The following is a 72,089-nucleotide window of genomic DNA, read 5'->3' as shown; positions in this document are numbered from 1 at the left end:
CAAAGACTCACCAGAAATCACAGCGTTAGACTCTCTGGCATGAGCCAAAGTCCACAGCAATCAGACATTCATCAGGCAGGACATTCAGAGGGCTTAGAGAGCGCCTCCCAGAAACAGGCCAGACCTCTATCTGGATGCTGCTGGTGGTTCAGACGGTAAAGAATCTCCCTGCAGTGCAGGAGACCCGGGTTCAATCCCTGGGTTGGGAAGATCCCCTGGAGAAGGGCATGGCAACCCACTCTAGTATTCCTGCCTGGAGAATCCCATGGACAGAGGAGCCTGGAGGGCTACAGTCCATGGGGCTGCAAAGAGTCAGACAGGACTGAGGGACTAACACCTTTTCTTTGGATGAGGTTGAATTCTTCATACTAACAAAAGCTGGACTTCCAGTTCCACACTCTAGACCAGCAACCTTCAAAATTTTATTGACTAGAATCTACAAAAAGAAATGAGTTTTACATGCTGATTTCAAACTTATACACATTTCATAAGACAAATACCCTTTCCCTATATGGAGTGTATGCTGATATGGAGTGGTGCTCGTGGTAAAGAACCCACCTGCCGATGCAGGAGACATAAGAGATGTGGGTTCGACCCCTGGGTCAGGAAGATCCCCTGGAGAAGGGCATGGCAACCCACCCCAGGATTCTTGCCTGGAGAATCTCATGGACAGATCCCCTGGAGAAGGGCATGGCAACCCACTCCAGGATTCTTGCCTGGAGAATCTCATGGACAGAGGAGCCTGGAGGGCTACATACGGTCCATAGAGTCACCAAGAATCACACACAACTGAAGTGACTTAGCGTGCACGCACATGCACACACACACACACACACACACACGAATAATATTGGTAACATTCCACAAAATTGATTGCTAATGGGTCCTTGTGTGCAATTTGAAAGGCACTGAACCAGAACAGGGACCCATTGGTCAAATTCAGCCTGCTGCTTACTTTTATAAAAATGATTTGAGTGGAACACAGGCACACCCATTTGTTTCTGCATTTTATTGTCAATAGCTACTTTCATGTAGGACTAGTTGCCACAGAGATAGTACTGCATGCAGAGGCTAAAATATTTACCATCTGGCCCTTTACAGAAAAAGTTTGACAAACAGGGAAGCCCAGGTGGCCAGTGGGAAAGAAACCACCTGCCAAAGTCTGCAAGAGACGCAAGAGCTGCGAGTTCACCGCCTGGGTCAGAACGATCCCCTGGAGCAGAAAAAGGCAACCGGCTCCAGTATTCTTGCTTGGAGAATCCCAACGACAGAGGAGCCTGGCAGCCTACAGTCCACAGGGTAGCAAAAAGAGGCTGGCACGACTGAGTGAGAACACAGCATATAAAAAATGCAAGCTTCTCGGGGCTGAGCTAGGAGTGGTATGATATTATCATTTTCTGAAATAATAGTGGGATTGGCTTTTACCCTCACCAGACTGACTGACCGACGTTGGGAACAGAAATAAAAGCTTATGACTTCAGGGGGTTTGCCTCTATAGTGTTGAAAACGAGCCCCTCTGCTTAAAGAGGTGGTGAAGTTGCAGGGGTCCTTTCTGTCTCTAACATAAGACATGAAAAGGGACATAATCAGAACTTGTAATCTTCCGCTTTTGAAAAATTGATATGTCTATAAACGGATTTAGTAAAGCTAATTTTCAAGAGGCTGCTCATTTTCTTCTTGGTGCAATCCAGCTTTGCCACACTAGCTGTGAGGGTTTGTTAAGTTACTGAAAGTCTCAAATTCATTTTGATACAGATTTCTAATCCTCTCTCCTGTCTTTTTATCTTTTTCAGTTTATGCATTTTTTAAAAACCGGAATATAATTGCTTTACAATGTTGTTAGTTTCTGCCATACAACAAAGTGAATCACCTGTGTGTATACCTAAATCCTCTCCCTCTTGAACCTCCCTCCCACCCCACCACCTTACTCCATAGGTCATCACAGAACACCAAGCTGAGCTCCCTATGCTAAACAGCGGCTTTCCAATAGCTCGAGTAGCATTGACATATATACCCCTCCCAGTCAATTACTGCCTGAGTTGTGGACTAACCATTTCCATGTTTTGCTTTTAGCACCAGAACCTTCAGGTTTATTCTACTGGAGCTTCTTTTCCTCATATCCCTGCTGCTGCTGCTGCTGCTGCTGCTAAGTCGCTTCAGTCGTGTCCAACTCTGTGCGACCCCATAGATGCCAGCCCACCAGGCTCCCCTGTTTCTGGGATTCCCCAGGCAAGAACACTGGAGTGGGTTGCCATTTCCTTCTCCACCTCGTATCCCTAGGTTGTTCCTATTGGCTTCCACTGCCCAAGGTCGAGACCCAAGATCTTCACCCAGTGACACAGGCAGATTGTAAAATATCCCCAACTTTCCACCCTTTTTTGTCTCTATGCTTTTTGCCATGTGACTTTGCAGCTTCAGCATGCAAAAGGGGGCATTTATTGTCCTTACCTTTGAATCTGGATTGGTCTGGTGTCTTGCTTTGCACAACTGAATACAGTAAAAGTGTTGGTGTGCTTGTTCTTCCCCTAGACCTTAAGATACCATTTTCACTTCCACGCTCTTAGAGCCCTCCCATACTATGTCAACAAGCGCAGGCAAGTCTGTTAAAGGATGCAAGACTTATAACCTAGTCACCGACTTTGCCCCAGCCAGCTCCTAGACAACACCCAGTAACTAGTCAGCCCAGAGGTGATCCATCAGCTGCCTACAGATGAATCAGTGATACCCACCAAGATCAGCAGAGCCAGGCCCACAGGGACTGACTGGTGAACCCAGAAGCAATAATAAATGCATTGTTTTAAGTCACTGTATTTGCTTGGGTCCACAATAACTGAAAAAACACTTTAAAGACTTTTTTATTAAAGACACGGTAGCCAATTAATTAAGTTCCTTCTGCTCTTGTGATATATTAACAATATATCATATTGACAAATGCTTTCTTGGTCTGCCAAATTGAACTCGATAAGTGGAATTTCTCTTAGTTTAATCTGCAAATTCTTTTCCTTCACTTATGCTACCATGTCTCTTTCCATGAAGTGTTCCAAGAAGAACAGGTAGAAAATGTCCTAGGTTTACTTTCATTATTCACTTCTTACCCCCTCCTTTTCTCTGACAGTTAATCCACTTACACTTTGCACATAAAGTTGATTTAATTAATTGAAATTGTTAAGTATCACCACCTTTTGTCTTGACTTCCAGTTCCTAGAATGCAGGAAAATATTGGCCAATTTTTTCCATATAGTGTCATGTCTACAGGCCCTTAATCCATCAAATCAAATTAAAATGAATGGTTTTACAATATTTGAATTACTCCCTGCTCCAAATTGAAAAGTCCAAATGTTAATAAATATTAATTATTCTATCTTACATCTGCTTTTATATTAAAATAATATATGGATGACATTGTACAGGACACAGGGATCAAGACCATCCCCATGGAAAAGAAACGCAAAAAAGCAAAATGGTTGTCTGGGGAGGCCTTACAAATAGCTGTGAAAAGAAGAGAGGCAAAAAGCAAAGGAGAAAAGGAAAGATATAAGCATCTGAATGCAGAATTCCAAAGAATAGCAAGAAGAGATAAGAAAGCCGTCTTCAGCGATCAAAGCAAAGAAATAGAGGAAAAGAACAGAATGGGGAAGACTAGAGATCTTTTCAAGAAAATTAGAGATACCAAGGGAACAGTTCATGCAAAGATGGGCTCGATAAAGGACAGAAATGGTATGGACCTAACAGAAGCAGAAGATATTAAGAAGAGGTGGGAAGATTACACGGAAGAACTGTACAAGAAAGATCTTCACGACCCAGATAATCATGATGATGTGATCACTAATCTAGAGCCAAACATCTTGGAATGTGAAGTCAAGTGGGCCTTAGAAAGCATCACTATGAACAAACCTAGTGGAGGTGATGGAATTCCAGTTGAGCTGTTTCAAATCCTGAAAGATGATGCTGTGAAAGTGTTGCTCTCAATATGCCAGAAAATTTGGAAAACTCAGCAGTGGCCACAGGACTGGAAAAAATAAGTTTTTATTTCAATCCCAAAGAAAGGCAATGCCAAAGAATGCTCAAACTATCACACAATTGCACTCATCTCACATGCTAGTAAAGTAATGCTCAAAATTCTCCAAGCCAGGCTTCAGTAATACATGAACCGTGAACTCCCTGATGTTCAAGATGGTTTTAGAAAAGGCAGAGGAACCAGAGATCAAATTTCCAACATCTGCTGGATCATGGAAAAAGCAAGAGAGTTCCAGAAAAACATCTATTTCTGCTTTATTGACTAAGCCAAAGCCTTTGTGTGCATCACAATAAACTGTGGAAAATTCTGAAAGAGATGGGAATACCAGACCACCTGACCTGCCTCTTGAGAAATCTGTATGCAGATCAGGAAGCAACAGTTAGAACTGGACATAGTACAACACACTGGTTCCAAATAGGAAAAGGAGTACATCAAGGCTGTATATTGTCACCCTGCTTATTTAACTTATATGCAGAATACATCATGAGAAACGCTGGACTGGAAGAAACACAAGCTGGAATCAAGATTGCCGGCAGAAATATCAATAACCTCACATATGCAGATGACACCACCCTTATGGCAGAAAGTGAAGAGGAACTAAAAAGCCTCTTGATGAAAGTGAAAGAAGAGAGCGAAAAAGTTGGCTTAAAGCTCAACATTCAGAAAACGAAGATCATGACATCTGGTCCCATCACTTCATGGGAAATAGATGGGGAAACAGTGGAAACAGTGTCAGACTTTATTTTGGGGGGCTCCAAAATCACTGCAGATGGTGACTGCAGCCATGAAATTAAAAGACATTTACTCCTTGGAAGAAAAGTTCTGACCAACCTAGACAGCATATTCAAAAGCAGAGACATTACTTTGCCAACTAAGGTCTGTCTAGTCAAGGCTATGGTTTTTCCTGTGGTCATGTATGGATGTGAGAGTTGGACTGTGAAGAAGGCTGAGTGCCGAAGACTTGATGCTTTTGAACTGTGGTGTTGGAGAAGACTCTTGAGAGTCCCTTGGACTGCAAGGAGATCCAACCCGTCCATTCTGAAGGAGATCAACCCTGGGATTTCTTTGGAAGGAATGATGCTAAAGCTGAAACTCCAGTACTTTGGCCACCTCATGCGAAGAGTTGACTCATTGGAAAAGACTCTGATGCTGGGAGAGATTGGGGGCAGGAGAAGGGGACGACAGAGGATGAGATGGCCGGATGGCATCACGGACTCGATGGACGTGAGTCTGAGTGAACTCCGGGAGTTGGTGATGGACAGGGAGGCCTGGCATGCTGCGATTCATGGGGTCGCAGAGAGTCGGACACGACTGAGCGACTGAACTGAACTGAAACAAGAATCAGTTGAAAACCCGATAGCATATAATCTTCCAACAATTACTTAAAACAATAAAAGAAAAGGCAAGTCTGAACATTGGCAAAGAGCAAGTGCATCCTAGTTGTATATTTCTCATTGACACGTGACTTTCATTATAAAGAGGTAACATTTAGCAAGAACAGTCTCTGAACTGTTTTCAAGTAATCAGTGAACTATATCAGTATTTATCAGAGTTTTTAGATGATGTTTTTGAAGTATTTAATATTGGTTTAAATGTCTCTTTCCTTTCCTCTTCATTTTGCTCCCTTAGACTGAAACACACGCAGGCTTTAATACTATTTCAAAACATCCAATAAGCAGATTCAACTTCTTTTCCTTCTCTGTACTCTGAAAGTTGGAGTGACTATGCCAAGTCTGTAGAATAGATATGTTCTATATAAATTTAATCTAATTACTTCCAAATGGGATTTGAAGGTGTTTGTTGATGAATACTGATCATTGCCAATACATGAGGACTTTTTATGAATTTAAGGAGCTCTAACCTCACCAGTCCAGGTTCGATGCGTGAGATAGGGTGCTTGGGGCTGGTGCACTGGGATGACCCAGAGGGATGGGATGTGGAGGGAAGCGGGAGGGGGTTCAGGATGGGGGACACATGTATACCCGTGGCTGATTCATGTCAATGTATGGCAAAACCATTACAATATTGTAAAGTAATTAGCCTCCAATTAAAATAAATAAATTTATATTTAAAAAAAGGAATTCTAACCAAGACAGGCCCATGAATACCCAAACCAGCTCTGTGAACTTTGTCTGTTCACATTGTCTGTCTTGAGCTGGCTATAAGAAAAGGCTGAGATGACTCAAGCTAAAGCCAATGGCTCTCTTTACTGAAGACCTCAGTTTACAGAGACTGAATTGATGACTTTGAAGATTCTTTGGTACCTATAGACAGTTCCCTAGGGCTGACTATCACTAATAATGCTAATATTTTCTAGAAAGTCTTTATAGATAGAGTTTGATTTCTCTCTTCCTGTCACTCTACCATAATTCATGTAGCTTCTATCAGACACATTTTGATATTAACCTAATATATTATTCAGCAAAAGAGCAAATCTTTATCATTATACAATTAGAGTTCATCATTGTTATAATAATTTAGAGTTGTGATATGACTTTAAGAAAGCAAACTGCACCCATTGGATAAGTTAAAATTGTTATGTTAGGTTGTAATTATAAAAAATCAACCAATCAACCAACAAATAAAAACAATTAAAATAAGTGACTTAAAACTCTGTTTCATACACCAGGGCTAAAATTTCGGGGGCTATAGTAGCTGGCTACACCTATGCCAAAAGTTACATCAGATAGTTGTTGAGCTAATAGTTCTTTTCACTCTATAAGAGAGGTACTAATTGCAAGAATTTTACTATTTTATACATTGCTCTATGTCCATTAACTAAAAAGTACCTGGAATATAGTTAGTGTTCACTAAATAACTTTTGAATGAATGAAAAAAAAGAGAGGTACTATTGGATAATGTTTAAGGAACAGTCTGTTTTGCTAGTTAAACAAGCTATATGATTTTGTGAATTATTTACCCAATATATAAGGCACTTGTGAGAATTAGCAGACATAATCTATGTAAAAAGCTTACTCCAGTGCCAGACAAATATTAAGGAAATGGCAACCTGCTCCAGTATTCTTGCCTGGAGAATTCCAAGGACAGAGGAGCCTGGTGGGTTACAGTCCACTGGGTCACAAATAGTCAGAGATGGCTGAGCGACTAACACACACACACATACATCACAATATCCTCTGTAATTCCCACCTGTATGTGAGTCAGTATAATTTCTGTAAAGTCCATGTTCCTAAGGGCTTTATCTAATTCACTACTGAATACTTCAGCCTAAACCAGTGCCTGGTACATAAAGGGACCTCCAAATTTTTGTTGTCGAATAAATAAATGCATACATACATTTACATGTATGTCAATACGGATTCTTTTTCATGACTGTTGAATTTTACAAGGATCTATTTCCTTCATTTTGAGAGTAACTTTTGCACAAGAACTTTGGAACCAATTTCTGAAGTTTATAATCCGCCTAGTTTCATCCCTCCCTGTTCATTTTCATGTTCAGTGAAATTATGCACTCTTTACCATTAGGTTTTTATTTTTATTTTTTAAAGAAAAAGAAGTCATCATTTAATGTGTGTGAACCAAAAGGAAAAGAAAGCAATGGCATCAGTGAGTCTCAAGTTTCTCCCAGTGTCAGTGAATGGTTTTTAACAGTCCATGGATTCCAGACTGAGTGTAGCTTGAGTGGAAAAGGTGCTGATGATGCCCTGGGTCTTGCTTGGATGGGGCAGCTCAGTGCATAGAGTAAGGTATGAGGTCTTGTCCTAAAAGGAGACAGCCCCCAGCATCCTTCTGTGACCATCCCACTACTTCTATCAAAGAAAAGATAACTTCTCATTGATCCCTGCTCTCCTAGACTGTTCTACTAGAAATAGGGGCTCACTCCTCACTGATTATCATCCTTCTAAGACTAAAAGTAGAAGGGATAACAGTGAAGTATAACTGTTATTGACTCAATATCTTTGTCTTATTGAATGGGATAAGCTTAATAGATCAAAATGTATGATGGTTAGTCATATCATGTTGACTATACAAACTTATTCCTGATTCATACGACATTAATACTCACATATACTTACTTTTGGGCTTCCCTGGTGGTTCAGAGGTAAAGAATGGGAGTCGTGGGTTCAAACCCTGTGTCGGGAAAATCCCCTGGAGAAGGAAATGGCAACCCACTCCAATATTCTGGCCTGGGAAATCCTGTGCATAGAGGAACCTGGTGGGCTACAGTCCATGGTGTCACAAGGAGTCAGGCACAACTGAGTGACTAAACAACAATATTTACGTTTAAAAGCCTGTACATAGAAATATGAATCTTGCTCTATTTTAAAATTACTTTTGCCTCTTAAACTAGATAATATATTTGCCGAGTCCCCAAATCAAAATTTTAGAGAAAAATATACAATGAGAAGACTCAATATCATGCTTTCCCACCTGGCACACCCAACATTGGTTCTAATAGGTAGCAATTTTTATTAGTTCCCCATTTAACCTTCCAAAGTTTATTTAAACAAAGCAGACACAAACAGGTATAATAAAATGTGCTCGATGCGATTAATCATTAGGAAACTGCAAATCGAAACCACAAAGAGATATCATCTCACACCTGTTAGAATGCCTATTCTCAAAAAGACTATCAACAACAGTGTCGGTGAGGATGTGGAGAAAAGGGACTCTTGTGCAGTGTCGGTGAGAAAGTAAATTGGTACAGAGACAGTATAATGCTTCATCAATAATTAAAAATAGAATTCCCACACAATCCAGCAATTCCACTTCTGGGTGTTCATCCAAAGAAAATGAAAATACAAGCTTATAAAAATAAAAGCATTCCCATATTCATTGCATCATCATTTACAGTAGGAAAGATATGGAAATAATCTATGTGTCCATTGATGGTTGAATGGATAAAAAAATTATTTTATAGATACATGATGAAATTATTATTCAGCCATAACAAAAAAAAGGAAATCTTACCATGTAACAACATGGATGGACCTTGAGGGTATTATGTTAAGTGATATATCAGACAAAGACAAATATTATATGATCTTAATTATATGTGGAATCTAAAAATAAAAGAAAACGAAACACATAAATACAGAAAACTGAGTTGCGGTTGCCAGAGGTGGAGGGTCAGGGAGGCGAAATAGATGAAGACGGTCAACAGGTATATGAAAATCTCCCTGTAAAACTCACAGGAAATCAAGGAAGTTCAAATCTAGATAATAATGAAATACCAGTTTGCATCCAACGAAAAAAATAAACTGACTTGAAATAGCAAGGATGGGTGAGCTTGGTAATGTTAATCCTGCCTAGAAATAGAGAAGTCAGTTTTGCTAATATGAGTTCATAGACTCTAAGTCTCAAAACACAAAACCCAGTAACTATTTAATCAGATACAAAATGATTACAGAACTAGATTCTTGGAAGAAATTGAACACATGATTTAAATCCTTACAAATTCCTACTTACTGAAGGTTTCTTTTATAATATATCCGAATATATGGTTTTTGTATTTTTTCATTTTCTAATACATTTTTAGCAGCTGAACACTCTAAAATCAAGATGATTTCATTGCAATTCTATAGGTTTGCTGAGTTACTAAGATGAAACAGTGAGGGAAAAAAGAAGATAATTATATTTAGGAGAAACACCAATGATATTGGATACTTATTAAGGAAAAAAACAAAAGTGGACTGACCGATTTGTCGTATGGTTGAAAGCAGGTGAAGAGAAAGCACTAGGGCTCAGAAGTATACTTGACTGAATAGGTGAATGCGATATAGAAATTCAGGGTCAGCCACGTAATCCACAACTCTCAAGAAGTTCGAGGATGCAGATGCTGTCTGGGCACTCCATGAGAGAAGCAGATGATTTGATCTCGTGGCTCAGCTGGTAAAGAATCTGCCAGCAAAGCTGGAGACCTGGGTTTTATCCCTGGGTCAGGAAGATCCCCTGGAGAAGGGAATGGCGGCTCACTGCAGTATTCTTGCCTGGAGAATTCCATGCACAGAGGAGCTCGTCTGGGTACAGTCCATGGGGTCACGACTGAGCGAGTAACACACACACACACCCCTTCCCAATAACCAGAACAGATGTTTGCTTCCCTAAACAGAAGAAAACCTTATGACTTGAAAGAAATGAAATAGCTCATTAAAGTAAAGCTTTCCATGCACCAAGTGTGCTAATTCCATGCCACCTTAAATGCAAACAGTAGCAATACATCCCAAATACTGGCTGTTCCATGTTGGAAAAGATATATCATTAGTTAGTTAGTAAATCGCTCAGTCATATCCAACTCTTTGCAACCCCGTGGACTGTAGCCCACCAGGCTTCTCTGTCCATGGGATTCTCCAGGCAAGAATACTGGAATGGGTTGCCATTTCCTTCTCCAGGGGATCTTCCCGACCCAGGGATCGAACCCAGGTCTCCCACATTGCAGGCAGACACTGTAACCTCTGAGCCATCAGGGAAGCCCTAGATATATCATTACATTTTTTTAACTTCACTGTGGAGTAGATCATGCTTTGGGATAAAAATACTCCAGGGATCCCAGTAATTCCCACTGACATCAACACTTGGAAAAAGGCAGGGAAGATCCCTGGAGAAGGAAATGGCAACCCACTCCAGTACTCTTGCCTGAAAAATTCTGTGGACAGAGGAATCTGGCAGGCTATAGTCCATAGGGTGGAAAAAGAGTCAGACATGACTGAGGAAGAGCAAGCATCTAAGCAAGAGGAAAGATCTCACCAAGGAGAAACCTGGGCTTCTATGCCACATTTAAAACTGCAAGTTAGTAACTAAACCCATTTGAGTTGGAGCTAACCTGTCAGGGTTTTCCTTCTCTTCCTTTTTACTTCAACCTGGAGCAATCTGCATCCAAAAACAGCGGGGAAGGAGAATATGCTCAAAGAAAGGAAGTTTCCTTTCTTTGGGGTTGTGTTCCTGGTGCCTTTATGAAGGATGGAAGGCAATCGTATACTTTGCTGTTGAGTTTTTTGTTCCTTTGTTTCCAACATTGAGACCTCAATGGTTTAAAGAATGGGAGACTTACAAGTCTGAAGCAAGGTCCTGGAGCAACAACTCACAGTGTGCAATGAAGGGTAGGTAGCGCACAGTAGCAGCCTTTGCCGAAGCAGGAGGGGAAGAAAAGAGGTTGCCTGTTATAGGGGAATGGATATAAGGTGGGTTCATTCATTACCAGGGAAACCAGTAGCGGGGTACGCCTCTCACAGCCCCGTTTGCTGAGAACAAGCACTAGCTGGGGCCCAGGGCAAGGTCGTGGAAGGTCAGTTGGGTGAGTAGGGTATAGGCGAAGCAAGTAACAGTCAAGCAGGGCATGTACAGAGAGCAAGAGAACAGCCATCCTGAGTGGCCTGATCCTACACTCCACCCCTACATACCCCATAGGACCCTTACAATCGTGGTATGCCCATTTTCCGAGATGGTTTCCCTGGTGGCTCAGCTGGTAATCTGCCTGCAATGCAGGAGACCCTGGTTTGATTCCTGGGTCGGGAAGATTCCCTGGAGAAGGGTTAAGCTACCCACTCCAGTATTCATGGGCTTCCCTGCCCGCAAGGCGGGAGACCCAGGTTTGATCCCTGGGTTGGGAAGATCCCCTGGAGGAAGGCATGGCAACCCACTCCAGTATTCTTGCCAGGAGAATTCCACGGACAGAGGAGCCTGACAGGCTACAGTCCACGAGGTCATAAAGAGTCAGACAGAACCGAGTACCCAAGCACAGTGCACCTCTTCCGAGATCTTCTTGGGGTCAGGCCGTTTTCTTTGGTGCGCTGCACCCTTAGGCTCGCTAGGACAGCTAGGATCCCGTGGTGAAAAGTTAAGCTGCGGACTGGGAGAAAATGTTCACAACACCTGTCACCAGCAAAGGATTGAGTGGCCACAATAAAGGAAGAATTCCAACCGAGCAAATGAGAAGCAAGGCAAGCTAATTTTAGAAGTTGGCAAAAGATTGATTTGTTCCTTTGGAGAAAGAAAAGAGGTAAGCTTGGCACAGGCCTGCTGGAAAAGGCTGGTTGGCAGGGGCACAGAGCCAAGCACCTGTGCCAGTGCTCAATGCAACAGCACTGGACAGTCGCCACGGAAAGACCTGGTGATCACATGTGAGATGTGCCTCCCTGTGGAAGGCAGAGCAGGGCTGGCCCCAAAGGGGCTCCTCTGGACCTCCAGCCTTTCTCCAGCCACCATCATCGTAGCAGCACTCTGAACAAAAGCTGTACGATGATAAACTGGGAAGTGCTTGAACTGGACGAGGCCTGGTCTAGTTCCTGATTCAATTACCTGACTCTGTCAACATTAGGAATTCTACTCATTCAGGTGTGTGTGTGTGCGTGTGTGTGTGTGCATGTGTGTGTGTGTGCTCAGTCATGTCTCTTTGTGACCCAATGGACTGTAGCCCACCAGGCCTCTTTGTTTATGGAATTTTCCAGTCAAGAGTATTGGAGTGGGCTGCCATTTCCTTCTCCAGGCCATCTTCCTGACACAGGGGTCAAACTGTGTCTCCTGCGTATCCTGCATTGGCAGGAGATTCTTTACCATCAGCGCCACCAGACTCACTCAGTTCCCTACTAGTTAATGCTAAATGAAAACATTCCAGGAGTCAGAACTCAGTGCTGTAAACCTCCTGAGATTTGAAGCAGAGAGAGCTGGATCTGAGACCTGGTCTGTCAAACCGCTTCATCTTTACAGACAGGTCCCAAACAGGTAGAAGGTTATGGGGAGAAGTATCAAAGGTAATACACAAAAAAAAAAAGAGAGAGAGAGAAAGCCTTCTGAAGTTGCCAACACTCGTTCTGCAGAGATAAAACTTTATTTGAGGAATCAAGCAATATACTGAAAGAGGTGTGTCATGCACAAGTGGTGTCCTTATTCCCATAATCGCACATCAGATGCTCTCTGTCCTCTTAAAAGGGGTGTGTAGTGCACAGGAATGAGAAGGATACAGCTTTCAGACAAGACCACATCTAGGTGAGCGCTTAAGAAAGTCTCCTTTAAATTTCACTGTTACTCCTTTAAAAGGGGGTTGGTTTTATTTCGGGAAACGACAGCAAACAACCTCTTCCACTGAGGACGAAGTGTCTCCCCAGTTATTCATGAAATAATGCAGCTGCCTTTTTCTTTAAAGGGATTCTTGTCTTCTGGAATTCCTTTCACCAGAGGATCCTCTCCAGAACGTTCTTCAATATAGTTCTTTATTTCTTCTGAACATTTAGACACCTTAAGGAGAAAGGAGGAAAGAAAGAATCAGGATTGTTCAAACTTTGTCACCACCCTTTAGTGAAATTAACATAATTGGGTACAACCAGCATTTTAAAAATCAAATAGAATAGGTGAAAATATTAGCATGCAGCACAGAGCCTATACAATATATATGAATGATATAGTCTATGTGAAATAGATTTCTTACTATAGTAGCATTAAGAGTTTGAAAGCCACTGTATTAAAAATATTATCCCCAGCAATTTCTATCCACTATGTCTCATATGATTTCCTTCCTCTGCTAAAATACAATGATGACAGGTCCACAATATTTGAGGAACTGAAACATACTCCACTTCCAACTTTCCATGCTAATGAATTGTTGCAGTGCCAGCTACTCCCCAAATAGCTTTTGGGGTGTTTCCTGCAAAAATTCTCACTTTACTGAGTATGTGCCAGGTTCTTCAATTTCACAGAATGATAGAAGCATTGGAGAAAGTCGGATCTGGAAAAGCTAAAGTTGCCCCAAAGTTTCCCCACCCCACTTGCAACACCCCTATGCCCTTTCATCTTCATCTCTCCCCAACCCTCCACCTGTGTTTCTGTGCAGAATTGATCATAAGAAAAGGCGTATCTGAGGCTTGCGTTTATGTAAGTAGGGTAAACTTTTTCTGAGTGGAGAAAGGATTGAACAGTTTCTTCAAAAAGTCTATCCTTAAGAGACAGTTTGTAAGAGTGATTTATAAAAAATAGGAGGAGAGTAAAAAGGAAAGGAGGGAAAAAAAAGATTACTGCTTAATGAGGATCTGCATTAACTAGTAAGAAATAAGAAGTAAAAATTATAGAAGTTCCAGAAAATTCTAATGGAGTCCTCTTAAAACTAGGCAATGTGTCCACTGATTTTATTATCTAGATTAGTAATCTCCAAACTGTTTCAATACTGATCACTAAAAAATTTCTGCATATGTATCCTACAATGTACATAAGTATTCACGTACACCTAAGTGAAGTTACTACATGTGTTAACACATCATGTACAACCATAAAACATAAACTAGAAATTATTAAAAGATCAGACTTTAAGGTAACCAAAAAAATATCATTTTGCAATATACACACATATCAAATCACTATGTTATATGTCTAAAATTATTAACCAATATTTCTTGTCTATTGTACTACAATTAAACTTTTTTAAAAATAAAAAATGTTTTACTTCCACACCTCAAAGATTTCTTGCTACATCAGTGTGGAAGCCTCTAAAAATAAAATTTAAAACTAGGCAACACAGTTAAAATGTGGCAAAATAAAATCCTTCCAAGTATCATTCTGTCCAGTAACATTTGCAGAAAATCATTGTGCGGGCATTTTAAGTGAATTCTCAGAAGTGATGACATAAGTATCCATAAGCTGGGCTTTGTGACCACAGAGAAATTTGCAGATAAGATTCATGTTGGGACTTCCCTGGCAGTCCAGTGGTTAAGACTGCCTTCCAATGCAGGAGGGACAGGTTTGATTCCTGGTTGGGGAGCTAAGAGATCACATGCCTCCCGGCCAAAAAACCAAAACATAAAGCAGAAGCAATACTGTGACAAATTTAATGAAGACTTTTAAAAATGGTCCATATCAAAAAAGAAAGGCTAAAAAATAGTTTAAAAAAAATTAAACTCATGTTTCCCTAAATGGTATCTGTTACCAAGCTTTCTTCATTGCGTCCAAAAAGATGTGTAATATCCAAAAGTGAACAATGGCTTCTCTGATGTATTTCCTTCCATGATCAAGAGGATAAATTTGAACAACAATTAGCTACAAGCCAGAATTCAGCCTGTGAATCTGGCCTGAGCAGAACACACAGCTCAGATATTAACAGTTTATTGACTGGGCATCAGCAGATATGTGTCTTAGTGTTTTAATAACGTCTCTATCATTGTCCCTGGGGTCTTAAATAAGGGGCTAGTTAGCCTTCTTGGAATTCAGGTTGGTTTTTTAATCCTTCAAAGTGAAAGGGTTGAATGATCTCTAAGAGCCATAATGTTTTTCTAGCATGAACATCTTATAATTCAAAGTGCATAATAAAATGGTGGATTCTTACTATTAGGACTTAGATGTTTCTCCCTCTGATCTCTAAGGATTTCCTGAAAGTATTCTCCCTTCTGTTCCTTCTCCCCAAGAAAGTAATTCCAGTAGGATGTGTCCTAAGGAGTGGAGGTGGAGAGCTGGAAGGGGTGAACTGCTGATGAATGATCCCTCTAACTTCCACACAGTCTGCTCCATCTGATGAAGTGTGCAAGTGTTAGTTGCTCAGTCGTGTCCAACTCTTTGCAACTCCCATGGACTCCTCTGTCCATGGGATTCTCCAGTTGCCATTCCCTTCTCCAGGGGATCTTCCCCACCCAGGGACTGAACCTGCATCTCTTGAATCTCCTGTGTTGGCAGACAAGTTCTTTACCACTGAACTCCTGGGAAGTCCCACAATAGGAGAGATGAGAAATCCTGGACAACTAGGGTAGTAGTAATGATGCGGAAATTACTTCTGGCATTTCTGGTGCCAATGAAGGGGTACAGAACTGAGCAAGCCTTTATATCCTAAGTGGTTTAAGAGACTGTCCTACATCTGAATGATTTATAAATATATAATTCATTGTCCTCTTTACTGGTAGTTGTTATTACAAGTGTGGGCAGACCCGGGTCTCCCACATTACAGGCAGATGCTTTATCAGCTAACCTACCAGCGAAGGCCTAACTGCACCTAGACCCTTGCCCAATTTCTAATTTGAAGCTTTAGGTAAGTGGAGGACACATCTCTTCCTCCCCCCGCCCCCCCATAAGTTCTGCATTGTGATGCAAAATATTAAAATATTCTTGGAACAGAATATAACTTGGCACAGACAATGCTTTACTTCAATTCAGGCAACTCTGTTTAATATGTAACCTCTAAGATTCATTGTGTCAAAAAGATCTAAGCGGCTAACAGACGGGCTTTGCCATACACAAAATGGGTCTCTTAAAAGTTTCAAGAAACAAGCCTATTCATTTTGTCCTATAACTTTGGTTTTTTCCTTTAAACACAGCAGTATTTTTAAAGCTACAAAAACTTTCAACATGTACAGAAAGGACTTTGAACTTCAAAATTCTGGGAAACTAGGGATTTGGAAGTTACAGATTACATTTGAGAAAAGAAATGTATAAAAAATATCCCGCCTCCAACGCCTGCATCTTCCAAATATCATTCAAAATGTGCCTTCTGAGTAAAAAGACTCTTGTCACGAATAGAGTTACCATAACTAAAGCAGGAAGGTAAGTGAACATATTCAGTATACCTACTTCCTTTCCATTGTTTTCCTTGACTTTTTCTAGTATCAAACCACAGAGATACAAAGTCAGTTTAAATTCTTCTTGCTGGGGAGAAAGATTTATCTTAAAAAAATATCTATCCAAAAACCTTTTCCTGGACTACAGGTTGCCTGATTGAGGAAAAAGGGAAGGAATGAAGGCCTGTATTACCAGTAAAACCTTGAAATAAAAACGACAAAGTCTCCAACAAATGTCAGTGGAGACTTCTGAACACTGGCACGTACATTCTCACAAAATCTGTGATCATTTCAGTGGTCTCTAGAATTTCTAATCATAATCACAAAAAAGAATGTTTGTATACAGTATATGTAAAATTATTTATTTATAAATAAATACAGATAGCACTGTGTAGGTATTAGTTCACTGTGCATACTTACAAAGCATAAAGTGGAAATTATAAAGGAAAGAAGTTTATAAACAAAGATGGATACTGTAATGTTTTGCTCCCAAGCCCCAGTGGACTGCTCATCACACACTTCCTGGAGACCCCTGATGAAGACTCAAAACTAGCTAATTCAAGACATATTGTGATTAAGAAAGCCAAAACCAAAACAGACAAACAAAAACCCCTCAACTTTTAAGAGCTACTCTTTCCCATTATGAAAAAGATCAAGGAACTAAGTAGCCATCTGCCTTTTCCCTACAGCTTGGGTTTTTAAAATCAACTGCCTAATAGCTGGCAGAATTTCTCTCTTGTTCCCCTCATTCTCAAATATTTGGCTTTAAATTACTCATGATATCGTTGCTCTCTCCTTAACCTCCTATGATCTCCCCACATCAACAGGCATTTCTCAAGCATCACCAAAGCCCCCTTCAAAAGAAGCTGCAGAAAAAGCAAAAAAAGAAACAAACAACTACCCCCCACCCACCCACCCACCCAAGAGCCAAGAAACTATTTGTTTTCCTGCAACAAACGAGACACCACCAATCTTGGTTCATTTCACAGAAGGAAATATTCTGGACATCCAACTTGCCTGCTGTCTCTGCAACTTAACCTCTTTGCGAAGTTGCTCAACTTCCATCTTCAGCTTTTCCTTTTCTGGCAGATCTTCGATGTGAAGAGCCGGCATTTTCGCCCCAGAACTGGGCTCAGGGACAGCTCTGGAAGTGGAGCGCCTGCAAGTGCCGCAAACCAGGGCGCGTCCCGAGCGAACTGTGCTGCCTGCGCGCCCCGCCCGCGCAGAAGGTGACCGCCTCTCCCAGCGGCGGTCCCAGCGCCCCGACGAGATCCCCCCACGCTAGCGTCCCAGGAACCGAAAACTCCTGCCCTTTTGGTCAGGTCCCCACACCACCAGGAGATCTGCTCCTGGGAGCCCGGGGAGGGTTGAGTTTGCAAAGGCGGCCCGTAGAGGCCGAGAGGCTGCGCGCTGAGCGGTCTCCCGCGGGGATGCTGGCCCCACCCGGCCCGGCTCCCGACCCTGCCACGCCCGCGGGAGGACCCTCCTGGGCTGGGGCCCAAGGGTAGGAGTTGAGCTAGTCCACTTTCCTGGAGAAACAACAAAAGTTTTACTTTTTGTTCCTTTCCCACCCCCTCTTTTCCCAAGTCACATCCGGGTTTTGTTCCTGAAGCAAGAAAAGGAGGACACTACCAGGCAGGAAATAACGGCCCTTCACTTCTCCAAGAGTTTCAGAAATACACAGCATGTAACTTTCCCCCCAACTACACACGTTTACTGTGGGGAAATGCGGACGCTTAAGAAAAGGCCCAAGAGGAAAACGAAACTGAGCTATAATCTCAGAAACGCGCACCACATCTGTTGATGTGAACACAACCAGCCTGCTAAATGCCTGAAATACATTTACAAATTTGGGATAAAAAGGGCATTGGGATGTGAATATTGTTTATGGCTCTGACGTTAATAAATTGGCATCCTCAACAGCAGGAATTTTATTCTTTTTTTCAGGGGAGTAATTGTAGTGTTTGAAGTATAAACGGATAGTCCTGGAGAAGACAGAAGTAGCAAATTTAAAGTCCTACCAGAAAGTATTTCTCCATGCCCCATCTGTCAAGGTTTGGATGACACTTGACACCGAGGGTTTTGAATTCCTGGCTCAAGCATCTTCCTGTATGTTTGCCGTGGATCCACTTGGTTTTGGTTTTTCCACTTTCTGGAAAGCCATATGAATCTGCTACTTTGTAAAGCCAGGAAGAATGATGTGACCAATGTCTGCCTGCCATACAAGGTTTCCCTTTAACTATCTAAAACCTTGTTCAGTTCAGTCGCTCAGCCGTGTCCGACTCTCTGCGACCCCATGAATCACAGCACACCAGGCCTCCCTGTCCATCACCATCTCCCAGAGTTCACTCAGACTCACGTCCATCGAGTCCGTGGTGCCATCCAGCCATCTCATCCTCTGTCGTCCCCTTCTCCTCCTGCCCCCAATCCCTCCCAGCGTCAGTCTTTTCCAATGAGTCAACCCTTCGCATGAGGTGGCCGAAGTATTGGAGTTTCAGCTTTAGCATCATTCCCTCCGCAGAACACCCAGGGCTGATCTCCTTCAGAATGGACCGGTTGGATCTCCTTGCAGTCCAAGGGACTCTCAAGAGTCTTCTCCAACACCACAGTTCAAAAGCATCAGTTCTTCAGTGCTCAGCTTTCTTCACAGTCCAACTCTCACATCCATACGTGACCACAGGAAAAACCATAGCCTTGACTAGATGGACCTTAGTCGGCAAAGTAATGTCTCTGCTTTTGTATGCTGTCTAGGTTGGTCATAACTTTTCTTCCAAGGAGTAAGCGTCTTTTAATTTCATGGCTGCAGTCACCATCTGCAGTGATTTTGGAGCCCAGAAAAATAAAGTCTGACACTGTTTCCACTGTTTCCGCATCTATTTCCCAAATGATGCTCAAAAGACTAGAAGAAAAATGAAGCATGAAGAAAGGAAAATAAAGTATCTCAAGTGGTCGGATGGATATTTCCTTCTCCCCAGAAATGATCTCCTGCCTGTAGAGTCAAATTCAAGTTGAATGGACCTGGGGAGAGGGGAGGAGAGGATGAGATGTATGGAAGGAGTAACATGGAAATTTATATTACCATATACAAAATAGATAGCCAATAGGAATTTGCTGTATGGCTCAGGAAACTCAAACAGGGGCTCTGTATCAATCCAGAGTGGTGGGATGGGGGAGACAGAAGGGAGTTTCAAAAAGGTGGATTATATGTATACCTATGGCTGACTCATGTTGAGGTTTGACAGAAAACAGCAAAATTCTGTAAAGCAATTATCCTTCAAAAAAAATTAAATAAATTTTTAAAAATTCAGGTTGAGTATAGGCATTAACTGAATATCTCAGAGTACTTGGCCTTAGCCACAACACCATTCTCTGTGTTGTAAGCAGAGGTTTTTTTGTTCATAATTCCTCACTAGTCTCTACCCACTTATCCTCATTGAATCTATTAGAATGAAATGAATCTTTGATGAGTACCCATGAGTTCCAGTCCTTGCTCTGCCACTGGCCATCACTAGGAAAAGTCACTTATTTTCTTCTGGATTTTGGTTTTCCAATTTGTGAGATATGTAATGGCATAAGGGAGGGGTGAACTAGCTAAAGTATGTTTCATTTCTGTTTTTATGTATCTACATCTGATAAACCACTTTCACAAAGAAAAATATTTAGGAGCTTCATTTTCTATATTCAAAATACCACACATTCTAGGAGCTCCCAGGGTCAAAGAAAATTAGATGAACTGCGGGAGCTTTCCCTGTTAGCAAGCAATGAGCTAAGAAAAAAAAACCGAATCTGTCTTCAGAACTGATTCTTTTTTTTTTTTTAATTTCCTCATTGCTTAAATTTAAAAACTTGGTTAAAAATAGCTTAAATAAGTTAGTGAAAGGAAGTTAATGTGGTTTGAATTAAATAAGCTCAGCACCCAAATTAAATAGGTTGGTTAAGTAAATTAATGTATGCCTGTTCCAAATCATAAAAGTAGGGTTATTTTGGCCTGGAAATTTCTTCCCTGTGAAATCATCTAGTTGCCTGCAGTGATAGTTATAAAACCATAATGGTTCTTTAACTTTTTCCACAGTATTATCAGACTTAAATTAGAGATGAAGTGCATATTAGTATACTTAAAAATTCATAGTTTTAATCCAAATCACATGCTAATATCATATTAAGTACATTGATTACACTAAAATGAGTTGGGAAATGCTGAAATCTCATGATCACACAGCATTCTGAAAACTGTTTTGTTGTTGTTTGATTTTAAATGGTAAAATGATGGGTACTTAAAAAGCAAAAATAAGAGCGGGTAGCTCCCCATTCCTAAGCGTGACATTCATGTCCCAGAGAGCAACCATGGTAAGCAATTTCTCATAAATTCTCAAAAACATATTTTATCAAGCAAAGACTTTGAATAGACAAATGTTAAAATCCATTATCAGTTGTATCCAACTGTAGTGTTGATTTTTACTTGTATATATTACTTCTAATAGAAGTTGTTTTGCAAAATAGTATGTGCAGAAACCATTCTTCAGTGAAGATGACAGACATAATCAGAAACAAACCTGTATCAGCCCACTGGCTCCTGACAAATGTTTTAAAGAATCTGACCAAAAAAAAAAAAAAATTGGCCATGTGGTTATTTTCAGTTTTAAAGTATAAAAGGGCAAAGACTATGACATATGTACGTTGACATACAAAGAAAAGGAAAAAGTTCTTTGACTGTTTTTCTAATGTATGCTGTTAAAAATCCATATAAAGAAAAGTCTATAAGAAAATATTGAAGTTAGTTGTATTGGAGTTGATTTAATACTAAAGAAAGTGAAGTCACTCAGTCCTGTCCACCTCTTTGTGACCCCATGGACTGTAGCCTACCAGGTTCCTTCATCCATGGAATTTTCCAGGCAAGAATACTGGAGTGGGGTGCCATTTCCTTCTCCAGGGGATCTTCCCGACCCAGGGATCGAACCCAGATCTCCAGCATTGCAGGCACACACTTTACCAGCTGAGCCACCAGGGAAGTGACTTAATACTAACTTGAACTCAAAAAAAGCAGGGTTGTTTTGTCTTGCTTTGTAATTTTTATAAGATGTGGATCCTTTCTGCATCTATTTTGTAGGTATAGATTAAACTAGGTTATCTCCCAAATTCTACCCTTCTAAAATTTATAAAGTAAATGGTGACTCTCTAGGTCATTAAAATGATTGTTTCTTTCAGGGAAATATTTACCCGTATTTGATGCAGTCTGTTCATTTGATATTGGTTCAATTTATTATAAGATTCCTCTTCTAAATGAAAAGAATAGGACATCACAGGATGACCAGGTCTGATACTCCAGTTTTTATTAACAGTTACTTATGATTCATGGTATCAAAATGATTTATCAGTCTTGTCCATAGAAGACTTTAACTTCCACTGCATTATTAATTTCTACGGCATTTCATTTTCATTACTCAGTTTACTGTTTTCCTTGTGGCAATATATTCTTTGAAGAATTTAGGAAGTTTGAAATTAGCCTTGTTTGGAAATCTGGCTGAAATCAAATCAATCCAAATTAAAATAACATTGAGGTTTTTTCTTTTTCTTTTTTTTTTTTCTGGCTAAAGTTTAAACTCACTTATGTGTACAAAACATAAAAGTTCAAGTATCTCGAATGACATAGTAAGAATGTGTACTTAACCCATTTCCATGAATATTAGGAAGTTTTGTTGAAGAGCCAAATACTAAGACTCTGGAGCATTTTTTTGTTCATTCCTTTTTAATTCCTTAGTTTTTGTTCATTGCGTGGCCCTGAAATAATTTCTGAAAAAAAACCCAGAGTCACTCACCACCAGATGTAGCTATGTAGGCTGAGAAACAGTCATGATCTTATTTCCCGCTTCCTGGACCATCTTTCTCTATATTTCCTTCCTATAATTTTTATCTTATTCAAATTTCTGCTGACAATCTGTATTTTAAAGCAACAGGAATTTTTAGTCTCTGGTTGGTTTCATCATTAGATAAGCCAACAGGAATTCTAAATTATCCAACATAAAAAGCACCACCCTTGCCTGCTTTTAGTTGAATTAAACACTTATTACATTAATTAAACTGTACAGACAATTTATTAGTTGGTATGGTAGTTTCAAAGATGAACAGAGCTTCTGGCTTGAGAAATTTACAGTATAGCATTAATACTAAGACAACCATATACATTATAGTAAGAGAAAGCAAGGTTATGTTAAATGACTTAGGAGATATACTCTGGGGATAGAGTGAGAGACAAAGAGTGCTTTTAGTGAGCATAGAAGAGGAGTAGGATTTATTACCTTTTTCCTATATGTTATCTCCCATCTAAATGATTTGAAATAGTCACATAAGGATCCATCTTAATCCATTTCACAAAGTTCAGATGTTGAAATTACTTACCTGAAGGTCTCAACTAGAAAGTGGATTAGTCAGGGTTTTGATTTAGAATCATCTGGCTCCCAAATCTATTTCCAGTTGAGAGATGGATGGTAAGCATATTGTTAAAACTATACATGTCAGTAAATGCCAAAGCCAAGACTGTTTTTTTTTTTAATCAGGAAAAAAAAAAAAGAAAGATATATGGAACACTTAACGAATATTAAATGGCACGTGGAAAAAGACTCTAGAGATAGACCACAATTAAACAAATAGATAAAATATGTAGGATGCTAAAAGATAATGGGTGCTATGGAGGAAAATTAGAATAGAAAGGGAGACAGGCAGTACAGGGTGGGGAGGGGTGTTGGAGAGGGTTTTTATTATTTTCCACAGCTGGGGAGAAAAGCCTCCGCAGAGGTAAAAAAGAGATGAGACTCCTGTAGTCTATCTTGGAATCCCTTAATATAAAAAGCATATTATATGACGGGGCTTCCCAGGTCAGTGGTAAAGAATCTGCCTGCCGATGCAGGAGACCAGAGTTCAGTCCCTGAATCAGGAAGATCCCTTGGAGAAGGAAATGGCAACTCACTTCAGTATTCTTGACTGAGAAATCCCATGGACAGAGGAACCTGGCAGGCTACAGTCCATGGGGTCACAAAAGAGCTGAACACGACTTAGCAGATAAACAACAACAACGTTATGAAATAGGGAAGAACCTTTTGTATCCTATCAATACAAAAGAGTTAATCTCTAAAGGGATGTTACCTGTGAACTGAAATTACACAAAAGGGCCAATCTCTGAGAACCCAGCCTCCCAGGTAATGAGCATTTAGGGAAAATACTTTTGTTTAGCTTACAGGAAGCATCCTGACCAGGCCCACCTGCGAACGACTGCAGGAAGGAAGACATTAACACATCCTCTCCAGAGGCTGACAGGAACCAGGAAATGTTTGACTTTACTCTCTACCCTTTAGTATAAAAGAAGCTTAAATTCTAACTCAGGCAAGATGGTTCTTTGGGGTACAAGTCCACCATCTTCTTGGTATACTGGCTTTCTGAATAAAGTTGCTATTCCTTGCCCCAACAACTCATTTCTAGATTACTGGTCTGCCATGGTGAGCAGTATGAGCTTGGACTCAGTCTGATACGTGTTAAGAAAAGGGGCTGGACAAGAGTCAATAGATCTCTGCTGAGCATTTATTCTGGTCAGAGTAGGAGGTCACTGTAGGAGCCAAACCTGAAACAACCTTTGTGTGCGAGGGTGCTCAGTCGTGTCTGACTGTTTGGGACCCCATGAACTATGGCCCCCCAGGTTCCTCTGTCTATGGGATTTGCCCGGCAAGAATACTGGAGTGGGTGGCCGTTTCTTCCTCTCAGGGATCTTCTTGACCTGTGCCTTTGTGTCTCCTGCATTGGCAGGTGAATTCTTTACCACTGAGCCACCTGGGAAAGCCCTGGAAACCACCTCTGGATTCCCTTGCAGACCCAAATGTCTTTTACCTTGCTTTTAAAAGGATGACAATCAATTAGCATTTCTAAGTATTCTGATGTTGATGTATTCAAAAACAGCACTGTAAATGTGGGCTAGCAACAACAACAACAAAAAAAAAAACCACTAACAACAAAAATAGTTTCTGAGTTGGAGTAAAAATAGTTTTCAGGTTACCATTCGTCATGTGTTACAGAAGCATGGGCAAGTTATCTCTTAGTCATCAGCACAAAGATGGTGAAATTTGTTTTATGAAAACTCAGTAAGATGCCAGGAAGAAACTGATTAGGAAGATAGTGCAGGTGATGGCTATTATTCTATCATCTTTACCCTGCCACAGGGAAAAAGGACTATACTGGTGAGTCTTCGTGGGGAGGGCAAGGAATAGCATGTATCTGAAAGGATTCTGAATATTTTGTCTTGTTCTGTTTCCAGTAATAATACTGGTTAACACTTATTGGATCTTATTACACGCCAGGTATTATGTTAAATACTGTAGTTAAACTAGCATATTTTGTTGTGGTTGTTCAGTCCCCATGGAGTACAGCACACCAGGCTCTCTGTCCTCCACTATTTCCTGGAGTTTGCTCAAATTTATGTCCATTGAGTTGGTGATGCTATCTAACCATCTCATCCTCTGCCGCTCCCTTCTCCTCTTGCCTTCAATCTTTCCCAGCACCAGGGTCTTTTCCAATGAGTTGGCTCTTTATATCAGGTGACCAAGGTATTGAAACTTCAGCTTCAGCAACAGTCCTTCTAATGAATATTCAGGGTTGATTTGCTTTAGGATTGACTATAAAGGAAATTCATTATCCCTATTCTACAGTAGAAGAAACTGAGATTTAGAAAGATTATTTATCCAAAGTCAAGTAGGCGGTAAAGTGCCAGAGCCAGACCTTTCCAGTTTCTCATAACCTTTATACATGTGCTGCTTAAATCCACCGTGCTCCACGACCACAGGCTGAACACTTAATCCAGCTGGGATTCTGGGGAAAAGTCATGTCATTGCTGACAAGGACAATTGGTAATAATGTAGAAAGAGGTTACGTTAACCCATTGCTTCTGAGTAGGAGTTCAGAAAGGGACAGAAAAACCGTAGCATCAACAACAACCATCTTCATAGCACACATTCTGCAAATATAGGTCTTCCATGACTCAAAAGAATAGACTTCCTACTCACCCAAGAAGAGAAGGGTTGAGGAAAATATAGGTGTAACCAGGAAATTTCTAGGTGAAATATTAAGGAGGTTGAAAGGGTAAAGGAGAAACATAAAACATTTACTATATGCTGGCATCCAGAATAATATAAACTCATTATAAAACATATTATTGTTAAAGAAAGGGATCAATCAATATTTGTTGCCAATTATGTGTTAAACCCTGTGGAAAGTACTTAAGAAAACCATAGACTCACACATTATCATGTTCCAAATTTTATTAACCACTTATATTTATAATTTTAAAATTTATGTATATGCTTAACCATATTATTACATATGACCAAACATTAGTACATCATTACAGCTCAAGATATTCCACGGGATTTAAAAAAAGAAAAAATTCTTATGAAATCACACAGCCTCCTTTGAGCTCCTTGAAGGGATTTTTGTCCTCTGGGATACCCTTTACTAATGGATCCTCCCCAGATCTTTCTTCAACATAATCCCTGAATTCTTCACAACATTTGGACACCTTAAAGGAAAAAAGAAAGAGATGATTCATTTGGTTTAATGGAGAATACTTCAGAATCCAAGAATGCGTTTATAATAACCATTTGTGTGTGTGTGTGTTCTATCTTTTTAATGTGATTCTGCTTTCTGCCAACGCACTCATACTTTTGTATGAAAGAAGAAACATTGACAGCAGCTCCCTCCTCTGTCCTTGTAGATATCTTGGAGCGAAGGCTAATCAGCTGGCCAAACTCCAGCTAAGGGTTCTCAGCAGATACTGCCTCCAGCCTCTTTAAAGGAGACAGGATCCAGGGATCAGAACACAGCTGACAACGCAAGTCAAGAATGTTACCAGAGTAAGCATTGATTAAATGCTTTTCCTCATTCCAAAAATGTGACCTGTGAAGGTGGAAGGGAATGAATAATTGTTAAATTCCAGGCTTATCACCACTCCTGGATTCTCAGAAGGATACACTTTGTAATTTTATTTTAAGCTTGTCTAATGATGGATCATGATTGTGAACTTGAAGGTAAGCTCCAAAGGGACCTCTGGCTGACTTGTTCACATGTATCACAGGCAGCTAGGACAGAACCTATTTATTTGTGTGTGTGTATATGTGTGCTCAGTCATGGCTGACTCTTTGCAACCCCATGGACTGTAGCCTGCTGGGCTCCTCTGACCATAGAATTTTCCAGGCAAGAATACTGGAGTGGGTTGCCACTTCCTACTCAAGGGGATCTTCCCTCCCTGACGTCTTCTGCGTTGGCAGTCGGTTCACTATGCCACCTGGGAAGACCCTTACATTTTACTGGTGTTCAGTAAAAAAATAATGGCTGAACCAAATCATTTGTTCTGTTTATGAGCTTGCTCCTTAGTCATCTGCACCATTATAGTAATGACCGTGAAAAATCAGGCTTTAGTATTTTAATTAATGGACTCAGTCAAAGTCTGTTAACGTACCATATAACATACGGTTTAGAGAGGGGCAAAGTTATATACATGTGTAAATATAAGTGTGTGTGTTGTGTATATGTATACATATGCATATACACACACGGGACCATGTTATTCATTTCTTTTAATTGTCAACTTGTTATGTTTTCACTTAATACATCATCATGACATTAACACAAAGCTGTTTTAGTTTTGGCAGTCCATGAAGTAACCATTCTGCAAGTTATCTAAGGAATTTATTGTTTTGTTTTAATAAAAATCTTCATGCCATTTTTTTCATGGAAGTTCTAAGCAACATCGGACAGAAGACTTAAAACTACTGATAACTGCAAACTCATTATCTGCATGTTAGAACAAATCATTTCTAATTGGGGGCGGGGCACTGGTCAGGTGGCTCCTTCATAGGACTATACTTGGAGTTTATGTGCACATTTGAACAATATCAATTTGAAATATGCAGTGATTTAGAATCACTTTTTTTTCCTCCTCAAAATTCAAACTTGAGATTTAGATTCACTTTTTCCCCTTCTTCCAAACACCAGCTCTTTGGGCCCCCACCAGATGTCAGCAATAGGAATCAGTGAGGGTTAGTTCTGACAGTGTCTGGTTAGGATCTGAGGATGCTGAGGAGCAGTGATTACCTACAATCCTATGTGAGGGTATGCGGCTCAAAACTCTATTATAAGTATATACAGTTTAATACAAGTTTACACAGCATGGTGGAAAGAACATGGACACTGGATTCAGGGGATTCCAGGTTTGATTTTGGCTCTGCTCATTTACCAGCTGTGTCCTTGTTTAAAACAGTTTATCTAAGGTTTACCTACTTCATCTATGAAATAGAAGGAACACAGGTTACAGTAAATACCTGGCATAGATAGAGAAGCAAATGGTAGCTGTTAACTACAAAGACTGCCTTTTGTTTTTGCTTATTATATTCACTTAAAGTCATCACAAATCTTTTTAGAAATTGGTTGCCAAGAGTTGTCTTAGTTTGACAATGCTGCTGTTTAGTCACTAGGTCCTGTCTGATTCCATGCGACCCCATGGACTATAAGCTGCCAGGCTCCCCTGTCCATGGGATTCCCCAGGCAGGAATACTGGAGTGGGTTGCCATTTCCTCCTCCAGGGAGTCTCACAATGCTACCACCTTGATAGCAAGGTTGAGTCATATTATGGATCAGTCTGGTTCATAGATATCAATAATAATTTTTAAAGTAATAATAATTACCTATTGTTACTATTCCCATTTTATAGAAGAAGAAACTGGCATAGGTAAGTTAGCTAACTTAAGTGAATGTTACACAGAAAAAGTCGTGGAGCCGGAATCTGAGTCAGATATGGTTCCGGAGGAGACCTGCTTAACCATACTATGACAGACACTATGCCATCCTATGTCAGAGTTCTGGGTTCAGGCCTGGGAAGTTCTGAGTGTGTGTGTGTGTGTGTGTAGTTTTGGCAGTCTGATACTAAATTAAATTGATTTCCAAGAGCAAAGACACATTATGTAATAGGAAAAGGAACCAGAAAGCCTGACGAAATGGGGATGTATGTGATGTTTATCCGAAACAATAATTCGCAGGTGAACCTGCCAGAGTGAACAGTAAAAATGAAGATGACCAAACTACATATAAAATAATCCTGGCTATATAAATAACAAAACGGCTTTTGGATGTTTCAAATATAAAAGAAAAAATCATTAACTCCTTTATCTCAAAAGTTTATTTTCCCACACATAAAGATAAGGATTTTAACTTTTTTGGTGTATGTTCCGAGCTTTTGTGCTGTTTAAAGATTTAATTTTTATCTTTACAACAAAGTATGTTTGGCCGGTATGGAAAGGGCAACAGGGAAGTTTGAGACAATTATAAGCATAAAAGAAGCCAAAATTCCAACTTTTATTGGGAGTGAGAGTTTTGAGCAAAGTTTGAAGATAATACTAACTCCTTTTTCATTTTGGCCTGATAAAACAAGTTTTTTTTTTAAGAAACATGAAATATACTCTTATGACTTGTGGAGGAGTTTTCATCCTACTGATGTTCCTAAAACAAAGAGATCTGAAATACATATCTACATTTTCCAAGCGCCAGTCACTGTTTGGTGGAAAGCTTTATTTCTTTTCCATTTCTGCTCCTTTTAATGGGAGAGGACTTCGGGTAAAGGTTTTTAAGGTCTGACAAATGTTTGTAGGAGAAACCAGCGAGTTCTTGTGCCTGACCTCATTTTTATTTTCAAAGAGGGAATAGAATGTACTCATTCATTACTGGCCATGACAATGCTGGAGGGGATGACGTCTTGGCTAAGAGTATTTGAACAATATCAAATAAAGAGAAACATCAATTTAGCAAAGTGAAAACAAAATGCCTATATGCATTGCTTTACTTTATTGCTTAGCTAAAAAATATGATGTTTCATATTCTTCATTTTATTTTTCTCTCTCCACCCCCTTTAAAAAAATAATCTATAAAAATATGTTCAGTTTAGTGGCCATACAAAAACAAAAATAGGCCAAGGGCTAGATTTGGCTTATGGGACATAGTTTTCCAGGCTGTTAATTTTAACTCTAAATCAAAAGATAATTATGATTATTAATTGTCTTAATTTCTGATGAATTTTATCTGAAAAACTTATTTTCAACTGTACCGAGCTTCTCCAGTTAGTGATGTGAAAGAGGAAAAATAATTTTCCCCCTACACTTCTAGGTTCTTAACTGAGATTACTCTGTAATAAGAAAGGCAGATTAACAGGAGAAAAACAAGTTTAAAAACATGTATACCCTCTGTGTACAAGGGAGAAGCTCAGGAAAACGGAGGAGCTTCCTGAATTAGTTCAAGTCACCACCTTAAATACTACTACAATGAAAGACAAAAGAAAACGGTGGGTGTGGATGACAGGGGTGTGGTCAGCCAGTTATGAGCTTAAGGTAATGATCAGACCCTTACCCTAAAAAGTCCCTGGGGGCTCATATGCTAAAGAATCTGCTTGCAATGCAGGAGACTTGCATTCAATCCCTGGGTTGGGAGGATCCCCTGGAGAAGGGAATGGCTACCCATCCCCCCCAGTATTCTTGCCTGGAAAGTCCCATGGACGGAGGAACCTGGCAGGCTATATAGTCCATGGGGTCTCATAGAGTTGGACACAACTAAGCAACTAACACTTTTCATTACCTTAAAATAATTCGTGACAACCTATCTCTGAAGGACAAATATTTCCCTTTCTTATGTCAGAATACAATCTCTTGGCTACGCCCTTATAAGCCCCTGACTTTCTCTTCCCTGGAGCACTCTTCAAGTTTTACCCAAATCTGTCTCCTGAACTGTAATATCTAAGAGCCCCAAATAAACATTTTTCATTAAAAAAAGGATATAAGAAAAGCACAGTGTCAAAAAAAAAAAAAAAAGAATAAAAACAAACGACAGGCCCAAATGGAGTCACGTGTGCTAAGCCCCACATCAGAACAAACCAAAACTTAATATCTAATTTAACTGCAGTTTCAACGTTTCCCAAGAGTAAACCTAACACACCGGAATTTCCAAGTCTGCATGAGAGATCTCCTGCTCTTCCCCCAAAGGAAGTTGCTCCTGCCTGAAATAATTCTTCCTTTGTTCATGACTTCCTTGTCCTGCCCCTCTGTCCCTATAAAAAACCTTCCATTTTGCACAGCTCCTTGGTGAGCCTTTCTACTTGCTAGATGGGATGCTGCTTAATCCATGAATTATTTAGTAAGGCCAATTATATCTTCAAATTTACTCAGTTACATTTTGTTTTTTAACAACAGTAAACAAGGGGATGGTGGTTAAGCAGATTTAAATCCTTGTGTTCCCCACTGATAAGAGTTTCTAGAGACTTAAGAGTCATTTTCCTCCTCCTGATACAGAGGAGTGAGTGCTTGTATGGATGCTAAGTCGCTTCAATCATGTCCGACTCTTCGCAACCCTACGGACCAAAGTGCACCAGGCTCCCCTGTCCATGGGATTCTCCAGGCAAGAATCCTGGAGTGGGTTGCCATTTCCTTCTCCAGGGGATCTTCCTGACCCAGGGATCGAACTCACATCTCTTATATCTCCTGCATTGGCAGGCAGGTTCTTTACCACTAGTGCCACCTGGGAAGCCCCATAGAGAAGGAGACACCCTTACCAATGGAGATTTCCCTTACAAATAAAACTCAAAAGAGGACAGGAGTTTACCATCATTCTTTCCAGCGTCACTTCTTTCTTGAGCTGGTCGACTTCCATCTTCAATTTGTCCTTTTCTGTCAGGTCCTCAATGTTGATCACTGGCATCTTCTGCCTGCTGAAAAAGTAGAAAGTTTTATACACCTGAATTGTCAGACTCACTTCAAGTTAATGTAAACCAAACCTTCCTTCAGCTCTGAACTTACTAAGCGAACTGTTTAACTTCCTTTGATAACCAATTTCTCTTGAATGCTCTCCAAACAATACTAGCCTATGCACTAGCCCTGAGATTTTAAAGCTTTCTTATAATCTCCACTAATATGATTAAGTATTTAACTCTAAACACCTGCTACTAGGTTTGTGGAGAGAGGTCAGTTTACTCGGTATATTATCTTAAATATCCAGTGTTTCTCCTTTTCCCTATTTCTTGGCACAGTGTATAAACTTGAGGTTCCAACCCTCATCTCCAACTCCAAAACCCTCCATTATATGATTTATGCCATTTATGTTAGTTTGAGGTCACTGAGGACTGCCCATTAATTCTCTAAATCACTAGAGTATTTAATCTGATATTAACAGAGAGACATACAAAAAGTATCATTACAAGTCCCTTATAAATAATGGATTGACATATGAACCAACAGAATGAAAATACACCAACAAATAATCTTGCTAATTAGGAACAAACTAGCATATTACTTAGATTATACCTGGAATTTTTTTTTTCTTTTTGTATATTACTGTCACAATGAATTAGATAGCAATGATGAGCAAATGCAGCAGGTTAAAGGGGACATGGTGAGTCTGATCTCCCAATGTATATTATAAAAGAATCAGGGCAGTAGCAATATCTTCTTCTTCTTAATTAGATCAGTGGGCAATGGGAAAGATGGCATAGTATTTTAGTGATTCCCTTACGAAACTGCCTGGAAAATATTTCATTGTATCCAAGTGGCATCATGCTTTGTGATCTGTCCTCTTCGGTCTTGTCTTTCCTTTCGTGTCTCTAATCCAGCTTCTATGATGACATATTTTGATGAAAGTTAGATACGCTCGGGTCATATGCTCTTTTGGAAAAGAGCTTAAAGTCATACATATACATAAAAATATGCTGCTAATCATATGTTAGCAATTAATTTATATAGTATTTTCATTTCCAAAACATTTGAGGAAATATTATTTTCCTTCTTAGTTTTATAATACTCTGTTCTTCTCTGAGTATAAAAGAGATAGTTTAGCCTGTTTTCAGGGATAAATGCCTACTGATGCCACCAGAGAGGTAGAAGAGAAAACCCAATGGACATGCGCGTGTGTGTGTTAATCACTCAGTCATTGTCTGACTCTTTGCAACCTCAGATACTGTATTCTGTTAGGCTCCTCTGTTCATGGAATTCTCCAGGCAAGAATAATGGAGTGGGTAGCCATTCCCTTCTCCAGGGGATCTTCCTGACCCAGGGATCCAACCCCAGTCTTCTGCACTGCAGGCAGATTCTTTACAATCTGAGCCACCAGAGAAGCCCCTCCAATGGATACCCAAAGCCAGTATTTCCTATACTTTTAACTTTCATTTTGCATTTATTTTTTTCTATTCTACGAATCCCACTGTGCAATTGTTGTTTGGTATTGGAAAGCCCATTCTCAATTTTATTCTTACCTTCCTTCTCACCTCCTTTAGACTACCTGCAAAAATTCACAAGCACATCTGTTTCTCCTGATCGTTTTTATTTGCAGACATTGTCCTTTGCACAACTTTTCCCCATCTTGGAGAATGTTTTCCACTTGGCAACAGCTTTGAAGAATCACTTTAGGAACTTGTTGAAACAGAAGCCCAACTTAAGAGGTTTCGATTTAGGGCAGGGCTTTCTCTCTTGCGGAGACGGCTTACCACATATTGGCAATAAAATGATCATCCACCAGCACTTGCTAGCTGTGTGGTCCTGATCAAGTTCTATAATCTCTCTGTGACTCATTTTACTAGGAAATAGGAGCAGTGATAGTATCTACATTGCAGATTTCTTTGCTTGAGAAGAATAAAGATTGCATAACACTTGGGGCACGGCGCAAGCTCTCAGCACATGATGGCTGCTGTGACTCACTTACTCTGTGCCTCTAGACTTTCACATTGTGCTGTTATACTGGTCACTTGCTGATACGTGGCTTTTAAAGTGCTCTTAATGGATATCACGAGGACACGATTTAGGTCCTGTAATACCACGTGTAGTAGGTGCTGTTGGTGCCCTTTCCAGACTCCTCTTTCTCTTTCCAGGGTGGGTTATTTATCCCTCTAGAAGCTGTGGGTATTGACAGACACCTTTGCTTATGTTTTCCCTTGGCTGATGAAAACCTTCAACTGATAATACCTGGCAGGTTATGACAACTGGCCCCTGTGAGTGCTCTGTAGCAAACGGCTGCCTGAAGTGGGGTTCTGATAGCCCAGACCACTGCTTCTGGGCTGAAAAGCCTTGATATAACTGAGCTGAGAGCCTTCCTGAGCATCCCATGGGTTCAGGATGAAGCTAGACTTCTGAAACTACATCTTTTCATACCTTCTCCTCCTTCATCCTGCTTCCCTCATCAGAGATCTCCCCTGAGAATTCACCCTCCATAAATCACCTGGAAAAGCATCTCTGTCTTAGGATCTGCTTCTGAGACACACTGAAACACAATAGATTATAAGAACCTCTACAACAGCACCCATATCTTTTATAACGTATGTCCTTACCGCTGTGCATTGTTTTGTATATTGTTCAGATACAGAAGAGGATCACGAAAGACTGATAAAGCCACTTGCAGCCTACGTCAGAAGTATTTACCTCGACATCGAGAAAAGTGCAAGATGTTGTAGAGGAGGAGAAATAATTTTCTCTCTACCCTTCTAGGTTCTCGGCTGAGACCAACCTGTAATAAAAGATTAATAGAAGAAAAATGAACAGAAGTTTAGCAACACATATACCTCCTGTATACGTGGGGGAGACCCAGGAAAACTGAGTAACCTCCCCAAATGGCCCAAGCCACCACCTTAAACACTGCTTCCTGCTAAAGACAGAAGAAGACGCTATGGAGGGGGCGGAGGAGTCAGTTATGGGAGGTGTTCAGGCAAAGCACAGTCAACAAGGGCTATGAGATATAAGTTGCTGTCTTCTCCATTGATAAGAGTTTTTAGAGATTTAGACTCATCCTCTTCTTTCTGGTACAGAGAGGGAGACACCATTACAGAGAGTTCTCTTAGAAATATAAATGTCTCTTAGAAAAGAATAACTTCTGCTTGGTTTTCATGGCTTCTCCTATGTCTGCTGTTTCTTAAAAATAATCAGCTCAAAATACCCCTTATGCCAGAGAGACGTATTGTGAGCTGGCATCTTATTCTCCCTTCCAGTACCTAACTTGACATTATTAACACATGATTTCTTAACTCTAAAATGCTCTGACTCACCATATTTAATAACAATTTAAGCAAACCACACTTCCTTTGATGTCAGTCTTAGAAAGTGAGTCTTCGACAATTTGAGAATGCTTGCCAAATTTGATACCACGGGTCTTGTATGGAAAAATTCAAAGAGTGACGATCAAAACTCTGACCACCCTCAAGGACACCTAGATACACAGTGAAGCACAGCCTATATTATCTGCATGGAGATATATATATATACACAGAGATTATATATATATATAGATCTCTCTCTCTCTCTATATATATATATATATATGTATCTCCATGCTCAGAGTTGTAGTGAAGTCAAAGATTTAAAAGCATTTAGATATAATATCATAGACTTACTTTTTAAAAAGTTTTCTTGGAGTATAGTTGATTTGCAATGTTACGTTAGTTTCAGGTGTACAGCCAAGTGAATCAGTTGTATACATATATATGCTCACTCTTTTTCTTTGATGTTCTTTTCCCATATAGCTCATTACACAGTATTGAGTAGAGTTCCATGTGCTATACAGCAAGGTTTCTATTATCTATTTTTTCATAGTAGTGTAATTTTCAACACCATCTCCCAATTTATTCCCCCCAACTTATCCCCTGGTAACCACAAGTTCGTTTTCTACATCTGTAAATCTACTTCTGTTTAGCAAATAAGTTCATTTGTACCTTTTTTTTTTTTAATTCCATAAATAAGCAATGTCATATGATATTTGTCTTTCTGTGTCTGATTTACTTCACTCAGTATCACAATCTCTAGGTCCATCCATGTTGCTGGAAAGGGGCATTATCTCATTCTTTTTTATGGCTGAGTAATATCCCTTATATATATGTACCACACATCTTTTTTATCCATTCATGTTTTGGTAGCCTTAGGGGGCTTCATGTGCGGCTATTGTAAATAGTGCGGCAGTGCCCACTGGGGTGTATATCTTTTGGAATTATGGTTTTCTCCAGGTATATGCCTGGGAATAGGACTGCTGGATCATATGGTAGTTCTATTTTTAGTTTTTTTAGAAACCTGTTCTCCATAGAGGCTGTACCGATTTACATTCCCACCATCAGTGTAGGTGAGTACCCTCTTCTCCATAGCCTCTCCAGCGTTGTAGATTTTTTTGATAATGGCCATTCTGAGCAGTGTGAAGTGATACCTCATTGTAGTTTTGATTTTTATTTCTCTAATAACTAGTGATGTTGAGCATCTTTTCATGTGCTTTTGGCCATCTTATCATCTCATTACTATTTATCCCATTTGCAGATGAGGCAAAGAGGATCCAGAGAACAGACGTGCCCCAAATCACACTGTTGGTAAGAGCAGAGCTGGGGTTATTAACACAAGTGTTTGTTTTCTGGTCTGGGATGATTTCCATTCTAGCAAACTACTCCCAGTTACGCTCTTCAAACCAGTTTAAAAGACTGGATTTGCTTTTCTTTCATGGACTCCATTCCTCTGGAACTGCTTAGAGAAAGAGAGCACAGAGTTGACAACCAGGGGCACTAGGCGGCTCCATGCCCAGTTTTCCATTGCCTAGGCCATATACTCTAAACTTTGAGGTTTGGGCCACCCTCCATGGAAAGTCCTAAGAGGTGCTAGATCAGACTGCTGGAACTGCTACCAAGTATCCCCACCCCAACCTTCACCAGAATATAAGGAGAGGGCTGAAGACTCATAGAACAACAAGCCAGGGTGGCAGGTACAGCTAACTCAGGGAAGGCAGATACTCCCATCAGGTAGAAGATATATCGCCTTTTACCTCTTCCTCCACCCTGCACTACCATCAGAGGAGGTAAGGTCCAAAAAAGCCAAGAGGAGTACAGGCTGGGGAGAAACAGCACTGGTTCTCAGGGGTAGCAAGAGTGCCCCCTAGGGGGCCTTTTAAACGGCCAGATTGTTTGCGTTTTCACTGGTTTTGTAGGTATGGGTGAAGGATGTTGAGGACAGAACTGTGTAGAGTAGCTTGTTGTTGTTTTAGCCGCTAAGCCATGTCTGACCCTTTTGTGGCCCTATAGGCTGTAGCCCACCAGCCTCCTCTGTCCGTGGGATTCCCCAGGGAGGAATACTGGAGTGGGTTTCCATGCCCTCTTCCAGGAGCTCTTCCCAACCCAGGGATCAATCTAGCATCTCCTGCATTGGAAGATGGATTTTTTTTCTTCTTTTTTCACCACTGAGCCATTGGGCTTCCCAATAGAATAGAGTAGCTTCAGTTCAGTTCAGTTCAGTTGCTCAGTTGTGTCTGACTCTTTGCGACCCCATGGACTGCAGCATGCCAGGCCTCCCTGTCCATCGCCAGCTCCCAGAGTTTACTCAAACTTATGTCCATTGAGTCAGTGATGCTATCTAACCATCTCATCCCCTGTCGCCCCCTTCTCCTCCCACCTTCAATCTTTCCCAGCACCAGGGTCTTTTCAAATGAGTAAGTTCTTCACATCAGGTGGCCAAAATATCAGAGTTTCAGCTTCAGCATCAGTCCTTCCAATGAATATTCAGACTGATTTCCTTTAGGACGGATGGGTTGGATCTCCTTGCTGTCCAAGGGACTCTCAAGAGTCTTCTCCAACAACACAGTTCAAATGCATCAATTCTTCGGCACTCAGCTTTCTTTATAGTCCAACTCTCACATCCATACATGACCACAGGAAAAACCATAGCCTTGACTAGACCTTTGTTGACAAAGTAATGTCTCTGCTTTTTATCTGTAGTTTGGTCATAACTTTCCTTCCACGGAGCAAGCAACTTTTAATTTCATGGTTGCAGTCACCATCTGCAGTGATTTGGGAGCCCCCAAAAATAGGTCTTGGACTTGGGCTGGCTCCTCCCGGCCACCGCCACTGGTCTTGGGTGCGGGGTGGCTCCTCTCAGCCTTTCCTGCAGCCTGGCACCCTCTGCCGCTGTCCCTGACCTCGGACGTGGGATAACTCCTCTTGGCCGCCACCTATCGGGCATGGGGTCCTCCCGGCTTCTGCCCCTGACCTCAGACATGGGGTAGCTCCTCTCGGCCATGCTTAGTGTGCTGGTCGCAGCAAGAAATGCAAAAAAACCAAACTGGCTTTCTGGGGAGGCCTTACAAATAGCTGTGAAAAGAAGAGAAGTGAAAAGCAAAGGAGAAAAGGAAAGATATAAGCATCTGAACGCAGAGTTCCAAAGAATAGCAAGAAGAGATAAGAAAGCCTTCTTCAGCGATCAATGCAAAGAAATAGAGGAAAACAACAGAATGGGAAAGACTAGAGATCTCTTCAAGAAAATTAGAGATACCAAGGGAACAGTTCATGCAAAGATGGGCTCGATAAAGGACAGAAATGGTAGGGACCTAACAGAAGCAGAAAATATTAAGAAGAGGTGGCAGCAATACACAGAAGAACGGTACAAAATAGATCTTCATGACCCAGATAATCATGATGGTGTGATCACTCATCTAGAGCCAGACATCCTGGAATGTGAAGTCAAGTGGGCCTTAGAAAGCATCACTATGAACAAACCTAGTGGAGGTGATGGAATTCCAGTTGAGCCGTTTCAAATTCTGGAAGATGATGCTATGAAAGTGCTGCACTCAATATGCCAGCAAATTTGGAAAACTCAGCAGTGGCCACAGGACTGGGAAAGGTCAGTTTTCATTCAAATTCCTAAGAAAGGCAATGTCAAAGAATGCTTAAACTACCACACAATTGCACTCATCTCACATGCTAGTAAAGTAATGCTCAAAATTCTCCAAACCAGGCTTCAGCAATACATGAACCGTGAACTCCCTGATGTTCACGCTGGTTTTAGAAAAGGCAGAGGAACCAGAGATCAAATTGCCAACATCCGCTGGATCATGGAAAAAGCAAGAGAGTTCCAGAAAAACATCTATTTCTGCTTTATTGACTATGCCAAAGCCTTTGACTGTGTGAATCACAATAAACTGTGGAAAATTCTGAAAGAGATGGGAATACCAGACCACCTAACCTGCCTCTTGAGAAATCTGTATGCAGGTCAGGAAGCAGCAGGTAGAACTGGACATAGTACAACACACTGGTTCCAAATAGGAAAAGGAGTGCGTCAAGGCTGTATATTGTCACCCTGCTTATTTAACTTCTATGCAGAGTACATCATGAGAAACGCTGGACTGGAAGAAACACAAGCTGGAATCAAGATTGCTGGGAGAAATATCAATAACCTCAGATATGCAGATGACACCACCCTTATGGCAGAAAGTGAAGACGAACTCAAAAGCCTCTTGATGAAAGTGAAAGAGGAGAGCAAAAAAGTTGGCTTAAAGCTCAACATTCAGAAAACGAAGATCATGGCATCCGGTCCCATCACTTCATGGGAAATACATGGGGAAACAGTGGAAACAGTGTCAGACTTTATTTTGGGGGGCTCCAAAATCACTGCAGATGGTGATTGCAGCCATGAAATTAAAAGACGCTTACTCCTTGGAAGGAAAGTTATGACCAACCTAGACAGCATATTAAAAAGCAGAGACATTACTTTGCCAACTAAGGTCCGTCTAGTCAAGGCTATGGTTTTTCCTGTGGTCATGTATGGATGTGAGAGTTGGACTGTGAAGAAGGCAGAGCGCCGAAGAATTGATGCTTTTGAACTGTGGTGTTGGAGAAGACTCTTGAGAGTCCCTTGGACTGCTAGGAGATCCAACCAGTCTATTCTGAAGGAGATCAACCCTGGGATTTCTTTGGAAGGAATGATGCTAAAGCTGAAACTCCAGTACTTTGGCCACCTCATGCGAAGAGTTGACTCATTGGAAAAGACTCTGATGCTGGGAGGGATTGGGGGCAGGAGGAGAAGGGGACGACAGAGGATGAGATGGCTGGATGGCATCACTGACTCAATGGACGTGAGTCTGAGTGTACTCCGGGAGTTGGTGATGGACAGGGAGGCCTGGCATGCTGTGATTCATGGGGTCACAAGGAGTCCAACACGACTGAGCGACTGAACTGAACTGAAAAATAAAGTCTGTCACTATTTCCACTGTTTCTCCATCCATTTGCTATAAAGTGATGAAACAGGATGCCATGATCTTAGTTTTCTGAATGCTGAGTTTTAAGCAACTTTTTCACTCTCCTCTTTCACTTGCATCAAGAGGCTCTTTAGTTCTTCGGTTTCTGCCATAAGGGTGGTGTCATCTGCATATCTGAGGTTATTGATATTTCTCCCAGCAATCTTGATTCCAGCTTGTGTTTCTTCCAGTCCAGCGTTTCTCATGATGTACTCTGCATAGAAGTTAAGTAGGCAGGGTGACAACATACAGCCTTGACACACACCTTTCCCAATTTGGAACCAGTCTGTTGTTCCACGTCCAGTTCTAACTGTTGCTTCCTGACCTGCATACAGATTTCTCAAGAGGCAGGTTAGGTGGTCTGGTATTTCCCATCCCTTGAAGGATTTTCCATAGTTTTCAATAGAGTAGCTTAGAGTCTCACTAATATCTTTCAGAGTTTCCATAGGTTTCTTGAAATTTTATTTAGAATTAAAGGAAGATTCCTTGTTGTAGGAAATGGCAACCGATTCCAGTAATCTTTCCTGGAGAATGTCATGGACAGAGGAACCTGGTGGGCTACAGTTCATGGGGTCGTAAAGAGGTCTGCCATGACCTAGTGACTAAACAACAACAAGGACAGTGTAAAGTTAGAAGGCTACTTGTCTTATGTTTACTTTTAAATGTTATAGATTAGAGTATTTTGAAGAAAACTCGACTAATAAAACAGTTAACTTATAAGGACTATATTGGAGAAAATTACTACAATTAATTTTTAAAAGTCCTTTGTTTTGTACAGAGAATCGATCACAGATTCTTTGAAATAGAAATGCTGTTAGGACACTTCAAATATGTTGATTCATAAACATTCAGCTTGACTCATTTTTCGGACACAAATCCACTCTGTTATGTACAATAAACTTGTAATCATGGGTATAAACTTTCTCTTCTCGTACTTTTCTTTTTCATCTTGACATTATACTTGGGACTATTAACGAATAATAGCTTACATTTTTATTCATTTGTTCAATAAATATTTACTGAGTTCTATTATATGCCATATAGTATTCCGGATTCTTGAAGGTAGAGCAGAGAAAAAAAAAAATTGGAACACCTACATTCTCATGAGGGAGACAAACAATAAACAAGATTTAAGAAATTAAATGTAGCAATATATTGTGAAAAGTGTTAAGGGGGAAAATGTAACACGGAAGGAAAAGGAAATGTCAAGAGAAGTTATTTCAGTCATTGAGAGAGTGGCCAGGGCAGGCTTCTCTGAGACAATGCTATTTGAATGAAGACCCAAAGGAGTGACGGCGTGTCTAAGAGAGCACTGCATGTATCTAAGAGAAGGCGGTTCCAGGGATCAGTAAGAGCAAGGGTAGCAGTGAACCAGTACGAAAGGGATGAGTCAGGTGAGTGTGGGATAAGAATAGCATGTGCTATCAGGAATTGCAGGGGTCTTTCAGGCCATTGTAAAGACTCCAGCTTCATTATGAGTGACAGGGAACATGGGAGGGTTTTGAGTAATAATAGAGTGATATTATCTGTCATATGTTTTAGCATCATGATTCTGGCAGCTCTTTTGAGGTTAGAACATAGAGGGCAAGGGGACAGGCAGAGATGAGGCAGTTTTGGTAATTAAGGTGAGACATGATGGTGACTAAAATCAGAGTAATAGTTGTGGAGGTGGGGACATGTGATGAGATTCTAAATATATGTTGAAAGTAAAAATAATAGGACATGCTGAGAGATCAGATATAGGAATAAAAAGAAAGAAAAAGTCAAGGTAACTCCAATGATTTGAGTTTGAACAACTGAAAAAGGAATCTGCTATTAAGTTGGTGCAAAAGTAACAGCGGTTTTGGACCCTGAATTTTAAATCTTTATAACTAAGCTCAAACACATCTTTATTAATCAAAGTAGGAACAATGATAATCAGCACATTTTTGCCAATGAGAAATCAGTTTGTATATTCCTGTAGCAAAAAAAAAAAAAAAAAAAAAAATATATATATATATATAACCCGTGCTTCAGGACTTGACGAACTCTTGGAAATCATTTTCTGCCTCCTGCTGGTCTGGTCATGGGAGCATTTTCCCTGTAAAATGTTGTCAAGACGCTTGAAGCAGTGGCTGGTTGGCAAGAGGTCAGGTGAATATGGCAGATGACGCAAAACTTCGTAGCCCGATTCATTCAACTTTTAAAGCACTGGTTGTGTGACATGTGGTCGAGTGTTGCTGTGGAGACAAACTGGGCATTTTCTGTTGACCAATGTCAGCTGCAAGGCTGCAGGCACCGCAGTTTTCGGTGCATTCCATCAGTTTGCTAGGTGTACTTCTCAAATGCCATGGTTTCCCAGGGATTCAGAAAGCTATAGAGCATCAGAGAAGCAGCAGACCACCAGTGACCATGCCCCTTTTCTGGTGCAACTCTGGCTTTGGAGCTTCTGCTCCAACCACTGAGCTGGTTGTCATATAAAATCCCATTCTCAAACATGAACCCAAAAGTCCGTTATACACAGCTGTGTCTTTTTTCCTGTCTTGCATACAGGGTCGTCATTGCCATCTTTCTAAATTCCATATATATGTGTTAGTATACTGTATTGGTGTTTTTCTTTCTGGCTTACTTCACTCTGTAAACACATGTAAGAATTAAAGATTTTAAAATTAAAAAAAATAATAAAAACATCTGTTAAAAAATAAATAAAATAAAATAAAATAAAATAAAATCTTAAAAAAAAATCCCATTCTCATCACATGTCACAATCTGATTGAGAAATGGTTAATTGTTGTTGCATATAATAAGAGAAGATGACACTTAAAAATGATGATTTTTTTTTTGAAATGCAGTCAGTTCATGAGACACCTACTTATCCAGCTTTTTGACCTTTCCAATTTGTTTCAAATGCCAAATGACCATAGAATAGTCGATGTTGAGTTCTTGGGCAACTTCTCGTGTAGTTTTAAGAGGATCAAGCTTTGATGATGCTTTCAGCTGGTCATTGTCAACTTCCGGTGGCCAGTCACTGAGCTCCTCATCTTCAGCGCGCTAGTCTCCTTTACAAAATATCTTGAACCATCACTGTACGGTACGTTCATTAGCAGTTCCCAGACCAAAGGCATTGTTGATGTTTTGAGTTGTCTCTGCTGCTTTAGGACCCATTTTTAACTCAAATAAGAAAATCACTCGAATTTGCTTTTTGTCTAACATCATTTTTCCATAGTCTAAAATACATATAAAATAAACAGCAATAATCCATTAGCAAAAACCATAAAGAAAGAAATGTTCATTAAAATGATGTATTAACATGACCCACATTTATTTAAGAATGTATTCCTGTATCAAGTGGCAAAGTTCAACAATGCAAAACAGCAATTACTTTTGCACCAACTTAATATTTCCTGAGATGGGGAAGACTTGAGAAGGGGAATCCCATGTTTAAAATGCTTGCTACACATTCATTTGAATAGGCAGTCTGGAGTTTAGGGGAAAGGCCAGAGCTTAGGAGAGAGCCAGGAAAAAACAGAAAAGAGAAGAGAACAAAGGATTAACCTGAACCCTCTAACATGAGGAGATGAGATGAAATTAATAAAGGAAAATGAGCTTGTTGTGATGAGGATTAATTAGTTAATAACTTCTGAGCATTTACTATGTGTCAGACACTGTGTTGAACACCCATAGGTATCCCTTTATATCTGCTCTTTTTCCTCTTTCTACATGGGCCAGTAAAATGATAGCTACTAACAAGCATTTATTTATTCAGCAAATATTTATTAACTACCAGGGACCAGGTGCTCTTGATTGCTAGGTGCGGAAGTAGCAAACAAAATCAACTTTCTTATCTCTTACTGTGTCTATACTACATCCTTCCATAAATCATTCTTTTTCTGTTGAGAGTTTTTTCCTATCACATAAAAGATAGTTTGTGTTTGGGGTTTTTTTCTTCCATCTAATCAAGTTGATCACACATTTTATCATATTTGGTTTTTCAAAGCCAGTTGCTTTTGTATTTGTGGCTATTTTTATTACACGGATTGCATACCAATCTCTTTCAACCTGTAGCTAAGCACGAGTGAGTCTAGACATTCAAATAGATTCTATGACAACTCACTTTCTTCCCCAGGGCAGCTCTGGTTCTCTGTTTCTACTGAGCAAGTTGGGTTTTTAAGACACTTGAAAAGAAGTAGGAGAGTGGTAATAATAAAAAATTGTTTATTCCCCAGATATTTATGAGATCTTACTTTCCAGGTCTTACTAAATCAACTAAGTAGGAAAAACCAAAAGAATATAGTATGATGAAGACTGAAAAAAGGCATTTCGAGAATGATGAAGGATTTGAAATTGTTAGCTACTGCTGAAAGGTTAGACAAAATATAGTTGGGAAAATGTGGTCTCTGGTGACCTCAGGGCCAGCTGCTTTGTCATATGTATTGGGAGGTCCAGTAGGGTGTAGCAACGGGATGGGCTGCCCTTGACAAGAGCACTTTTTCTTCCTCTTCTCAGTGTGAAAGCTTATTGAATGGAATGTGGGAAAAAAGGGGAGATGAGGAAGTGGAAGCAGATAGTGAAGATAACATTTCTGAGAAGTTCTGCTGGGAAAGGGAGTGGTGAAGTCGGGTCCTAATAGGAAAGGGCCATAGAGTCAAATATGAACTGCAAGTTTGGGATGAAAAAAATCAGAGATAGAGCACTCCAAATGGAAACTTACAACCTGGGTGTTGTGCTGAAGGATGAGAAAGGGGCCAGAGCTGATGTCACAGAGGGGTGAGTGAAGCCCTTGAGAAAGCAAGAGAAGAAAGGACCCAGAGAAGTGGCTAAGGGGTTGACCTCTGGACCAGGGCATGTCCTCTATTGTAAGAGAAAGGAAGCTAGAGAATACAGGACAGTCCGTTGACCAGTAGGAACAACTCCCTCTTCTCTGACTCGTTCAGTATATCCAGTCCAGACTAGTACTCAGTTCTCTTCTAATACAAACATTTCAGTTCAGCTCATTCCTCTCACTAACAGTCAATAAGAGGGAAAGAACAAACAAAACATGAGTGCTAGGAGATGGTGAAATGAAAGTCACTCAGTCACGTCTCGCCTGGAGAATCCCATGGATGGAGGAGCCTGGTGGGCTGCAGTCCATGAGGTCGCTAACAGTTGGACACACTGAGTGACTTCACTTTCACTTTTCACTTTTATGCATTGGAGAAGGAAATGGCAACCCATTCCAGTGTTCTTGCCTGGAGAATCCTGGGGACGGGGGAGCCTGGTGGGAGGCTGTCTATGGGGTCGCACAGAGTCAGACACGACTGAAGCGACTTAGCAGCAGCAGCAGCAGCAGTCATGTCTGACTCTTTGCGACTCCGTGGACTATACAGTCCATGGAATTCTCCAGGCCAGAATACTGGAGTGGGTATTCCTGCTCCAGGGGATCTTCCCAACCCAGGGATCAAACCCAGGCCTCCCACATTGCAAGCCCCTTTCAAACTGCAGCTCGCGTCTCCTTCTGCCCCCAAATGGCAGGTTGTCCCTTCTTTGTGACTTAATATACAAAACTTTTCTACATAAAGCTACAGCAAATGAACGTTTGAATGGCTTATTATGACACATTAGTAAACAATGTATAACCAACATGGGATTTGGGCTAGAGTATAAAAATAACAAGACTTTCTCATAAAAGTGTATCTTTATACTTGAAAGGTCAAGACCCATTACTCTCTGCTAAATATAACCCTGAAAATAAGGTCTTTAGCGATTAACTCTCCCAATCCTCTTATCTGATTACCAACTTCGGCAGATGTTTCTCTAGGGAGCATTAGAGCAGTGCATTTAAATTGCAGTTCTCTGCTAGTTCTCAATTATAACTTCATACTTGAGGAGAAAGGAAAGCTGAGATAGAGCTGCCCAGGTACTGAACCAGGGTCACGAGCACATGTTCTATTAAATGAGTCTGACTTTAGTCCCCATGAACATGGGAGAAAAGGATGTGGGCACAGTGAGGCCAGGGGAACCAGAAACCAGACCACTTGTGCTGCTTGTATATGTAGTTTTGGCCGAGTCACATATCTATCGAAAGCTTCAGCTTCCTCATTTGCAGAGTGGGGAGAAAAAAGCATCTTCCTCAAGTGGTTATTGTGGGGGCATTTAACGAGCTAATGAGTGCAAAGTACAACGCAAACTCTGGACAAGCATTTATCGAGGATCCCACGTGGTATACACGAGTTCAGGGAAATTTTGCCTTCCTTCCCTTATTCTTAACCTGCCGCTCTTTCTAGTGGACTGGTAACCTCAGCTAGAATTCCGGATAGATGGTGAAGCTGCACAATGCTAAAAACTTGGGTAAAATAATTCAAAATCTGTCCCAATCTTCTTGGCGCCCTACACAGTTAAATGTCCAGCAACCTGAATGAGAAAAAAGATGGTCTGCATCCCAAGTAGGCATGACATTTGATGGACATGCATTTAGGAAGGAGAGAAAGGAGGGTTCTGAAATCCTGCCTTCTTGAGGAGGGTAATGCTTTGCTATAACCCCAGCTCCTAGAAGAACCAACCAAAGCAACTAGCTGATGAAGAAAAGAGCCTGTGTCCCACAGACACAGAAGACGCAATATGAGATATATTGACCTGGATTGGTTTTTATTGTGAATTGAGCTCTTGCTTAAGTTTTGATTTTTTCCTCCATGGTCCCATAGAACCTCGTACAGAGTTTTAATATTGTACTAAGAACACTATATTGCAGCTGGGTCACAGAGTGTTTATCTGTCTACCCTATTTTGTCATGAGATACCTAGGGTGTTTATCATCTTTGTATCCCCAATGTACACAAAGGCACAAAACTGCACACACTGTAAATGTTTAATCTGCTTATTTTAAAAATAGGTGAATGAAAGAATGACCACGGTAAAAGACACATAATATATTTCATTATCTTGTTCTGCTTAGGGAGAAGGAGAATAATAAAATTAGGCATAGGGAATGTCTCATGCTTTTAAGTGACTCCACCTTATTATGTAACAATGATAAATGCACTCTGTGTCCGACAGAGGGTGCGATAGAGCAAACATTTCCTCCATGGCCCAACCCACTAGAAGAGGGTCTAGCTGGTGAAGGAACTGTCTAAACTTTCACAAAACTCTCGTGACTACTGACTTACTCAGAAGAGATTAGCTGCCCTTTTCTGCAGATGTGCAAACTCGTTGTTAGTGCCAGCTGGACTCATTTCAGATTTTATTTTAACAGGGCTAAACTAATGAGCAGCAACTTTCTTTACTGATGAGTTATCAATGGAACTTGGAGAAGGAAATGGCAACCCACTCCAGTATTCTTGCCTGGAGAATCCCAGGGACGGAGGAGCCTGGTGGGCTGCCGTTTATGGGGTTGCACAGAGTCGGACACGACTGAAGCGATTTAGCAGCAGCAGCAATGTAACTCCTTAAGTGGTGATGTTATGTTATGATATGCATCCCCAAATCACTGGGTTAAATTAATTCTCCTCATTCACTCAAAAGTTAGACAGGCCACCACTCCCTCGAGTATCTGACAGAGAGGAAGACCATCTGCCTCAATCCCTTCCCTAAATTCATGGTCACCTTTGAAGTCTGTAGGGCTCTCAGAGGATAGACCAGAATGCTCAGGACTTGGGAATTCTAGAAGCAACTGTGTTCCAAAACAACTTCACATCCACTTGTTATGACACCAAGGTTGGGGAGGGTGTGGAAAAGAACAGAGGCAAGGATCTGACATACAAAATGCTGCTCCTGAACTCACAGGAGTGTATGTGTGCTCCAATTCTGGTATTTACATGAACACTAAATACTCTAAGGGCTTCCCTGGGGGCTCAGATGGTAAAGAATCTGCCTGCAAAGCAGGAGACCTGGTCGATCCCCGGGTTTGGAAGATCCCCTGCAGGAGGTCATGGCAACCCACTCCAGTGCTCTGGACAGAGGATCAGACCATGGGGTTGCAAAGAGTTGGACATGACTGAGAAACGAAGCAGCAAATACTCTAAGGTCCTGACACAGTGGAAAGAGCCTCGGTCTGGCTATGTCAGAAAGAATCCAGGGCTGATTAAGTATCAGGAATGTGGGTTCTAGGCTCAGCTCTGCCAACAACGAAGGCAAGTGAACATGACCAGCCATTTTATCTTTCTAGGCCTCAACTCGTAAAGGTAAAATAACAATACTGGGACAGATGGTATTGACAGTTCTTTTCAGCATTCATTCTATAAGAATGGGGACTTCAAAGGTTTCTCAGTGGTAAAGAACCTACGTGCAATGCAGGAGACCTGAGTTCGATCCCTGGGTCAGGAAGATCCCCTGGAGGAGGGCATGGCAACCCACTCCAGGATTCTTGCCTGGAGAATCCTATGGACAGAAGAGCCTGGTGGGCTCCAGTCCCTAGGACTGTATTTGTCAGCTCAGTTGAGTTGGACACGACTGAGCAGTCATACATGCACTATGAGAAGGTAAGAATTCCATGCCTTATTTTACAGATCTCTAAGCTATTTTGAGCCTCTGTCTTTAGCTGCGCCATTAGAGCTGTTGCTTGGTCTGGCAATGACAAATCAATCTGGGTGACTGTTTTTCCCAGTTCCCTCCAGCCTTGCACTTCCTGTTGACTCGGATAAAGGAATTCTGTTCCTCAGCTGTGCTGTGCTAATCTTTTGGCCTAGACACAGGTTTAAGGAGATAGAAGTACTATGACATCCATATGGAGGCTGACTGTAGTGGTCACATAGCTCCTTTCCACACGGTCCTAAAAATAAATTCAGCAACTTAAAGTAGTCCCAGGAATTTTAGCTTCCTCTTATATTGGAAAAGATCTTTTTTTCAGGGATATAGAAATACTCAAGGGTTTTGCAACTGAGGGGTAATGTTCTTCCTGATCACCTGGATTGACAATTTCACACTCCTAACTCCCCCACGTGTTCAGTTGTCCTTCCCTGTCCCTGCGCAGTGGTCACAGAGCTGTTAGAGACACGCTGTATTTGGGACAGAGCAACGGAGGAAACTGGACTTCTCAGGTGGCTCAGCAGTGAAGAATCCACCTGCCAATGCTGGAGATGCAGAGGTGTGGGTGCGATCCCTGGGTCAGGAAGACCCCCTGGAGAAGGAAATGGCAACCCACTGTGGTATCCCTGCCTGGGAAATCCCATGGACAACAGAGGAGCCTGGAGGGCTACTGTCCATGGGGTTGCAAAAGAGTAGGACACAACTGAGAGACTAGAAAACAACAAGGGAGGAAATGGACATGTCTAGAGCACCTCTGTGCACAGACTGCAGCCTGCGTCTATAGTCTCTGTACCTCAAAGGGGCGAGAGGTCTGGTCTTGCCCTCGTGCCCCTCCATCTCTTACACAGCAGGCCGGAGGGCAGTGAGTGCCTGCTGGGGCTGAGAGAGCCCTGAAGCTCACCTCCCCAGAAGAGCTCCTCACAAAGCAATATCTGACCGTGTGACACCTTCTGAAGTGGAGAGGTGACCTCTGAGCTCAGCCAAAGAGGAAATCTGATGGGAGCAAAGTCATGGGCTGCAGTGCTGCAGGCTCAGTCGCGGTGCTCTGCTTCTCAATTGTGGTTCGTGCTCCATCTTAAAATGCTGTGCCAAGGCTTTCAGTGGGGACTGGGACATGCGGTGACTCTAGTGGATTCCGTGCCTGTGTGTGAGGAGCTGAAGCGCATCTCTCTGAGTTGCTAGGTGCTTTCCTTTTAATTCTCACGTGTGTGTGTGTGTGTGTGTGTGTGTGTTAGTCGCTTAATCGTGTCTGACTCTGAAACCTCATAGACCATAGCCCACTAGGTCCTCTGTCCATGGGATTCTCCAGGCAAGAATACTGGAGTGGCTGCCATGCCCTCCTCCAGGGGATTTTCCAGACCTGGGACTAATCCCTTAAGAACTGTGTATTTTGTCAATTCTAAGACACTCCTTTTCTCTTATATTATCTCTGAAGTTGGAACGCATCTTATATTCAGCATGTGTGTGTATGTGTTTAGTCGCAACCCCATGGACTGTAGCTCGCCAGGCTCCTCAGTCCATGTGATTTCCCAGGCAAGAATACTGGAATGGGTAGCCATTCCCTGCTGCAGGGGATCTTCCCAATGCAGGGATCAAACTTGGGTCTCCTACTTGAAGGCAGATTCTTTACTGTCTGAGTCAAATCCTCACAGCACACTTATAAGGGACAGTTAGTATATCCATTTCACAGGTAAGAAAACTGAGGCTCTAAGAGTTTATGTAATTTTTCCAAAGAAGGAAGAAAGAAAATCCAGGTACCCTCCAACTCCCAAGTCTGCTTTCCCACTGCACCGTGAAATTCCCCAAAATTATCTGCCCTAATTCAAAATATTACTCTTTCTATTAATACATGAAGCAAAAACTGATCACAAACTGCTAGCAGCTGAGAACAAAGAACAGAAATGACAATAGTCAATGCTGAATGGTAATTATGTCTCAGTCTCAATCCTTGAATCTGTTTTTAGTCCATTTGGGAGACATATTTAAACAGATTCAGAAGAATGGAAATAGGTTACCTCTGAAGTTGAATTAGCTTTTCTTCTCAACATTGTTGTTGTTGTTCAGCCACTCAGTCGTGTCTGACTCTTCGTGACCCCAAGGACTGCAGCAAGCCAGGCTTCCCTGTCCTTCACCATCTCCCAGAGCTTGCTCAAACTCATGTCCATTGAGTTGGTGATGCCATCCAACCTTCTCATCCTCTGTCATCCCCTTCTTCTCCTGCCTTCAATTTCTCCCCAGTATTAGGGTCTTTTCTAATGAGTCGGCTTTTCCCATCAGGTGGCCAAGAGATTGGACCTTCAGCTTCAGCATCAGTCTTTCCAATGATATTCAGGATTGATTTATTTTAGAATTTACTGGTTTGATCTCCCTGCAGGCCAAGGGACTCTCAAGAGTCTTCTCCAACACTACAGTTCAAAAGCATCAATTTTTCGGTGCTCAGTCTTCTTTATGGTCCAACTCTCACATCCATACATGACCACGGGAAAAAACCATATGGACCTTTATCAGCAAAGTACTGTCTCTGCTTCTTAATACTCTGTCTAGGTTTGTCATAGCTTTACTTCCAAGGAGCAAGCATCTTTTAATTTCATGGCTGCAGTCACCATCTGCAGTGATTTTGGAGCCCAAGAAAATAGTCTGTCACTGTTTCCATTGCTTCCCCATCTCTTTGCCATGAAGTGATTATCTCAACATGATCCTGGCTAAATGTCTGGTGAAATTTCCCTCCCCTATTAGTATTTGGGAGGTATTGGGAAGATCTAATCTGATTCTCAGAGGAGTATATCTTTCCAAAACCAACTGGCTGCCTCAGTGTTTGACTTGCTGGAGCTAGCGCACATTGGCTCTGGTGAACGCGACTGTATTCATCCATTCCCAACTCTGGTGGTTTGGAATCAGCCATAACTGGGAGCATTTACGCCATGGAAATCAGTAAAATATTCAACCCAACACACCCCTCCCCCATTTCATTTTTCCTTCCTGGCAAACTGGTTGTTCAACCTTTATCCTTATAACCCTGTCACTCTTAACCACAGATATCTAGCAATCTGACAGTATAAGAGACACAGAGTATTTCCAGACCAGGCTAGTTTTCCTAGGAATATAGTTCTTTGCCATGACACCAGGAAAACTGAAAACTGGCCCTAGGCATTATATGTGGAAATATCCCAGATTACTAACTCACCTTGAGCAGAGAGATTTTCCGAAACTGGAAAGAACTCTTGTAAACTCCCTTCAGTATCTTCAGAAGAAGCCAGGAATAGTTACTTTCTTAAGAATATTAAATAGAGCAAGAGGAAAAGGTGGAGGAAGGAAAGACACAGTCATCAAGAGAGCCCATTAAAATATTCTCCAAAAATATCCTTAACATTTCATATAAAATCCCAGTGTAGATCATTTGTTTTGTATAAACCAAAGACTAGGCTCACACTATTATGTCAAAGTACCAATGAATGGTAATAGACAAACTGACCCTGAGAAATGTATGGGAAGCAGCTGATTTGGTCAAAGCTTCAGGACCTACTCGCCACATCCCCCAAGGCTACTGCTCTTTGGATTTTCCTGTTCCGGGTCCAAAAACACAGTTATGACTCAAACACATGGCTGATAGGGGTGGAGAATCATTTTGGAAAACTGATTGGCAGTTTCTAACATTTTAAAATATTTTATTCGAGAGTAATAAAAGTTGTTTGCATACACAAAGCAGCTTTATTCATAGCAGTAGCCCCAAACTAGAAATAATACAAATGTCCAGTAATAGGACATTCACTGTATACTCATACATTGCAAGACTACTCAACATTTACAAGGAACACACTCTAAGACAGCATGTGAGTGTGTGTGTTAGTCGCTCAGTCGTGTCCGACTCTTTGGGACCCCATGGACTGTGACTCGCCAGGCTCCTCTGTCTGTGGGGTTCTCCAGGCAAGAATACTGGAGTGGGTTGCCATTCCCTTCTCTAGGGGATCTTCCCAATCCAGGGATTGAACCTGGATCTCCCACATTGCAGGCAGATTCTTTACCATTTGAGCCACGAGGGAAAGCCCCTACAGTAGCATATGTGTGTCTTAAAACCAGTAAAGTGAAGTACAAAACAGTACAGATTTTATGATTCTGTTTGCATGAGATTTAGAACAGGGAAATCTAATTTATGCTGATCAGAAGAGCTATTGTCCCTGGCCTCGAGTTGAAGGATGGACTGGGAAAGGGTATAAGAGAATGTTCTGGGGTGATGAAAATGTTCTAATTCTGGATTGGAGTGGTGATTACAAAGGAATATATAATTGCCAAAATTGACCCAGCTATACACTTGGACATATTATGAGCCCATGAAATGTAAATTAGACCTCTACTGAAATATGTGGTTGAAAGTGTTAGTTGCTCAGACTGAAGCCTGCCAGGCTCCTTTGTCCATGGAATTCTCCAGGCAAGAATAGAGTGGGTTGCTATTCCCTCCTCCAAGGGATCTTCCCTACCCAGGGATTGAACCTGGGACTCCTCACTGCAGGGAGATTCTTTACCATCTGAGCCACCAGGGAAGCCCATATCTATGTCTAAAGGTAAATAGATACGCATATGCTTACATTTCTAATCTAATTAAAGGATCTAATGTAATAAGCCCCGCTTCCTTGGGCCCTAGGAGTTTCACACTTTCTACCTGCCAAAGACACGGACTTTGTGCTTTCAAAGTGTGGATTCAGGCCTCTGCGTGATGCTGCAAGTTGGAACCTTGTGCAATCACACCCAGGTCATTTCCCTCAAGCTTGTCGACTTCCCATCTCTGACACAATGCTTCATCTGGGTCATCCCCGAAGAGCCACGGGAGAAAGTTTGGGGCCAGGTTCAGCTTGGCGGGGAATTCCTCTCCCCCGCACACACTTTCCAGCGCAGGGAGGCGGCCGGGTCACAGAGCTCACGGGGCATGAATCAGCCTCCCCCTCCAGGCTCCACGAAGGCGCGCTCCGCCCTGTCCCGTCTCTGAGGGCCGCTAACCCTACAAAAGCAGCGGCACCCACCGCGCTGGAATCCAGACCGCTTGGAGGTTGGACGCTGTGCACCCTCCTCCCCTCCTCTCGCCGGCACCGTCTGAATCCGGACACCATGGACTCGGTTCGCCCCCTCTGGCTGATGCTTCTGTCGCTGCTCCTCGTGGGAACTGCGCTGGGTAATGCCCCGCAGGCGCCGCCAGGTACCCCACCAACCCGCGCTCAGGGGACCCCTTTTCGCCCTGGCCAGGCGGCAGGGGTTCCGCGGACCCCCTGCACCCGCTCTCTGCGCCCTCCTTCCCCCTAATTCCTGTCGTGCACCGCAAGTTTGCACTTTCTTCTCCGTAAGGCCCTTCTGCTGGGCTGGGAAGCTGCTGGGACAAACCTCCCCACCCCCACCACCCCGGGGGAAGCCCTCCCTCCACCGAGATGCGGCTAACCTCCTCTGCCTCTGGTTCTCCTACCCCTCCTGTAGGAAATAACGCGGAGATCTGCCTCCTGCCCCTGGACGACGGGCCCTGCCGGGCGCGGATCCCCAGTTACTACTACGACAGGTACACGCAGAGCTGCCGCGAATTCATGTACGGAGGCTGCGAGGGCAATGCCAACAATTTTGAAACTTTGGAGGCCTGCAACGAAGCATGCTGGAAGATTGAGAGTAAGTGCTGGCTCCCACTCCCAGAACTCCAGTACTGAGGCAGAGAAGGGCTAAGTGGGAAATGAGCTTATTTTTCACATCCCATTTTCTATAGTAAGTTTCATCCTTGATTTTCTCGGATATTAAGTTAGGCTTATTGCTTTTCAGTTGACTAAAAGTGATCATGAAACTTCCAACGACAAACATTTCCTCTCCCTTAACTGGCATTTATCATAATTCAGTGTGTGTGCAGACTCCGGAAAGATTTCACCTAAGGCATAAGGATGCAAGAGTGTCATGTATTAGGTGCAACATAAGTGCCTGTCTGTATTTATCATTAGTTCTAAACCTATGGTTTTTATGCCTCCTTGAGAGGGCATTTTCCTCTTGTCCACTGTGTAGCGATCTGAAATACTTTCAGTGGATTTTGTTATTAACGTCTGAATTTAGCTAATTATAACCTTACTTTTGTCCCTTGATACCCAAAGAGATCTTGGGTTGGTATAGAGATATAAAAAATATAGAGATTCACAATGCTGTTTGCAATTTTATTTTAATTATGTTTACTGTCTCTGTGAAGGCCTGTAATAGAACACGGGGCTCAGCTGTTAAAGGAACTGAGCCAGGGAAAAATGTGTATTCCTATGAATAACTTTGATTAGTTTCATACATTGAAACAATCAGAACACTCTGAGAGAATAATCTTTCCAGTAAGCATGAAAAATTTATCATAGCTGAATCAGGTCTGGAGACACTGTTAAAAAAATCAAAAGCTGAATAGAGTTGTCTCTCAGTGTCTGTGGTGACTGGTTCCAAGACCCCAACTCTCCGATGCCAAAATCCACAGTATTTGCATATAACCTGTGCACATTCTCCCTTATACTTTAATTTATCTCTAGATTCCCTACCAGCATAGGACAAATTCAAGCTTTGTTTTTTTTTTGTGTTTTTTTTTTAATGAACTTTCAGGAATTATTTTTTCCTGAATATTTTCTCTCTGGGTTGGTTGCATCTGCGGAATGCTGGACCCAAGGATACAAAATCTTGTTGTTGCTGGACTAATGGGCAATCTTTTGGGCGTTTACTAGCCCAGCACTAAACATCATGCCTCCCACCCCCATCACCACTCTACCCCTGGCCACCACCAGTGGCTTCTGAAAATACAGTTAAGTTTTAAAGGAAGAGTAAGAAGGCTGATTTTTGACTAATATTGTTTTATGCCCTCCTTTTCCTAGAAGTTCCCAAAATTTGCCGGTTAAAAGTGAATAAGAAGCAGTGTGGGGAGCTCAGAGAACAGTATTTCTTCAATCTAAGTTCTATGACCTGTGAAAAGTTCATATCTGGCGGGTGTCACAGCAATGAGAACCGGTTCCCAGATAAAGCTTCGTGTATGGACTTCTGTGCACCAAAGAGAGGTAAATACTCTCTTTGTGGTGTCTGTACTTCATTTCTTTATTTAGACTTTAGGGTGAAAACATTAATAATTGATATGAAATTAAGCTGGTTTGCATGAATTTGTGAGCGTGCGAGCTAGAAGTTTAATAACTTGCCAAGTTCTCAGGGCTGGAAAGTGACGAAGCTCTGATTCAAGCTTTTACTTCCTCTTTTGCATTGTTTCTTTAGAACTATTTCTCATCTATTTAACTTGCACATAAAAAAAAAACTACAGTGTTCATTGATGAATCACATGTATGAAATCAGGTATATATATGAGATAGTGTGAGACAGAGAGAGACTTAAGCTGGTGAAACCTGAAGTTTTCTAAACTTTTTCATTAGATTTCTGTGTTCTTTAGTAATTACATATTGTAGCACAAATTGATCTCTCCTCCCCATGTTTTACCTACATACCCCATGCAATCCCTAAAATGATGGGTTACTTGGGTAGTGGGCAGTGTTTGTAGAGACAGTCCAGGCATTTTCCGTAGGCACAGCAGAGACATGTACACATAGATAAGTTCAACAAACAAGGAAAATTTGCTTTGGCGGTCTCTGATAAACCTCTGTAGCTATACTGTGTTGAGTATGCAAAATCTTGAATTAATGAGGAGCTGCTTGTTGCTGGTGTTCTCTTCAATTGTTTATGTAAATGTAAGTGTTCCAGTGGCTACCTGGGAATTAGATATATGTATTCTTGATTAATAATGGAAGGAGAGCTGATAGAAACATTGAAAATGAAACTACCAACACAAAAGAGTGTGCTAAAGCATGTCACATATTTCTCTTGAAACATAGCTCATTTTTACCTGACCATACATGATTTGGGGGTTTAATTTCTTTACACATTCAAATGATACAAGGATATAGCTTGAAATTCTATCTACTCCATAAGAATTTATAATGAACAAACTATGTGTTTGAAATGTAAGGCACACTTTTTAAATGGCTTAGTATAATATTTTGGATTCGGAAAGAAGCTTCTATGGGATTAGATGTTCTTCACTTACTTCAGTAATCAGCACAGCTTATTATTTCCAGTATTACTGCATTTCTAATTTTCTTTTCTTTTCCATTAAGCTCCAGCATTTTGCTACAGCCCAAAAGATGAGGGACTGTGTTCTGCTAATGTCACTCGCTATTATTTTAACCCAAGACACAAAGCCTGTGAGGCCTTCACCTATACTGGCTGTGGAGGGAATGACAATAATTTTGTCAACTTGAAGGACTGCAAACGTACTTGTGTAAAAGGTAACGTTTTGGGTTTTTTTTTAATTCAGTTTTTAAACTAACTTTATACGTAATTCATAAACAAAATTATTTTATGTACCCATTTTACTAATAGCATATTGCCATTTCTAGACTACTTCTATGTACATAGCACTTCAGTACTGATCAGTTTTGTCTAAATGCTTACACAGGCTAACTACAGTAGGCAGTAGCTGTGTCCTGATATTTTAAAGGTAGAATGTTATTAACTTAGTGGATAGTGAGTAAAACTGACTTTATACTCGTTAAAAGTAAGACGAGGTGGGTTTGTAAGCATGTCAGAAATGGTGATTTACAATGAGTCTACAGACTGGGGACATATGATGTTTATTTTTATTTTGTTGATCTTAGCCTTGAAGAAGGAAAAGAACAAGAAGATGCCAAGACTTCTCTTTGCCAATAGAAGACTGAAAATTAAGAAGCAGTTTTAACCAGCTTCTTTTTTTTTTTCTGGATGTCATCTTGTGAATGTCCTTATGGTTATATCTGAAGGACAACATGGTAACACAGGCAAGCGAACCATTAGTGATTTATCCACCGGTTCTTACATGTTACATTTTTTATTTGTGTATTTTTTAATACATAAGTAGCTGCTATTCAAATGTGAATCTATTGTTTTAAATATGCTATTCAACTACTTGTTTATGAGGTTAAATTCTTGCTGTGCATAAGATATAAAAGCAAATACGACTCACTCAGTTCTTGGGGTTGCTCTCCCTGATTACAGAAGATGATTGTGACTGAAAAACATGGGACAATATAATCATATTTTTTAACATATAGGATCATAAAAAGGACCAGCAAATATATTTAATTTTGTATTTAAAAATTAGATTATATTTTAGGCCCAAGGAGACAAATTTGAAGATTTACCAATACTTCAAAAAATGTTACAAATGCTATTATGAAGATCCTGCTAACTTACTTCCATTTCTGTTGTGTCATTTAAAAGGTAATAAAGTAATGTTTTTGACTGAATTAAAAAGCTAATACATTAATTATATCAGAAATGTTCTCCTTGGAGGGGGAAAATTCTCTCTGTTCATCTATCCATCCATCCCCACTCAGCATATGTTGTTAAAATTTTTGTACTGTATTTATATTATATCAGAGACAATGCATACATTTAATAATTTAAATTCCACTAATAAAATATTGCTGATAAATATGATAATTTCATTTAAACAGCTTTTTCTTTCTCTGTAACAACAAGATCTTTTTTTAAATTCCTACATTTTCTTGGCAAGAGTAATATTTAAAAGTATGTCCCTGATCTGGCAAAAGTATAAGTACGTTTGTGCTTTTCTTGAACAATCTTTCTTTTAAAAATGTATCCCAAAGGTATAACAATAAAAAAATGAAAATGCTATATGCTGTGGTTGATGGATTATTTGGAATAAAACCGAAAACTGGAAACAAATGAGACACTTATCATTAGGGGGTTGGTTGAAGAAATTATGAATGAAAAGTGAGCAAATTATTTATATGTGAATATCATCTGATCCTCAGAATACATTTAATAAAACAGGGTCTAGAACAATGTGACTAAATACACATTCACAAATAATAGAAGATACAAAGATATTATATTAAAAATGGTTACCTATAAGATGAAGGAAGATGTGAATGTACTTTACTATATTGTTTTGATCTTGGACCATGTAAATTTTTGTGTCATTTAAAACCAAAATTAAATTTAAAAAATAAAAAGCGTTTTTCTAAAATTGGAAGCCAGCCAAAACAATTGAACCTAAATAAATATTAAATAATGGCATAACTGTGAAAAGGGTATATGACTATTTTCAGTGACTTTCAAAACTAGTAATTGGACTATGTATCTTTTGGAAAATATAATCCAAGAGTCAAATAAATTCTGAAAATGCATTTTGTAGTGTTATTTTGAACCTATTATATATAGAATATTATATATTTTATAAAAATGTGTCTCCCACCCTTTTGTTGCAAAGTCTTTGGATCAATGACAATCCAGCAGTAGTAGGTACAGCTACTGTCCAGATTATAGTCAGAAAAAGAAACCAGAGGCCTTGAGGATAATCGCTGAGTGTAGGTCTGAGACAAGAAATCTGAAAGATGAACCTGGGCCATTTCATTAAATAAAGTAAGGAAACTATGAAAGCCTAATGAGTCCTATCACAAGAAAAGGAGAGTACCATTAGGGAATGAGGCAATATGAGCATCAAAACAAATATTGACCACAATATGGGTAAGTATATAAATATGAATATAACATGATTAATCATCACACACAGACACACACACGCACCTCCTTGGTGACTCTTGAAGCTTGCTAGAGCACTATCTCACTACTTTGAAAACTAATGAATTAAGAGAAATAATAAAGGACTTATTCTTTTTTATTTAGTCTTAAAAACTAAATAGTGTATGAGAGAAAGTTACTCACAGAGGAATCCCACCTAATACACGCAATAAAATGTTAGAAGATACCCCTAGTGAAAGTGTGCATCTGGGTAATGATTATCCGTGCATGCTGAAACCAGGGCATGGAAGATTGATGGAGAACAGTTCCATGGAGCAATGAGACTAACGGATAATTTTAACCTTACTAAAAGTGTGCCAACACACATTATTCACTTCTGGATATGAGGTAACAAGAAATGGACACCCCGTCCAATGAAGTGATCTTGCAGACAGAAGGAGAGAAAAAAATAAGCCTAAAGTTAAGCCAGTCTCTAGATCATTGTAGACTTATCATTGTACTGCCAGATTATAAGGCACACTTGGGGATAAAGGAGCAAGTTCTAAGGGCCCAGGGAAAGTCAACCAGCCAAATCCATAATACTGGACACCCTACAAGACAAACATCCTAGTTTCTCCAACAAACCAAAGACATTTTTAAGAGGAGGAAAAAGAGGAGGAGGCTTTTATAGAGAATGAGAGGTAACAACAACAAAAAGCATGTCATTAAAAGTTTTCAGTTGAGTAAGGCCTATATTTAGGACTATTTTGGTGGTTTCTGAGAATGATTACAACAGAAGGATCTTGTCTGTGTTCTGGGATTGTTGACTGAGTGATACAGCGTCTTTGTGGCAGACTTGGGGAGTTCCAAGCACTACAGGGAAAACTTGATTTGCTATTCGTCACCTTTAACCCAGGTTCATGGACGTGACCTGGCTTACAGCTGCAGTTTTCTATTCAGCAAGGGTCAAAAGTGGACTTTTATACAACTGTTCTAATACTCCAAACCTCTGCAATTTTAATTCAATGAAGTAACAAATAAAGCTGTTGTAGGGCGTTCTGCAGTCGAAGGGAAATTCCTTCTTGCCACAATCAGCTTGAAGACAAGTCACTACTGTGGTTTCACCAGACAGACTGATTAAAAGAAATGTCCCAGTCTGTGACATGAAAAAGGAATGGGCTAGCTTTTAATATCACATTCACTTACTGAAAAAAGTTATTATGGACTACCACCCGTGTATACATGTTGTACACTTTCACTTATAGAAACTGCACCTGGAGCCTTCCAGAGGATTCTTGAATCACAGTACCTCCAAAGTGTTAGTCACTCCGTTGTGTCCAACTCTTTGTGACCCCATGGACTGTAGCCCGCCAGGCTCCTCTGTCCACCGATTGGGATGTAGGTAGCCATTCCCTGTTCCAGGAGATCTTTCGGACCCAGAGGTTGAAGCTGGGTCTCTTGCATTTTAGGCAGATTCTTTACCTACAATCTGAGCCACCAGGGAAGTCCCAGTATCTCCAAGTGTACATGCTATTTCTGCCAAAAGTCTTGTAGACATTTAGGCAATGATGTTTTTCAGTGAGGGACTGTCCTTTGGCATGGCCTTCCTTATATTGTAACAGTGCTTGTAGAAGCTTGTCTTTACAAGTGTCGTGTTCCTAAAAAATATATATATATTGGTTTTTGGATAAAAATACAAAAAAATAGAAAAGTGAAAACTGCAAACTTTAAATATTCTTTGCCCATATATTGTTATAAATGTAGAGATGGAGACAAGCAAATGTGGAAATCAAAATCATCTAAAGTTATTTCTTCTTCCTTCACTCACATATTCAATTGGTTGCCAAGCGTATCTACTCAATCCTGTTCTGTGTTGTGTGTGCTCAATCGAGTCTGACTCTTTGCAGTCCCATCGACTGTAGTCTGCCAGGCTCCTCGGTTCATGGGATTCTCCAGGCAAGAATATTGGAGTGGGTTGCCATTTCTCACTCCAGGGGATCCTCCCAACCCAGTGATTGAACCCATGTCTCCTGTGTCTCCTGCATTGGCAGGTGGAGTTTTTACTACTAGTACCACCAGGGAAGCACATGCCTATTTTAAGCCTCCTTATTCCAAAAAAATTAAAACATTTTCCCAAGTTTCCTCCCTGCCTATGTCTGCTCTCAATCATTCACACCGATGCCCAAGAAATATTTATTAAAAAATCTTACCAGTTCACTCTTCTGCTTAAAACTCTTTTAATGATTTTCTGTTGAACCTTCACGTTACTGTCCAAGCCCCTGTGTGTCATTTAAGACTTCTTACAAGCAGACCATAGTATTCTCTTCCAGATTGATCTACCCCATTCCACCATCGTCTATAACCCACAGTTCAGCTGCACTAGATTATATTCAGTTTCTAAAGCATGTCATACTACCTTATTTTTATATAATATGGTTAGCAAATTTTGTGCATTAGAACCATCTGGCAGCCAGATACTTACGCAGACTTCTAAGCCCCATGTCCAAGTGTTTTGATTTAGTGGTTTGAGTTGACACTCAAAAGATGTACATTAAAAACACTGACTCCAAATGATTAGGATGACTACTTAAATCACACACTGAGGAACACTTGGCAAGTTGAATTTTCTTGTTGGCACAGAATTCCTTGACCCCCCCTCAAGCAAGTTTAACCATTTATCCCTTGGGCTTTGCTATGCCTGATACAACTCCCAGACACACTAATACAGTATTTATTTTCCTAGGAGTCTTATTGTTAGAGTGTTTCGGTTTTTCAAGCAAAATTAAGAGGATTTTCTTCCATTTTAAAATATATTATTATACTCACTGTATACTATATAGAAAATAAAAGAAAAATATAAGGAAATATAAACAATCTAGTATTTCACCATCAAGTGATTAACAACAATGTTTGTCTCCTTGAGGTGGAAATAACTTAGTCAAGAGGTATGAGCATTTTTACGCTCTCAGTATATACTAACAAATTGCATTACAAAGTTAAATCAATTTATCCCCACCAAAGAATCTAAGAATGCATGCAAATGCCCAACACATGGGTTTAAAATAAACAGGAAAATCAGTTATAATTAAGTGGTATCTAATCGTTATTGGATTATTAGGTATCTAATAACAGACTATTTGGTCATAAATACTGGTCATAATCAGTATTTTGGTCATCTAATTTAAAAAACATGAGAGGAGTTTGCCAAATTTGTTTCAGTTGCTTTTTCTGTTTTCAGAAATGAAATGTTGCAAACAGAACTTAAGACTCAAATGCTAACAGTCAACTCACTGGAAAAGTCCCTGATGCTGGGAAAGACTGAGGGCAGCAGGAGAAGAAGGTATCAGAGGATGAGATGGCTGGATGCCATCAATGATGCAATGGACATGAACTTGGGCAAACTCTGGGAGATGGTGAAGCACAGGGAGGCCTCGCGTGCTGCAGTCCATGGGGTCACAAAGAGTCGGACATGACTGGGCAACTGAACAACAACAGCAACAGATTATTAGACTAGCTTCCTTGCTGGCTCTGAAGGTAAAGAATCTACCTGAAATGAAGGAGACCCAGGTTCGATCCCTAGGTCAGGAAGATCCCCTGAAGAAGGGAATGGCTACCCACTCCAGTGTTCTTGTCTAAAGACGCCCATGGACAGAGGAGTCCGGCAGGCTAGAGTTCATGGCATTACAAAGAGTCAGACACAGTTGAAGGACTAACACTTCATCATTATTTTAGTTGGTATTTCCAGGATTATTACTAAATGTTTCACTTAAAATTATTTATTTCCTCTCACTAAAGGTTATATTTTCCTTTAAACTTAGCTTATAATGTTAACATAAAAAAGAACACTGCAAATTCAGTCACTTTTATCCCCTGCATATTTGAGTAACTTACAGGTGACCAAGTCTTACACCCCAGAGGCAAAGAAAGCAATTGTTTTGTTCATAATATGAATGAGGAAATACAAAGTTTGGCTCAAAAAAAAAAAAAGTGCTACTATGTTTATAATTTAAATTTTAATCATGAATTGCTTCAAACGTATAAAAAATTACAGAAAACAGTATAACTGCCCCAATTTAAAAAGCATGATAGGAGTTTGCCAAATTTGTTTCAGTTGCTTTTTCTGTTTTCAGAAATGAAATGTTGCAAACAGAACTTAAGACGCAAATGCTCCTCTGTCATCCTGTCTCTCCCTCACTCTCTTGAAAAGTAACTGATCTCCTAATACTGGAGTATGTGCATATTTTAACACTTGTATTATGAATATATTCACCCACGGCAATATGAAGTACTGCTATATGTGTCTTACAATTATTTATATGGGGTCACGTGGTGTGCATCCATTGTCATGATGCACTGCTACCAGTAGGTTGTGAAAGTGTCAGTCACTCAGTCATGTCCAACTCTTTGCCACCCCATGCACTGTAGCCCACCAGGCTTCTCTGTCCATGGAATTCTCCAGGCGAGAACACTGGAGTGGGTTGCCATTTCCTCCTCCAGGGGATCTTCTTGACCTGGGCATTGAACCTGCATCTCCTGCATTGCAGGCAGATTCTTACTGTCTGATCCACCAGGAAAGCCCATCATGTTTTAGGTATAGTCTATAAATCCACATTGTTTCATGCAGAACTGCTTCATTTATTCTGACTTTGCAATGTTATCCCAGTACATGAACATGGTACAGTATATTCATCCATTTCCCTATTGGTGGGTATTTCCAAATTTTTGCTTTTATAAACAATATAATCACAAATGTTTATATACACATCTCATTGTACACATATGTGGACCTGGAAATGCGGTTGCTAGTTAAAGACATGTCGATATTAATACCATTAAGCAGCAATGTATACAAATTTCTATTTCTTCAAGTTTTTGACAAAACTGAGCAATGTCCAAGTCTTTAATTTGTTGCCATTCATATAACTGAGACATTGTATCTCACTGTTGTTTGATATTATTCTCCTGATTAATGATGATGTTGAAAATCAGTTTTTACTATTTTGTTGGCCATTGTCATTTCCTCTTCTATAAGTTGTCTATTTGTATTTCTTCCACTTTTCCATTTGACTCTGTATTAATAATTTGTATATTTTTATGTATTCTGGGTAAGAATCCTTTGCTAGTTACATGATTTACAGATATTTTCTTCCAATTTGAGGAAGATGTTATTTTGATTTTCCTCTGCAAGTTGAATTGTGATATATTATTTCATGATGTCATTAAGCAGGGTTCATTTAGCATTTTCTCAACTCCTAAATTGATTATGTGACATCCTTACAAGTAAACAGGGTGTATGGTATTTGTGCCAAAGCCCAGTAGATATTTCCTCAAAACACAGTAACATTTTGAACAAAGCAATAAGAAAAGTTCTATGTACTATAATAATTAATATAGAGAATATAAAAAGAAGCAATACTGGAAAAATTACGGGTAAGAGTTTCTCCTAACTAAGAACATATGACTATATATTCAAGAATCTCTACATACTCCAAACAGGATAAATCCAAAGATAAATACCATTGGCCACATCTCAGCCAGACTTCTGAAAATTAAAGTCAAATTAATTTACCTAGAAAAAACAGAGATAATATCCCCAAATGAGCATCAAAAAAACTGGTGACTGATATTTCAACAGAAACCATGAAAGTCAGAAAACGACAGACTAACATTTTAAAGAGCTAAGCAAACAAATCCTGCAAACCAGCAACTGTATACCCAGCAAAAATGTCCATAAAAATGGAAGGATAAATGAAGATGTTCCCTGGTGGCTCAGAGGTTAAAACGTCTGCCTGCAATGAGGGAGACCTGAGTTCGATCCCTGGGTCAGGAAGATCCCCTGAAGAAGGAAATGGAAACCCACTCCAGTATTCTTGCCTGGAGAATCCCATGGACAGAGGAGCCTGGTGGGCTACAGTCCAGGGGGTCGCAAAGAGTCGGACACGACTGAGCGACTTCACTTCACTCACTTACATATAAACAAGATCCAAGAGAACTTGTCAGCAGATTTGTACTACAGAAACATTAATGGGAATTCTGAAGAAAAATGATCCCAGATGGAAACATGTAAGTGCAAAATGAAATAAATGAGAGCACTAGAAAATATGTGTGAAAAACTATAAATGAATATTTTGTTTAAAAGTATTGAGTATTATATCTTATGCATTTAAAACATATAGGTTTTAGATACGTGGAATTAATAGCATCTAAGGTAGGAGTGTTGGTTAATGGAATTAAATCCTTTCCAGGTTTTTGTATACTTTGGGGAATATGACAATTTACTAGCTAGAATACATATAGTAATCTAAGAGAAAGAATAACAAAATATAGAGAGCTAAAGAGTAAAGAGAGGAAAAGATGGACTAATAGGAAAAATGGAATGTTTAATCCAAAGGAAATCAAGAAAAAAAGAAATGAAGAACCCAGAGATGGGACAATTAGAAAACAATGGCAAGATAGTTGACTTAAACCCAACTATATAAGTACTATTATTAAATGTAAATTGGCTAAACACTCCAATTAAAGGAAGAAATGGTCATATTGAATTAAAAAACAAAATTCAAGATCCAACTCAATACTGTTTATAAAAGACATGCTTTATATACACATCATAAACATCTGAAATATCTGAAAATAAAAATAGAAAGGTATACCAAATAAACACTAACTATAATAAAATACTTTATTAATCTCAGACAAAGACTTTGAGACAAAGAGAAGTCAAAACAAAAAGGGACTTTCACAGCAATAAAAGGGTCAATTTAAACAATAGGACGATATAATAATTATAAATGTCTACATGTTTAATATAAAATTTAATACATGAAAGAACAATTGAGATAATTAAAAGGAGAAATAGACATATCTATAATTAGAGCATATAATTTGATATTTAAATACATTTCCTTCATAAATGAAAAAGTAGGAAAAATTAATGAAATAGGAAATTTAAACAACAAAATACTACACCTAACACATTCAGAATAAATATCGGTTTTAAGCCTATGTGGACTATTTACCAAATAGACTTGCTGATCCATAGGTAAGTCTCAAAATACTCCAAATAATCGAAATCACATAGAATATATTTCCCGATTACAAAATGAAACTAGACATTTATGACAGAAAGATAGTTGGAAAACCTCTGAGTGGAAATTCAGTTCAGTTCAGTCGCTCAGTCGTGTCCGACTTTTTGCGACCCCATCGACTGCAGCATGCCAGGCTTCCCTGCCCATCGCCAACTCCCGGAGTTTTCTCAAACTTATGTCCATTGAGTCAGTGATGCCATCCAACCAACTCATTCTCTGTTGCCCCCTTCTCTTCCCACCTTCAATCTTTCCCAGCACTGGGGTCTTTTCAAATAAGTCAGTTCTTTGCATCAGGTGGCCAAAATACGAGTTTCAGCTTCAGCATCAGCCCTTCCAATGAATATTCAGGACTGATCTCCTTTAGAATGGACGGGTTGGATTTCCTTGCTGTCCAAGGGATTCTCAAGAGTCTTCTCCAACACCACAGTTCAAAAGCATCAATTCTTTGGCACTCAGCTTTCTTTATAGTCCAACTCTCACATTCATACATGACCACTGGAAAAAACCATAGCTTTGACTAGACAGACCTTTTTTGGCAAAGTAATGTCTCTGCTTTTGAATATGCTATCTAGGTTGGTCATAACTTTTCTTTCAAGGAGTAAGAGTGTTTTAATTTCAAGGCTGCAGTCACCATCTGCAGTGATTTTGGAGCCCAAAAAAATAAAGTCTGACACTGTTTCTACTGTTTCCCCATCTATTTGCCATGGAGTGATGGGACTGGATGCCATGGTCTTCGTTTTCTGAATGTTGAGTTTTAAGCCAACTGTTTCACTCTCCTCTTTCACTTTCATCAAGAGGCTCTTTAGTTCTTCTTCACTTTCTGCCATATTGGATGTCATCTGTGTATCTGAGGTTATTGATATTTCTCCCGGCAATCTTGATTTCATCTTGTGCTCCTTCCAGCTCAGCGTTTCTCATGATGTACTCTGCCTATAAGTTAAATAAGCAGGGTGACAACATACAGCCTTGACATACTCCTTTTCCTATTCGGAACCAGTCTGTTGTTCCAGGTCAAGTTCTAACTGTTGCTTCCTGCCCTGCATACAGATTTCTCAGGAGGCAGGTTAGGTGGTCTGGTATTCCCATCTCTTTAAGAATTTTTCACATTTAATTTGTAAATTAAACACATACTATTACATGAGAATATATTTCAGCTAAATGTAAATAAAAATCTGACATATCAAAAATCAGGATGTGAGTTAAAATAGTGATTAAAGGAAAATTTATAGCTCTGAATTAGTAATCAAAAGGAAGAAAGAAGGCTTCCCTGGTGGCTCAGTGGTAACAAAACCACCTGCCAATGCAGGAAACATGGGTTAGATCCTTGATCCATGAAGATCCCACATGCCGTAGAGCAACTAAGTCCATGTGTCACAACTATTGAGCCTGTGCTGTAGAGACCAGGAGCCACAACTACTGAGGCCTGGGCATTCTGGAGCCAAGCCCATGCTCCACAACCAGGGATGTCACTGCAATGAGACACCCGCAGACCACCACTAGACAGTACCCCTTCTCTCTACAACTAGAGAAAACACCACACAGTGATGAAGACCCAGCGCAGCCAAAAATAAGTAAATAAGTAAAATTAACTTTTAAAAGAAAGATTTAAAAAGTTCTAATATTCCATCTCAAGAAACCAGAAAACTTAACCATGCTAAACACATATTTAAGTACCCCAAAAAATGTAGAAGAAAGGAAGTGAATAAAATAACAACAATAATGAAAATGTTTAGAAAACTGACACTCATTTCAAGAAAATAGTCAAATTTTTTTCTTTGAAAAGATTAATCAAATATTTTGTTAGTAGAAAGATTTCAAAGAAAAAAGAACATAAATTATTACTATCACCAATAGAAAAGCAGGCAATATTATAAATTATAAAGATGTTAAATATAATGTTAATGGATATTATTAACAAATTCATAGCAATAAATTTGGCAACTTAGATGAAACAGGCAAATCCCTTTAAAAATAAAAGTGACAATATGTGAATAGCTATATAATTTTCGGGGTCTAGAACAAAGCGACAATGAGAAAATCCTTGTTCAAACACTAATTAAGAATTTTAAATTGGTTACAATAAAAGATTAAACCAAGAGCAGAACCCTTACAAATGCATGTGACGACATGGGCTGCGTGCCCATTAAGCTGGACCTGTTTCCAAAACTAACATAAAAACAGGAAGACATTCTGAACATTCCCATCTGTTAAAGAAAGTGAAGCCCCAATTCCACTTTAGCACAAAGAAAACTTTAGGCTCAGATGGATACCTTGGTCAATTACTCCAAACATTTAAGAAGAAATAATCCCAACTTCCAAAATCTCTTCTAGAAGATAATAAAAAAGAAATAATTCCCATTTTCAAGATAAAAATCATTGGTAAAGTATTGGAAGGAAGAAAAATTATATGTCAATTTCTTCCTTGTGAAAGATGCATAAGACGTGAACAAGCAAGTACAAGGTTAAATCCAGTAATACACAACACATCATGAGTAGCTGACGTATATCCTACTGGTGGTATACAGCAGTTGTAACAAGAAAATCAATCATTGTAATTGATCACATTAGCAAAATAGATGACAACTCACATGATCATTTTAAAAGATGCACAAAAGGCATTTGATAAAATTCAATGTCAATTCATTGTAAAAAGAAACCTAACAAGGTAGGGCTAGAAGGGATCCTCCTTCACCTGAAAAAGGGTGCCCACAAAAACCTACAGTTCACATCATAATTAATGTTGAAATCTACGAAATTTAAGCCACATGAAGAGAGGAAGCAAAGCATCAAGGGGAGAGAGTGAAACGGTGGTAAGGCCAATAGACTGGAGTATTTGTTGTTGTTCAGTTGCCAAGTCGCTGACTCTGCTAACCCATGGACTGCAGCACTCCAGGTTTCCTTGCCCTTCACCATCTCCTGGAGTTTGTCCAAGTTCATGTCCATCAAATTGGTGATGTCATCCAAACATCTCATCCTCTGTTGCCCTCTTCTTCTGCCTTCAATCTTTCCCAGCATCAGGGTCTTTTCCAGTTAGTCACTACTTCGCATCAGATGGCCAAAGTATTGGTGTTTCAGCTTTAGCATCAGTCCTTCCAGTGAGTATGCAGGGCTGATTTCCTTTAAGATTGACTGGTTTGATCTCCTTGCTGTCCGATGGATTCTCAAGAGTCTTCTCCAGCACCATAGTTTGAAAGCATCAATTTTTCGGCACTCTGCCCTCTTTGTGATCCAGCTCTGACATCTGTATATGTCTATGGAAAGACCAGTAGTCTTGACTCTATGGATCTTTATCAGCAAAGTGATGTCTTTGCTTTTTAACACACTGTTTGGGTTTGTCAGAGACTGGAGTAGATTGCTATTGAAATCTATTGCTGATATTTGTTTTCCTCTGTGACTTAGTCTTTTTCCCTGAAACCCCAGAGGATTTTTCTTTAACTTTATAGTCTAATAATTTACTGAGAAATATATAAAAATTGACCAAAATTTAAATATTTTACAGTTGTTTTTCTTCTTGCCAGGCTATTTACATTATTTATACATGAACATGATTTGCTTTGCCTATTTTAAGCAATTTTGCTGATTTTACTTGAGTATACTGATATATAAGTATATATTTTATACTTATATCTAGTATTTTCCTTTTGAATAGCTCATGTCTTGGATGTTCTTGGTTTAATAAGAATGAGCATCCTTATGGAGCACTATGAGGGGTTTAAGGGGCTTGGGGAGCTTACTTGAGTTCTTAGTTTAGGAATCCTCTTCTCTGTCAGTGCACAGAATTGCAAAGACTTTACCTGCTGGTGTGTCTTTTACTTCTGTGATTCTTGTACTTTCTATGAGATTCTTGCTTTCCAGCATTTTCTTCCTTTTTTCCGTTCACTATTTATTCCTTATTTCCATTCAAGCCTCCAAAGGATATTTACTTCTTTTAGAGTGCCTCCCTGTCATCCTGGGCTCCCGTATAGTTGAGTTGCAGTCCATGGGGTCGCTAAGAGTCGGCCACGACTGAGCAACTTCCCTTTCACTTTTCACTTTCATGCATTGGAGAAGGACATGGGAACCCACTCCAGTGTTCTTGCCTGGAGAATCCCAGGGATGGGGGAGCCTGGTGGGCTGCCGTCTATGGGGTCACACAGTCGGACACAACTGAAGTGACTTAGCAGCAGCAGCAGCAGCAGCAGCAGCAGCAGCAGCAGCGGCAGGGGGCACAAGTTCAAACCGTGACTTGGCAAGATCCCCTGGAGAAGGAAATGACAACCCACTCCAGTATTCTTGCCTGGGAAATCTCACGGACATAGAAGCATGGTGGGCTACCGTCCACGGGGTTGCAAAAGACACGACCTAGCGACTAAAACAGCAACAACACCGCCACTTTAAACTATGCCTTCCCACGACTGCCAGCTTTGGTTCTTCAGTTTCCGTCTTTTCTCCTTCTCAGTCCCCTAATAGTCATGGCATTGATCCACCAGGTCTCAGACTCCAGTTTGGGTAAAACCCTCTTTTCTTTTCTTGGTGTAATATTATCTGTATTTCACTAATTGCAGGAACCCACCCCACTCTTCTTTCTTTGGCACAATCTTCACATCCTTTCCTCAGTTACATGTGAACTGAAGTTTGTGTAGTCCCTTTTTCCTAATTTTGCTCTAGATGTGAGTTATGGATGGTTCTTTTATATCTCATTTATATATAAAAGATATATATCTTTTATACCTTTTATGGATCCATACATCTTCAGAGGGTATGTGGAGAAATTACTACTTAAGTAACCACTATTATCCTAGGGAAAGCTGACATCCCAAACATCATTTTAAAACGGAAATAATCAAGGTTTAAGAACCATAGATCAATTTTCCTTTTTTAAACCTATTCTGATATTTATGTTCATAACTCTTAATGTGTATAGAATATAAATTACAGTTGACTCTTGGAACAACACACATTTGAACTGCACAGGCCCATTTATATGCAGACTTTAAAAAATAAATATACTACCCATATTTTCATTTTACAGATCTTTGAATTAACCTTGTTTGGGGAAAAGTTTCTGTTTGACTAGAGATCACATTATGTGGAATCAAAAGAGCTGGGGTTTCAGTTCTGATTCTATCTAACCTTTCTGCTTCCTGCCCTTGGGCTACTCATTTATTAATTCCTTTGCTTCTGAGGCAGAGAGAGTAGTACACAGATTTTCGTTTGCACAAAAGTGGGTGCTCCTAATCCCTGAGTTGTTCAAGGGTCAACTCTATATGTTGACACTACCTTCCGAGTCTAAGCACCTTAACCCCACAAATCCATTTATAACTTTATCTTACCTATTATTTGAAGCTAATAGATTCTTCAGTGAAGATAGAAATTTGCAGTGGAGGCCAGCTGTTCCCCTCTGAGACTAAAATGGAGGTTAATCTTATTTTAATTTTATATTTTGCTTTAACAGTTCTTTTGATATTTGATACTGAAGATGTCTGTCTTAACCATCCTCTCCTGAAAGTTTTTCATCTGAATCACAGCACTGTAATTCTCATGACAAATTGATATTCTGCATTGTGTTTTAATCTTTTCAGAAAACTTCTACTTGTTAATTACATTTTGTTTTATATAGAGGTTGTTCAGCTATAATTTTAAACAAGATATTCTCAGTCATTTTTTGTTTCTTGAGCTTATTTGAGCAAGATGAATGATGGTATACCGCCAATTTAATTATTACCTGCTAAACAAAACTTTTGTTTTAAATAGTAGTCTACAATCTTAAGCGAGCAACCAAAGCTATTTACAACTTTTTAACAAATATTGCTGTCTATAATAAAATGTTATGTTATAAATCAAACTTTTGTATGCAAATGTCACTTCTTGTAACTAATAATCAAGGCTAGCCTTATCTCAAGATTACTAGTTATGCTTCAAGGAGGCAATTATCTTTAAAATCAGGATATTTCTGAATTATTGTCATTGGTTTAAACATTTAACTACTGAAGACCAGTATTTGCCCTTCTTAGAAAATAGACAAATGGTTATTTCTTGACTTTCTTTTTTAAAGATTTATATTAATTTTTATAATAATATCACAGCATTTCATTCTTCTTTTTCTTCACTATATTGATACATTTATTTTCCAGGTTAATTTCAAAATCTGTTTTTCAAGCTAAAAATACTCCCATCCCATTAGTTGGGTTTGCATAGTATCTACACTTTCATTTGTGATAGAACTGTCATCTGTAACAAGAAATCTGTCAATAACACAAAGTAGGCAGTTAGGGCCATGTATATTTTTATCTCCTTTATATTATAAAATCATAGTATGACTTTTTTTTCCAGATACTATTATCAGGACATAGATAGTCCAGTACAAATCTATGAGAATTCTTGCTTCACTTGAGTAATGGGAGCTAGAAGC

General features: G+C 40.1%; 3 protein-coding genes across 3 annotated transcripts; 1 reads left to right on the top strand and 2 right to left on the bottom strand.

Moving 5' to 3' along the window:
* Positions 1-12,790: 12,790 nt before the first annotated feature.
* GNG11 (G protein subunit gamma 11) lies at positions 12,791-18,079 on the bottom strand. Its single transcript, XM_068972793.1, has 2 exons — positions 17,524-18,079; positions 12,791-13,213 (listed from the first exon to the last, which is right to left on the bottom strand). The coding sequence occupies exons 1-2, from the start codon at positions 17,617-17,619 to the stop codon at positions 13,088-13,090; spliced, it is 222 nt and encodes a 73-aa protein (XP_068828894.1). The 5' UTR covers positions 17,620-18,079; the 3' UTR covers positions 12,791-13,087.
* A 7,854-nt stretch (positions 18,080-25,933) lies between these two features.
* Positions 25,934-31,278, bottom strand: GNGT1 (G protein subunit gamma transducin 1). Its single transcript, XM_068973108.1, has 2 exons — positions 31,183-31,278; positions 25,934-26,062 (listed from the first exon to the last, which is right to left on the bottom strand). The coding sequence occupies exons 1-2, from the start codon at positions 31,276-31,278 to the stop codon at positions 25,934-25,936; spliced, it is 225 nt and encodes a 74-aa protein (XP_068829209.1).
* A 21,605-nt stretch (positions 31,279-52,883) lies between these two features.
* On the top strand, positions 52,884-57,997 carry TFPI2 (tissue factor pathway inhibitor 2). Its single transcript, XM_068972940.1, has 5 exons — positions 52,884-53,256; positions 53,529-53,711; positions 54,926-55,105; positions 56,207-56,377; positions 56,747-57,997. The coding sequence occupies exons 1-5, from the start codon at positions 53,169-53,171 to the stop codon at positions 56,824-56,826; spliced, it is 702 nt and encodes a 233-aa protein (XP_068829041.1). The 5' UTR covers positions 52,884-53,168; the 3' UTR covers positions 56,827-57,997.
* The last annotated feature ends 14,092 nt before the right edge of the window (positions 57,998-72,089 follow it).

Source organism: Capricornis sumatraensis, chromosome 5 (genome assembly GCF_032405125.1).
Source record: "Capricornis sumatraensis isolate serow.1 chromosome 5, serow.2, whole genome shotgun sequence".
Taxonomy (NCBI): Eukaryota; Metazoa; Chordata; class Mammalia; order Artiodactyla; family Bovidae; genus Capricornis; species Capricornis sumatraensis.
Note: the sequence above shows the minus strand (reverse complement) of the source record. Positions and strands in the feature narration are given on the sequence as shown.

Coding starts and splice junctions, on each gene's coding strand:
- TFPI2 (XM_068972940.1), top strand. CDS start 53,169: ATGGACTCGGTTCGCCCCCTCTGGCTGATGCTTCTGTCGCTGCTCCTC. Junction 53,712..54,925: donor AGCATGCTGGAAGATTGAGA/GTAAGTGCTGGC, acceptor TCCTTTTCCTAG/AAGTTCCCAAAATTTGCCGG. Junction 56,378..56,746: donor CAAACGTACTTGTGTAAAAG/GTAACGTTTTGG, acceptor TGTTGATCTTAG/CCTTGAAGAAGGAAAAGAAC.
- GNG11 (XM_068972793.1), bottom strand. CDS start 17,619: ATGCCGGCTCTTCACATCGAAGATCTGCCAGAAAAGGAAAAGCTGAAG. Junction 13,214..17,523: donor TTAAGTTGCAGAGACAGCAG/GCAAGTTGGATG, acceptor TTTCTCCTTAAG/GTGTCTAAATGTTCAGAAGA.
- GNGT1 (XM_068973108.1), bottom strand. CDS start 31,278: ATGCCAGTGATCAACATTGAGGACCTGACAGAAAAGGACAAATTGAAG. Junction 26,063..31,182: donor TGACGCTGGAAAGAATGATG/GTAAACTCCTGT, acceptor TTTTCCTTTAAG/GTGTCCAAATGTTGTGAAGA.